Here is a 72,089-nt window from a genome sequence, read left to right on the forward strand (position 1 = left end):
TAGGCGCCACCATATTAATCGGCCGCCTAGACGGTCCGGACGTCGCCTAGGCGATTTTACAATTATGGCACAAGGATAGATTGTTGATGGTGGAGATGAAGATGTCGAGACAAATGTTGAAGATGTAAGGGAACTTCACGAAGAAGAATTTGTATCGGATGAAGAGGAGGAAGAAGCCATGGATTTTGAGTTTGAATCCGATACAGAAGAAGTATTGGAAAAATATGGAGATGAACTAGAAGAGTTAGATGTTTAGGTTTAACTAGTTCAACGTACATGAATCATCATATAAAATTATTATAAAATGAAAAAAACATGGTCGAATATACACACGTTATAAGAATAATAAGAACATGCATTGTAGTTGCATAAAAAAACAAAGCAAATTTTTGTCGATAAAATATCACATATCCTCCGAATGAAATTAAAATTTTTTACTGCTAATTAATTGTGTTAATTAATTGAAAATATTGTGAAATGAAGTAATATAAATAATTATAATCAGAATTACGAAAATTGAAAAATTTGTGATAAATAATTTACCATGAATATGTTTTAATTTAAATAGTATTATATTTCAATTGACTCGAAAGGACAATATTAAATATTGAATTCATTAACATTTTAACAAAATACACAAACTAAAATAACAAGAAGACATATATTAGAGATAAATTTATTATTTAGGAGAAATATGACAAATCTAATGCATATGAATGCAACTTCCTAATTTCAATTCTTGTACAAAAAAAGTTAAATCTATCATTATTAATATAAAAATCTATGTACCAAACAAATAAGTAGATGACTAAAAATGGAAGAACACACATTAATTATACATAGTTCAATCAAAACAATACACATTAGATTAACACTAATATGATTTTGTTAGTACATTAACTCATTTGACTCAAAAAAAGCTCAACACATTCACATGAGAATGAAAATAATGATCATCATCTACAAAAATTTATTAAAGTTAAATGTGTAAATTGAAAGCACGCATTATTTAAATCTAATTGTTTTTTTAACATAATTGAAGTGAGAAAACTTCCAAGTTTTCAAAATTAAAAATATAATGAAAAGATTGAACATCGAGATTCGAGATGTAATTATGGAATTAAATCATTTAACCAAAAACAAAAAAAGGAGAAAATTCAAAGTCAAATATTCGAACAATAACAAAATTATGAAAGTATGTTATAGCAGTAAAAGAAATACATGTAAGTAGATTGACTCATCTAGTTTTCATTGAAATAGGTTCCATACAACGAAAAACACTTGTCGTTCGTTAGTTATCGTGGCATCCCGAAAAGGTCCGGGTCGAAATATGACTTTCAAATTAAGTTTCGAATTAGTGGATGCTGACAAAAAGAGTGATGATACCAAGATTGAACCTCGAGGTGTAACTTTGGATTTAAACCGTCCAACCAAAAATAAATAATAATGAAGAAAAGTCATAGTTGAATAGGCAAATGACAACTTTCAAATTAAGTTTCGAGTTGAATAGGCAAATGACAACTTTCAAATTAAGTTTCGAATTAGTGGATGCTGACAAAGAGAGTGCCGATGCCAAGATTGAAACTCGATATGTAACTTTGGAATTAAACCGTCTAACCGATAATAAATAATGAAGAAAAGTCAAAGTTAAATAGGCAAATGACAAAATAATAATAGTGATACTCAAATACAAACACAAGGCATACCAAAAGACAAATATAAGACATGGGGGCAATTTAGTAAACAAACAATGAAAACTCATACTTTTATAATAATATCGAATTAGTGGATGCTGACAAAAAGAGTGGTGATGCCAAGACTCGATAGTAACTTTGGAATTAAACCGTCTAACCGATAATAAATAATGAAGAAAAGTCAAAGTTAAATAGGCAAATGACAAAATAATAATAGTGATACTCAAATACAAACACAAGGCATATCAAAAGACAAATATAAGACATGAGGGCAATTTAGTAAACAAACAATGAAAACTCACACTTTTATAATAGTATCGAATTAGTGGATGCTGACAAAAAGAGTGGTGATGCCAAGACTCGATATGTAACTTTGGAATTAAACCGTCTAACCGATAATAAATAATGAAGAAAAGTCAAAGTTAAATAAGCAAATGACAAAATAATAATAGTGATACTCAAATACAAACACAAGACATACTAAAAGACAAATATAAGATATGAGGACAATTTAGTAAACCAACAATGAAAACTCACACTTTTATAATAATAATAGATATCAATATATTATGTTGGAAAAAATGTTGAAAAAATTTAATTTTCTTTGTACAACGGTTGTAGTAAAGTAGTAAACTGACGTGGATGATTAATATATAAAAATTTATTAATATATATTTATTATTACAATTTTAAATTTTATAATAATATATATTTCATATACAAACATAATACTCATGAACAACTCGATGAATTTAAGCTTTAAAAAAAATCGCCTAGACAACCGCCTAGGCCTCGCCTAGTCGTCTAGGCGCTAGGCGGTAGGTAACCGCCCGCCTACCGCTTTTTAGAACACTGATAAAAACATGAAATATTTTTGCACAATGTTAAAATTCATTTTAAATTACATCTTTTGTCTTGTAACTTCACGTTTATCTTTTTTCTTGTTATTGATTGATTCATGATATTAGTCCATGATATTAGTCCAGTAACTTACACTTTTTCATTATAATGCTAGCATGACATCTGCAACGACAATAATGCTTGTCACCATCTCATCGATTTTGTGAAACGTCAACACTCAGATGAAAAATGACTAAAATAAAAAAAATGAAAATTAGCGGACTAACACTGTAAATTGATGGAAAAAAATATACCAGACCAAAGATACAATCATCTCAAACAAAAATGTGGAAAAATAACTAAAATAAAATTCATAAAAAGACAAGCCCATGGCCACTAGCTGTCTTGCACCACTAACACAAACAACCAAGTCGAGGTGAAATGCATAATTTGCAGGGCATAAAATCGAAGTGCTCTACTTTCACTCTGGCATGTGGGTAGCGATTGCAACAGATCCACACACACATATACGTACATATAGGTAGATATTAGCAATAAAGCTTCCCTAACTTTTCAAAAGTAGTGGAAAAAAATGGCCGACATGATAGCACAATGTCAAATTATCACGAAATTTGTTTAAGTTAACATGTTTGTTGTGATACAGACGAATCAGTAGGTCAATAATAAGTAATATTTTAGCATAAAAAGTAATATTTTTTGTGGATAACTCAAATATGATATATATCACAAAATAGATTTGTGAGATTATATCATAAAAGTTTTTGTAAAACAATATGTTTAATGAATCGTTTAACATTATCACAATTATTTTTTATATTAATAAAATTACACGTCTTAGTCGAATTTCAGTGTCTCGAAACTATGACGAGAAGGGTCGGCATCAAAAATTGAAAAATATATGTCTATATATTTTATGTAATAGATATACAATTAAAAAATATGTTACTTGAATTTTAATCATTGACTACTATTTATTTTAAAATAAAAGTAATTATGTTACAAGCTATAGATCTTGTCTCCATGACAAAATTTGGAACTTTTTCTCCATCTAATTATCTCTAAATGGCCAAAGACAATTCCTTGTTGTCTGTGATGAGGCAGCTATATTTTTAAATAATAATTCAGCCAATTTGCATTTTTTTTAGTCTTTTAAATTATATAATAATATGTTTGTAAAATTTCAGTGTTTTATCTTTCATATATCTTATTACTCTAGCTATTTGTAGATTTGTCGTGCATTTGGCATCTTGATAACAAAATTTTATTTATTTAGAGTGAGTTTTAGATTTAAAAGAATTTTGCTTAAAGAATTTTTTTTAAGTCAACATTTTAATAGTTTTTTTTGGATAAATAGATGGAAACATTTTTTAAATATGTTTATTTAGAAAAACTATTAAAAGTTATAAATTTGGGCTTTTGAAAGACAAAAACTTGTGTGAGACGATCTCACGGGTCGTATTTTATGAGACGGATCTCTTATTTGAGTTATCCATGAAAAAAATATTACTTTTTATGCTGAGAGTATTAATTTTATTGTGAATATCGGTAGGGTTGACTCTTAATCCGTTCTTCTAATTTTTAATCATGGGATATGTTAGTATTTCAAAAACAAAATTAATAAATAATAATCAATTTTTTTTACTCTAATCAAGGATAATAGTATTTTTTTATAAAAAAAATATAATAATATTATTAACGTATATTGATATGAATCTCTTCTGTCAATGAGATGGAGATTGTTTTCCACTAAAACTAGACGCCAAATCACTCGTGGGTTGGACCATTTTCCATCGCTCATTTTTTTATTTTTTTCACCCAACACAATATAATATGTTGGGATATGATGGATTTATTGTGTTCTTGAAGACGTTTGGTTGAGTTCATAAGAAATTTTTTTAAATAATTTATAATCTATTTGAAAGTGTATATGCTTCGAAAAATCTTTGAAAAAAAAAAAAAGAAGTTCTGAAAGCTATCGTTAACTCATTTTCAATATATTATTTTAAAATTTTAAAAGATCAAAGAGTATGTCTCTTGTGAGACGATCTCACGAATATTTATTTGTGAGACGGGTCAACCCTACCGATATTCACAATAAAAAGTAATACTCTTAGCATAAAAAATAATATTTTTTCATGGATGACCCAAATAAGAGATCTGTCTCACAAAATATGATCCGTGAGACCGTCTCACACCAGTTTTTGCCAAGATCAAATATCTAATAATTCTAGTATCCCAAATATGTCCATGAAACTTAGTGAAAGATTCAAAAATATTTATTTCTCTAAATTTTTTATAACATCGTGCCATTTCTTGTATTTATGACATTTGAATAGTCGTATGGTTTTAAAGATTTCAGTCTTGCAACTATAATTTTTTCCTCACAATGTTAGACGCCCAATCCTACTTTATCTGCATCTACCAAGAGAAGGTAACAGGTTGCTTGTGCTAAGCTGATTTAGTTACTATTTTTCTCTACATTTTTTGATCTTACTTATGTTTCTATAACTTACATCCAAGCATCCTTTTGTTCTGTTGCCTTTGGCTACTGGATAAATGCTCGGTCATCAGAATTCGTGGGTTTTACATAAGGGTGATCACATTTTTTTTATTAACCGTCCGAATCGAATTGTATCGCACCGTTTTTTCTAATATTTTATAAAAACCACGATTAAAAGAGCAAATTTAAGAATTGTATTTCATTATCTGCCTCGTTATCAGAGTCTCGTGGACATTTATGTTTAATATAGCAAATAACATTTTGACACCTAGCATGTTTGTTGTAACAAACAAAACAATTATTATTTTTTCTCTTATCCTTGTCATGGACTTCTTTCATTGGCTTTAACAGTTCAGGCTTTCTTCTGTTGTGTTGAGAAAGACAGCCAATTAAATAACTTTTCTTATAGTGGAAGGGTTGATTCTTTTCCCTTTAGCGATAATATCGGATCAAAATAATCTCACGATATCAACAATGATAATAATTATGAAGAAAACGACACAAGGATTTTTACGTGAAAAACCCAAATTAGGGAAAAACCACGAGACCGAAGTCCAACAAAAGAAATCTCCACTATATCAATAATGGGTTCAAATCGTTCATACAACAATAGGAGATAACAACAAATCTTCCTAGAACAACTTAGGGGACACCAAGAACTTCAAGAATAATTATTCTTGGATGACATACTCAATCTCACTTTCAAAGTGGAACTCACACAATTCTAATCACATAGAAAGTTCTTTCTGATGTGGAAGATCGGACATTGCCGCAACCACAGAGCATACTCAAATTTATCTAAATGACTAGGTTATACAACACTCAATTGCTTGTGTCTTTGCTTGTCTTGGGATGAATGCAAATGTATGGCTATTTATAGGAAAAATTTTGGGTTTGGTGAAGTGTGAATGATGGATGTATTTTCAAAGTTTGGTAACCTAACTTTGAACCAAACTTTGAAATATGGTTTGAATACAAATTAGGCTTGAATTTTCAACAATTCTCACCCTCAAGCTTCATTTTGTAGATTCAAATAGACCTGCCACATTTCTACAGTTTTCCAGCTTTTCTTTGGACAATGACTTCGTAAACATATCAGAACCATTATCATCGATATGTATCTTCTCAAGATGTAACAATTTCTCGTTCAACGCATCTCGGATCCAATGATGCCTTACATCAATATGTTTTGACCTTGAGTGTAAACTGGAGTTCTTACTCAGATGAATTGCACTCTGACAATCACAGTAGAGCGTAAATTTGTCTTGTCTCATGTCTAACTCTTGTAGAAACTTCTTCAACCATAGTAGTTCTTTACATGCTTCAGTTGTGGCTATGTACTCGGCTTCTGTTGTGGACAATGCCACACACTTTTGAAGTTTTTATTGCCATGAGACTGCTCTCCTGCAAATGTCATCAAGTATCTGGATGTGGACTTTCTAAAATCAACATCACCAGCCATATCTGCATCACTATAACCTTCTAACACAGTTTGACTAGTTTCGAATCTCAAACAAAGCCTAGAAGTACCTCTCAGATATCGGAATATCCATTTCACTGCTGACCAGTGATCTTTGCCAGGATTCGAGAGAAATCGACTTACCATGCCAACTGCGTGAGCAATGTCAGGTCTCATACATACCATCGCATACATCAAATTGTCGACTGCTGAAGCATAAAGAACCCTTTCCATGTCTTTCTTTTCTACCTCACTTGTGGGACATTGAATGGAGCTTAGTTTAAAATGACCTGCAAGTGGAGTACCAACAGCTTTTGCTTTATCCATTTTGAATCTTTCAAGAACTTTCTCAATATATTGTTCTTGATATAACCATAGTTTTTTATTGGTCATATCCCTATAGATCTTCATTCCAAGAATCTGTTTTGCTTGTCCTAAGTCTTTCATTGCAAAAGACTTGTTAAGCTCCCCCTTAAGCTTTTCTATCTTGCTTGGATCATGACCAATGATCAACATATCATCAACATACAACAATAATATGATGATATCATTATGATCATATTTTTTAACAAATACACAATGATCAGAATTGGTTCTGCTGTACCCATGATTCATCATAAATGTATCAAACTTCTCGTACCACTGTCTTGGTGCTTGTTTCAACCCGTACAAACTTTTGTTTAGTCGACACAACATATCCTCTTTGCCTTGAACTATGAATCCTTCTGATTTCTCCATATATATTTCTTCATCCAGATCACCATGAAGAAATGCAGTCTTGTTCTATTTCCAGATCCATACTAGCTGCAAGTCCCAGAACAACTCTGATAGAGGACATATTCACCACTGGTGAGAAAATTTCATCAAAATCAACACCTTTCTTCTGATTGAAACCCTTCACAACTAGCCTCGCTTTGTACCTTAGCCGTGATTTATTTTCTTCAGTCTTCAACCTGTAAACCCATTTGTTTTTTAGTGCTTTCTTACCTTTTGGTAGCTTTACTAAGTTGTAGGTGTGATTTTCATGAAGCGATTGCATCTCATCTTTCATCGCTTCGATCCACTTATCTTTTTGTGTACTTGATACAGCTTCTTTGAAACTCTATGTTTCTCCGCCATTAGTGATCATCACATACTCATGTGAGTTGTATCTCGTAGAAGGTATTCTTTGTCTGGTGGACCTTCTGATCTCTGTTTCTGAATGTGGAGTTGAAGAGTTGTCTTGAGCATCTATTGGCTCAACTAACTCGTCATGCTCAATTTGTGCTTCTCCTCCGTGATCTTGAATTGTGGGGAAATAAAGTGGATATAAATTTACAGGAATATCTGAATTGGATGATTGTGATTGTTTGTTGTGTTCCACGTCAGAACCAATTTCATCTTCGAGGAATACTACATCTCGGCTTCTAACAATCTTTTGATTCAATGGATCCTATAATCTGTATCCGAACTCTTCGCCATAACCCAAAAATATGCACTTTTTGGATTTGTCATCAAGCTTGGATCTTTCATCTTTTGGTATATGAACAAAGTCTTTGCAACCAAACACTCTCAAGTGTTTGTATGAGACATCTTTTCCTGTCCAAACTTTGTTAGGAACATCACCATCTAACGAAGCTGATGGAGAAAGGTTGATCAAATCAATTGCAGTTCTCATAGCTTTGCCCCAAAATGAATTGGGCAATTTGGAGTGTGATAACATACACTTTATCCTTTCACAAATTGTCTTGTACATTCTTTCAGCTAGACCATTGTGCTAAGGGATTTTTGGAACACTTTTCTCAAGCCTGATACCATGAGTTATACAGTATTGCTCAAACAGACCCCTATATTCACCACCATTGTCGGAACGAATACACTTCAGTTTCTTTCATGTTTCTCTTTCAACTTTTGCATGAAAATGCTTAAAGACCTCAAGGACATGGTCTTTAGATTTCAGCGCAAAGCACCAGACCTTTCGTGAGAAATCATCAATAAAGGTCACAAAATACCGCGCACCACCGAGAGTTTTGTCTTTCATGTAACACAAATCTGTGTGTACTAACTCAAAGCATTGAGTTTTTCTTGATGAAGAAAAACTTTGAAATCCAACTCTGTGTTGTTTTCCAACCAAACAATCAACACAAGTTTCCAAATGCATACTAGATACTTGAGGAAGGAGTTTTCTCTTAGCCAAAGTTTCCATTCTCTTCTGGCTAATATGTCCAAGTCTCTTGTGCCACAACTCAATGGATGAGTTTTTTGTAGATGCATGAACCTCTCCATTTGATATTTTTGCTTGCATGAGGTAAAGAGAATTTTGCTTCATACCTTTAGCAATAATAAGAGATCCTTTGGTGAGTTTCCATTTTCCTTCACCAAAGTGACTGGAACAACCATCATCATCAAGCTTGCCTGTAGAGATAATGTTAAATCGAATATCTGGAACATGTCGAACATCTCTGAGAATAAGATGACACCCTGTATCTGTCTCCAAGACAATGCTCCACATACCAACGACCTCAGTCAAACCTTGATTGGCCATTCTAACTTTGCTGAAGTTTCCACTTGAGTAGGACGCAAACATATCTCTGTGTGGAGTAATATGATATGAAGCTCCCGAGTCAATAATCCAATCTGTTTGCTGGTATGATATACTGACACATGCATCATCACCAAGGATGATAATATCTCCATCAGATGTAACTGCTCTTCCGACTTTGTCCCATTCCTTTGATCTCTCTTCTTTTTTCTGCATTTTCTGCATTCTCTTTCATAGTGATTTTGAACGGGAACGGTGACCGCCGTTCCAAAGTTCCAGGGCAAATCGGTGATTGTTTTGTAGTGCTGTTCTTCGACTATTTAGCGGTGATTTAACGGCGATGGGGAACGGAACGGCCGAGTGGAACGGAAATATATGCAAGCTTCCAAGTGATTTTCGAAATTGGTATGCAGTTAGAAAGAGAGAACACAATAACAATGTGGCCAAAAAAAAAATTATCTGAATGATGCAGGTAGGACTAATTTATAAATCATCATGTGTAGAAGAGGCACACTCTTTTACATTGGATGCAATGGTTAATCAAGGGACATGTTGTTTGGTTGAAAAACACCTTCTAGAGGCAACCATTTGGTGAAAAGACGAAGGGACCCACGCACAGCTTCGCAGCGCAGATTTCCAGAAAGGCTCGCGCATATGCGCGTCCTTACGCGCGTATTTGCGCGCCTTGTTCTGTCCATGTGCAAAGAAAACAGCAAGTCGTGCGCATATGCGCGGCATCTTCTGTAAAATGCTCTCACATGCGTGCTGGCTTCTGTTTTTCGTGTGTATGTGCTTGTCAACAAAATTATTTTTAAATAAATTTTGTCCAAAAAGATTAATACGGTCAAAAAACCTCACCACACCGCGCTGAGCCGAGCAGGGCGGGCGCACGTGTGTTTAATTCACCGAGACCTAGCCTAGCAGCGTCTCCCCCCTTCCAAAAACTTTGGTACCTCTTGGGGCCCAAACCCATAGCACAAACTTTGAGTTATTAAAGAAGACCAAACTTGGCTTATTTTCCAATGTGGGACAACTCCCGCTCCCTTTTTCATTGACCCATTTTCATTTATCCAACACATATATTTTATTTTTTAGTATGATGTAATTTATATTTAAATTTTTTTACCAATGCTTTGAATTTATTACTTTTTTTATACAAGCGTTCGCAACCGTTCCGCAACATACCATTGGAACTGGAACGGTAGTTGCCGTTCCAAGCACCGCAACCGTTCCGGCGAACCATGGCAGCCACCATTCCCCCATTTCTTTTCCTTTCAAGCAAGATCGTTTCTCCGCTCTCCGGTGCCTCCTCGTCGTGATTTTCTTCAAAGTTTTGAGCACCATTCATCAAGGCACGCACGTTCTTCCTTTGCACATCATCCACGCCAATATTATATGAAAATGAGTGTAAATGCATTTAAATCCTTCGATCCATATGGTGTGTGCATTTTATTGAAGTTTTGGCATGAAAATTGGCATCGGTTGTTGCATACTCATGTTTTGTGTAATTTGTTGCAAGGGGGCTGCTGAATTGTGTTATGAAGGGCCTGTAGGCGTTGAGTTTTATGAGGAAAGGAGGCTGATGATCATGTCGAGGCACGAGTTGGCAAGGGGGGGTCGATCGCGTTTAGCTTTGGAGTGTGTATGTTGGTTAGATCGAGAATTTGTAAGAGGGTGCCGATGCATGGAGCATGCTAGGGACGTGGGGCAGATCTTAATGGGTCTGAGACACACCCTGGAGCAACTCTTGAAAGGATGGTGTTGAGTGGAAGGAAAGTTGAAGGAGTTAGCTGTGAGTTAGGGTCGCGTGGGTTGTTTCGGGCTCGCGTCTTGTGGTTTTTGTTTGCTGCGGGCATAGGGCTAGGGGCAGTGGTTGGAGACGTCCAAGGGAGTGCCGAGGTGAGCTAGAGGGGGCTGGTTAAGTCTAGGATAGATGATACGAGAGAATAGTGCGACTAGGGGTACGATGTGATCGTGCAGAAAATTTCAGCACCCTTGGGTCTCGTTTTTTTGGGTATTAGAGGGCTGGAGCGTGTGGTTTTAAGGCTGATTGGGTAAGTTTAAGACATGATTCAAGTTAGGAGAAATTTTGGTTAAGTTTCGAGTCGATCCGGGTTAAAACTGGGACTCCGGTCCAAATTTTAAAACAAATCGGTTAAGTTGTGTATTGGGCTCGAGTTTACGTCTAGGAATGCTTTTGAATATGTTTTGGGATATTTTAAGGAGTTTGGTAAGCTTCGGGTCAATTTTAGATGTCCAGGGGTGAAACGATAATTTTTGGGTTTCCATGAGCAAAATGGTCATTTTGCAATCGGGGTGAGATTTGGATCCTGGCAGCGCCCTGAGCACAAATTTATGATATTTTAAATGTTTATGCATCATGATTCACGATTTTTAAGATTTTATGAACATATACGTTGCATGCGTGAATTTAAAGAAAATTGGATTGGTGCATGATTTTTATAAGTGATGAAAATGATAATGTTTTGAATGACGGGAATTAGTTGTGGCTATCGAAGGATATGTAAAGGTTTAAGACGTATATGTAAATGCTGATGATGAGGCCTAGGCACAGTGGATGGGTGATCCTATCACTGATGTTCGACAGCCGCCGGGTACCGCAGTTCTATGTATGATGGATCCATCGTAAATGATGATGTATGATAGTCACTTCTAATGAACTGAATTCAGTAAAGAAAATGATAAATGATGAACGATGAACGATGAATGATAATGATGAATGATGAATGATGATTAACGATGAGCTGTTTTGACACGTCACGATGTTACAAGACATGTTTATGTTACGTTTTTAAAGTTCACGAAAGGTATGTTGAGTATGATATTTTTCACTGTTGTGTGCTACGTATATATATTTGCTATTAACGGTGCAGGTGTGTTGAGTCTTTAGACTCACTAAGCGTGTGTGATGCAGGTGAGCTTAATGATGAGTGGACTGAGGTGCCGAACTCTGAGTAGGCAGACCTGGTGCGGTGACACGACCCGAGGACCGCATATTTTTCGCATTATGATTTATGAGATTTGAGAGGAGATGAACATTTTCATACGTTGATGATTTTAAAATTTTTACTCGTTTATGTTTACGTTGATTTTGGAAGATGTTGGTTATTTTTAAAATTGCGTTATTTTTATTGGCAAATAAATACGATTATTTTAAATGTTATTTTGTAAATAAGAGCTTTTAAAAAAATTTTTTTATTCCGCACTTTTAAGAATGAGTAGAAGTTTCAGATTTGGACCTCCACAGTAATGGCACTTGAATTCTTTTCTGGTCTTGGACTTTCCTCTGGATTTGTCTCTTCTTTTATGAGGTCCTCTGGTGTAATTTCTTCCTCGATTATCAACGATTTCTGTAACTAATGCCTTAGTTTCAGATTTGGCTTCTTGCTCCTTTCTTCTGGACTCTTCATTTAGAAAACAATCTTTGACTGTTTGTAATGTCAGTTTTTCATCAGGAGCAGAATTACTGAGCGACACCACAAGAGTATCCCAACTATCTGGCAAGGAGCTCAGTAATAATAGTGTCGTAACTTCGTCATCCAGGGTAATCTTCATGGTGATAGATTGGTTGATTAGACCCTGGTAAGCATTCAGATGCTATGTCATATATGCATTTTCTTTGCATCTCAGTCGTGCAAGATTTCTGATAATCGAAGCTTTGTTCATGACATTCTTTCTCTCAAACATAGCTTCAATTTTGGTCCACAGAGCATCAGCTTTATTCTCGTTCGCAAAGTGATGAAAGATACTGTGTTCAATAAACCGTCGTATGAAACCGACAGCTTTTCAATGTAGTATAGTCCATTCTTCATTTGATAGGTTTTCTGGCTTGGCACTATCACCACTCAATGGCAAATGCAGATCTTTGCAATATAGCAGGTCCAACATGCTTGCCTTCCATATGGAATAATTTGATCCGTTGAGTTTAAACATCCCTCCAATGGATTCTTCCATGTATCCTAATGTGGCTCTGATACCACTTGTTGGAAAGACAGCCAATTAAATAACTTTTCTTACAACGGAAGGGTTGATTTTTTTTCTTTTAACGATAATATCATATCAAACTATTTTCACGATATCAACAATGATAATAATTATGAAGAAAACGACACAAGGATTTTTACGTGGAAAACCCAAATTAGGGAAACACCACGAGACTGAAGTCCAACAAAAGAAATCTCCACTATATCAATAATGGGTACAAATCGTTCCTACAACAATAGGAGATAACAACAACTCTTCCTAGAACAACTTAGGGGACACCAAGAACTTCAAGAATAATTATTCTTGGATGACATACTCAATCTCATTTTCAAAGTGGAACTCACACAACTCTAATCACATAGAAAATTCTTTCTGATGCGGAAGATCGGACATTGCCGCAACCACAGAGCATACTCAAATTTATCTAAATGACTAGGCTATACAACATTCAATTGCTTGTGTTTTTGCTTGTCTTTGGATGAATGGATGAATGCAAATGTATGGCTATTTATAGGAAAAATTTTGGGTTTGGTGAAGTGTGAATGATGGATGTATTTTCAAAGTTTGGTAACGTAACTTTGAACCAAACTTTGAAAAATGGTTTGAATACAAATTAGGCTTGAATTTTCAACATCTTGTTATTTCATTGATTGGGCTCATGTACTTTGTGGGCTTGTTCTGGGTTGTGGGCCTTCTATTCTTTTCCATTAACTTTCCCCCGCAAGCTCAGCACAAGATGATCTTCCACTTTTAGTTTGAATCTAAGACGGTGAAATGTGAAGGCAGACAATGGCTTAGTAAATACATCAGCAATCTGATCGGATGATGGGACATATTGAACAGAAAAATCTTTGATCAACACTTTTTCTCGAACAAAGTGATTATCTAGTCCCAGATGTTTAGTTCGAGCATGTGGTACATGATTGGAACTAATCGCAATCGTGCTGATATTGTCACACCATTGCACTGGTGTACGTTTTATAAATACATGAAGTTCATATAAGAGATATTTAACCCAAAGTAACTCATAGGTTGCATTTGCAAGGTTGCGGTATTCAGCTTCTATGCTTGATTGTGAAACAACTTATTGCTTTTTAGAGCTCCATGAGATCGAAGCTCTGCCAAGAAACCAACAAAATCCGGACATGGACGACAGTCATCGGGGTCACTGCCCCAATTAGCATCACAATAACTTTGCAGAGAAAGATCAGAGGAGGTGGTAAGAGAAATACCAAAATGAAATGTGCCATTCAAATATCGAAGAATACGTTTCACTACCTTCCAATGAGAAAGAGATAGTGATTGCATGAACCGGCAGACTTTGTTTACACATTAAGCTATGTCGGGACGAGTAATTGTCAAGTATTGGAGAGCCTCAACTGTACTCCGATAAAGAGTAACATCACAAAAATAATCATCATCAGTGGATGATAATTTAACTCTAGTGGCCATTGGAATAGGAAAAGGTTTAGCATCATGAATCTTTGTACGAAGCAGCAAGTCTCGAGTACATTTAGATTTTGATAGAAAAAGAGAACCGGATGAAGACTTGATAACTTCAGTGCCCAAAAAATAAGACAAATCACCAAGAGTTAATGGTGGTTGGCTTAACCACTGGACTAAAAGTTTCAGAGAAATCGAGCCCTTCAGTTTGAGAATAACTCTTAGCAACTAGACGAGCCTTGTGTCGAGCAACAGGACCATCAGGATTGGTTTTGTTTTTGAATACCCATTTACAACACCGATGAGAGGTGTATTCAAAGGAACCTCAACTAGAGACCATGTGTAATTATGCATGAACGCATCATATTCAGATTGCATAGCAGCGCCCCATTTGGGATGGGATTGAGCATCTTTGAAGTTTAAGGGTTCAAAATCTATTGCTTTGGTAGTACCAAGACCTTGGGCTTAAATATTCCATCTTTAGCACGAGTAATCATGGGATAACGATTCACATGGGAGGGAGAAGAGGCTGCCACTGAAGCTCGAGAGGCAAAGATTCGAGAAGCCTGGGAAAAATCCACTACCGAAGGGGAGGAGATAACCCCCTCCCTGGCAGAAGGGTTAGCGAGTAAGAGGACCACGTTCCCTTTCTCCATCAAAAAAGAAGAGCTGACGCTGACCTCGAGATGATATGCGTAAATGACGTTGAGGGAGGGGCTCAAGATTCCACCCTGGTAGCCGGCTCTGGCCCCTGTTCCTCCAAATGGGTTGTCATGGAGCTGAATCAGGCTAGTACACCGTGGCCAAGGGAAATATCTTCTTGGATGGGATCTCATCAGCCGAGGTCCGTCTTGTGAAGAGCTTGGTTTCTCCTGTCGCGCAGGCCAATCTACTTGGTCTGGGCCCTAACCATAAACTGTTTGAGGGCGCCATCCGGATTCTCTTGGTAAGTCTCATTATCTTACATTTTAAGTTGATTCTTAATCAATGATTTCCATAACCTCCTTTTTATTTGTGCATGTCCTCCAAATGCTGGTGGCCGCTTATGAAGAGGTTGTTGCCTTGGACAAGCGAGAAGCAGGTCGGGTTAGGGTTTCCAGTGAGCTTCATACACAAGTTAAGGGTGAACTAGAACATGCCAGACTTTTGCATAATGATATCATAACAGGTCTGAGGACAACTTCAGAGGTGTTATATCAGCAGCTGGCAGTGGCTCAAGCGGATCTGCAGAGAGCCCAGTCAGAGGTTGAGATCTCCCACGTGAGGGCGGAGGCTTTAAGGGGCAAGCTCAAGGCTTCAGAGGCACGGGTTCGGGTGATGCAAGAGGACATATATACTTTAAGAACCCGGGTTAATGAAGCCGTAGCTGCACTACATGCCGGAAAGCGATCGAGGAAGAGTGGTAGGCTACATTCTTTCTGTCCAAGGAGTTTAAACATGATGTGTATGATAAGGCCTACTCCTTGTTCCAAACATGATTCAAGAAATTTCAGCAGCAGTTTGAGTATAGGGAAGGCTTTCTTGAGTTCGATAAAGCCATTGACTCTCTCTCCCGGATGAAGCTGACGTCCTGACAGGGGAGCAAGACACCAAAGCTGCAGGGTCCGAGAGCTCGGATAATGTAGAATATGCTTTTCTTTTTCTTTTTTTGTCTAGCTCCTCGACTTCTAGCCACTCTTTGTACTTTACCTTATTAATGAAAACATTTCTTTCTTCACAACTTGTCTCCTGCTATCCTTTCCATGCTATCTGAAATGGACCTGCTAAAACACCACATCTTAAAATGAGCTGAATATTCTAAGTATTGTGAAATAACGGGACTTTCAGGGTCGAGCTAATATGACTCGAGTACTCGATCAATGAACAAACAATAAAAACAACTTTGAAATATTGTAAGAATTGTCTAATCATCAGAATAGATATACTATTATATTTTTATTTTTATATTATATTCTAAAATGTATTGCATTTTTATTTTATTTTATCTCGTCCAGTCATATTAAACATGTCCCGAATAATTATTGTCAAATTGCCGTAAATTTGACAGTTCACTTGACGTTGTATTGTTATTATCAATATCATTTTCACAGAGAAAATAAATTCTAAATTTGAAGAACTTAGGTGGCATGTGATGAATTTATGTTTGCAGCCGTTTGGCGTTGTGTCTCTGCTGATTCCATGGGCGATCCCCATCTTTCCGTCGCTGAGTTGGACTCCCATTTTTTTTAATGTTTTCTTTAAAATTATAATTTTACTTCAATTTTAATAATAAAATATATATTTTAATAAACAATTCATTTAACTGATAAATATAGGGCTCAAGTTATAATAATTAAAAAAAAACATTTGGTTTCAATCTATTTTAAAATTAATCAGACTGAGAAAATTTTGACTCAAAAGTTTAGATAAAAATTCAAACCAATTTTGTAAATATAAAACTTATATAATATGTTTTGTTTGAAATTATAGAAATATTATATTTTATTTTAATTTTATATTACATTGTTAGTATTACGATAATATATCAAGCTTTTATAATTTTGTGTCTTAAAATAATTTAAATCGATCTATATTACAAACCTCAAAACTATATTCATAATGACAATTAAGATAAAAATGTGTTTATATATTAAACAATCAATGATAAAGCATTGATATAAATTTCATTGGGTCAAATATGAATAAGTAGTATCACATATTTTTACTCGTGAGACGAGTCTACGTTATTCATATTTACAATAAAAATTAATATTTTTGACATAAAAAATAATATTTTTTCATATGTAACCTAAAAAATATATTTGTCTAATAAAATTTATATATGATACTTTATCACAATTTTTTTTTATGATATCTTATTTTCCCCATAAAGATGTGATATTTTAATTAATTAATAAATTAATAATAATAATAATTGGGACCTCGCAAAAGAATAAATTTAAATTCGTTGACATTAATTTACATTTAATGCACATACCAATACTTGGGGACAAGTAAATTTTCAGGTCTAGGGATGGCAATGGGGCGTGGCGTCATCCTCATTTCCGTCCTCGAATTTTATGTACACCATCATACTCGTCCCGATCTCCGTTTTTCGGGTTCGGGGACCGAAATCATGAGGATCAACTTCTCATCCCCGTCCTCATCCTCGTTTCAAAAATATTAATGGGGTAAAATGAGTGCGGGTTCGAGAATTTTCTCAAACCAAAACTTATTATTATCAATTATTATTAGTGATAGTATTAATATCAATATTAATAATTATATTATTATTATTAATATTTTAAAAAATAATATCATTATTATATTATTAATACTAATTATATTATTATTTTATTATTGATATTATTTCGGGTGGGTTCGAGGATGGGGATAGTAATCACATACCCGTCCCGAATTACTTTGGAGATTTTTTAAATTCTCCGAACCCGAACCCTAAAAAATCGGGATCTCCGTCTTCGTTTCGGATTTTCCTCACAAGCCCCAAATCCATGGAAAAAGTTGTCATATCTAGATTCATGTCTATGCTGCTACGAGGCACTGGATTCCAATAATTTTATTCGTAGCTGGAAGATTTACACGGTTGTCGATTTACTTCATATAATGAGAATATATATATCAAAAATAAAAATAAAGAATTTGCCAAAAAAAATTAAACATTGGAAAAATTAATTATTTTAAGCTTTTGTAGTTTTTTTTTTATATCAAATGTTTGCCACTATATCAAAAATTATAATTGTTAGTTAAGACATAATTTTATTTTCTTATACCCGTGACAACGTAAAATGTATATATTACTAATGGGTTGGGCTGCTAGACTCATGAATTCGGAAAAATACATGTCTATCTGTTGGTGATGTATCATATTCTTTATAAATTGGTCTTACCATTTTCTTACAGTTGGTCATATCCCAACTGAGACAATATTATCTGTTAAGATGTGATGTCACTTTTTCATGGGTTCACTTAGTCAACCAGATCAAACAACGTAACGTCAGCAGTTTAAGCACGAGAACTTCTCAAGAAATCATACATCTTAGTACTATTCTCACTCGTACACATTTAATCCAACAATTTTTTTGTTTTTCACTCCAGCCCTAAAGTATTTGGATGACATGTTTTGCGTGGAGAATGTTATTTCATTTAAAATGATATTTAATACAATATTAAATTTGTTGAATGGTACTTTTTTAAATAAAATTAAAAATAATTAAACAGGTGCTTACATTTCAAATATGTGAGTGAAACATTATACGAGAGCAGAGAATATTGGAATTTGACCAAATGTAACTTATCAAACATGTTTTTTTTTTTAAATAAATAATTATTAAACATGTATTAATCACGTTGAAAATCCAATTTTAAAATTCATGTGATACTCAAATAAATAGATTTTGAATATATAAATATACAATAATAGTTTTTTTATTTCTTTCTTTGGTATATTGAAATGGAACTATTTTTGAGACCAGGATTTGGCCTAATGGTCTCACCCACTTTCCCCCTGTAAAGTGGCTCAAGTTCGAGCCCTCCCCACCCCATAGTTTAGGAAATCAAAAAAAAAAAATGAAATGAAACTATTTTTGGAGTGTAAGTGTACTATTCAAACATATATTTTTATCAATACTCAAAAAATTCCTATCATAATCATAAACATATTAATAAGTCTTTTGTATATTTACAATAATATGTAATATTTTTTTGCATAAAAAGTAATATTTTTCATAGGTGACACAAATAGAAGATTCGTCTCACAAAAATATAAAATTTTTTATGTAAATTTTTCTAAATAGAACACACTAAATCGTATCAGGTAATTGGTTGGGCAAACTACCATGTAATTTTTCAAGAGACATTAATCTATCAGCTTTAAATCATATTTAAAAACAAATATAAAATCTTCACAATTATTATTTTTATCTAACAAAATACCACGAATTCATCTTAATCAATTAAAAAAAACCAAGAATTACCGTGCTACGGATTCGCATTGAGGTATTTTTTTTTATAGTAGGTCTCTTATGATACGGTCTCATTGATATTTATCTATGAGACGAGTCAACCATGTCCATATTTATAATAATAAGTAATGTTTTTGACATAAAAAATAATATTTTTTAATGAGTGACCCAATTAGGAGATCTATATAACAAAATTGACTCGTAATACCATTTCACAAAATTTTTTTTGTTTATTTTATGGATTCCAAATACATTATTCTGAATTGATTCACTTATTTGGTTTGAAGCTTTTTATTTGAAAATTAGATTTAAAATTACTCAAATAATTGTTTAAACAACTTCTTTTGGTTCAAACTGAAACTAAATTATCTGAAGTCCATCCATTTGAATTTTACGTCAAAAGTCTAATGGATTCCCACCAACTTGGCATCAAAATCTTTACATCGAATTGAATCTTTTGGAATATTGAATGAAATGGAACATGAACTTGTCTCACATTGGAAGATAAACAAAGTCTTATCTTCTTTATTAATTCTAAGTTTGAACAATTAGATTGAACCCTTAGGAGCACTGAAAGTTTTTGAAAGGGGAAAACGCTAATAAGCTAAGTCTTGGTGAAACACACACCCTCGTGCGCGGCCGGCTCGGCCCGACGCTGTGCGGTACGGTGTGGTGTGGTGTTGTGAGGTCTCTTGACCATATTAATCTTTTTGGTCAAAATTCATTTTATTATTATTTATCATTTTCGAAAATTAAGTGAAAGGTTGCACTCATTCAAAAAAGAAAACTTTGTGTCCCTTGGCCTATCACCAAAGATTGCGTTCGGACCAAGCATGCTTTCGAATGAAAAAACGTGTCCATTTATTAATCACATAAGGTTGCGTTCATGTCCAGAAGGTCGTGCCCCTTCTATGCGTCTGGTGAACAAGTTACAAATAATCTCTTTATCTTCATTAATCAGGACTTTACATTCTGCTGCATTTTCTCCTAATTCATTTTTTCATCATTAAAATTATCAGCATATTTACGCTCTCTGTTACCGAGAGTTTATTGTGTTGCATTGTCTCGACTCGAAGTTGTTGTATTTTAAGGTCGATTTTCGTCATTGTGGAGCACTGTTATACGAATAATGTCGTCTCGCGGATAAATGATTCTTCCTTGTTTCGATTTTACTGCTCCGTGATCCTGCAACTTGTTCCAATACCAGACATTCAGAATAATATCAGAATCTATGTGAATTTAAATTCATCATAGATTTTAAATAATCTAAATATTATTGAAATAAGCATCATTTGAAAATTTTTCAATCAATCAAATTCGCGAAGTCAAACACAAACAAACATTTCTTTCCTCCTTGTCCTTTTTTCTCCCTTCTTTTTGAACCTACCAAAAACCAAACCCACCCATTATTGTTGACACATTTCTCTCGTTCGTGAAAATAGGAATGTGAACAAGTTGAAAGAAGAAAAGTGATTCGATCATTTGAAATATTGTTTTGGCCGTTGGTTTATGCAAATCAATTTTAGTCCGATAATTACATATATTTTTAAAAAAATTTAATTAATTCAAATTTTATTTTAAACAACACACATAATATAGAGCAATGAATTACATAACCCTAGTAGATTCTATAAAAATTTGTTTGTTCGATCCTACCCATACAGATAATTTCCCAAAACCATTGAATAGTTGACACATATCACCTTCGTAGTGGTTCAGTGCACTACCCATATTGACATTGTTGAAACTCAAAAGATACACAAAATTTCGATATCGTTTGTTTAAAATAAGGCGTAAAACCTTTTACAGATGAAGCAAATGCGAAATATTTTTAAAATAAAATAACTAGGTTGTAAAATATATCTAATTCACAAAAATGAATTTTCGATATCCTCCTCTAAGGGCTGTGATTGCAATTCAACCACACTGGACAAAATGATTTTTGTCTCGATTTAGCAGTCTACAACAATTAGAGTGAATCACGCCTATGCAGAAGACAAAGTAAAAACGTGAAGTCTATTGCCTACACGATTATAGGCCTAACAACGATTTCATACCTTATTTTATGAATCCATGTAATTTGTTAGTACCCCTTTTTATGGAAAATAACCAAAATGATTTTCTAATTTTTTTTAAAAAAAAATTTGGTGATACATGTATTTAAATTTGAGTTTTGATCTTGTAAGTTAAGTTATATTGTTATTTTTTTGTTTTTTTTTTATGAATTACTGACGAGACGTTACTCAAATTTTAATACTTACAGTTAGTTATAAGACTAAACACAAAATAAGTAAGTGCTACAAGAAAATTAATCAAAATTCAAAACACAAAGAGTAGGTCTTTTGTGAAACGGTCTCACGAATCTTTAACTGTGAGACGGGTCAACCCTACCGATATTCACAATAAAAGGTAATACTCTTAGTGATACCCCATGGATGAGTCCATCAAGATCCGGCCCAAACTCCCGGCCCATATCTAGGGCCCACAGGTGAAGGGCTCATGACAAGCCCAGGTATCCCCATATAAATACCAGGTTTGAGCGTTCAGTTGAATTATTCACTATATTGTTTTCAGCAGCGCCCTTAGCTGCTCCCCCCATATATCCTCAGTCTCTGACTTGAGCGTCGGATGGGCTACGCCAGGACACCCCCCTGGCCCCCTTCTAACGATATTATTCTTGATTTCAAGCTCAGGAAAATCTTAAAGCCCACGTCTGAACTAGTGACGCTCATTGGGATCGGACTCGGAATTTCCCGTGAGTATCACTTGGCGCCGTCTGTGGGAAGTTTGGGCTGAGACGTAGAGATGGTAGGCAGAGGAGGAAACAAGAGAACTAACTCGGCATCGTCGCATCCTCAGATGGGGCGTGAACAATCCCATGCTGAGACGAGACAGGAACAACCGCGTCTTGAGACGCAGCGAGAAGAACCTCATCAGGAAGCAAGAGTTGAACCACCTCGTCACGAGACAAGGGCTGAGCAACCCCGTCCTAATGAAAATGTGGGGAACTTGTCCTTAGAGCAATTGGGCCAGTTTATTACCCGGACAGTGGACGAGGCCATGAAAAGAAACCAAGTATCTATGTTCGCTAAAGAACAAGCCACTCGCCAAGAGTGAGAAGAAACTGCTGAAGGCCATCAGAGTAGAGTGGAAGAGACGCAGCCCCTCCCAAGTGGGGAGAGTGTTGGGATGGGAGAGATGTGGAAAGAAATCCGAATGTTGAGGCAGCAGTTAGGAAACAGAGCGCCGGCACCTAAGAAAGGAAGTCCTTTTTCATTCGCCATCCTAGAGGAAGGACTTCTTCCAAATTTCCGACAGTCAAACGTCGGAGAATATGACGGTCACACTGACCCCGAAGAACACTTGGGGAGATTTGATAATGCGGCTCTGTTGCATCAATACTCGGATGGAGTCAGGTGCAGGGTGTTTCTGGGCACGCTAGTGAGGTCTGCCCAACAATGATTTAACACCTTGCAGCCCAACTCCATACAATCTTTCGAGGATTTTTCTACGGCCTTCTTGCACCGATTCGCCAGCAGCAAGAGACATTAGAAAAATTATTTGAGCTTGTTCGTGATGAAACAGCAAGAGGCTGAAACTTTGCGAGAATTTGTCCAGCGTTTCAACAGCGCAGCGCTGGAGATACCAGCGGCTACCCCCGACATCATGATAAGTGCTTTTACCCGAGGGCTGAGGAGGGATAATTTTTCAAGTCGTTGGTCAAGAAACCTCCGTCGAGCTATGATGATTTGTTGGCTCGGGCGGAGAAATACGTGAATCTAGAGGATGCTCAGCGGTACAAGAGGATGGAGCAGCGGCCTGGGGGAGGAAGAGTTGAGGGAACGGAGAGAGGAGGAAGGAAGAGGGGTGCGGGTGAAAGGGAAGAGAAAAAAACTAGAGGTAGAAGACAATTCTCCTCACATGTTCCTCTGAACAGGAATCGGGATAAAGTGATGGAGGTGAGAGAATCAGGGGAGAGTGGGGAGAAGTCGCAGAGGGTGGAGAGCAGTGCTAGGCTTCCACCGCTGGGCAGGCAAGAAGGATTTTCATCCAGGGATGAACCGAGATCTCGTTCATCATCTAGACGAGGCCGAGGCCCTTCTTGAATAAATCAGAGGGTTGGAGAATGGAGGAGAGAAGATCGAGATCAAGATGTCCCTCGGGAACCCGTCGAGCTGAGGAGGGGAAGGAATGAGGACAACCACCTCACGAGAGGAATGATTCATATGATCTCGGGAGGTGCTACTGATGGAGATTCCGGGCGAGCTCGGAAGGCGCATGGAAGAAGGTTGGAGATCTTTGAAATATCTAGGGGTGCAGACTTACCCCAGGATTCGATCATCAGTTTTGGGCCGGAAGACCTCCGAGGCGTTGTGGCTCCACATAACGATGCCTTGGTGGTGACGGAAATCGTTGCCAATTACGATGTGGCACGAATCTTTATTGATAATGGAAGCTCAGTGAATATCTTGTTCAAGAGCACTCTGGATCAGATGAAGGTGGAGGGATTTGAGTTCGAGCCGATCTCTACTCCTCTATATGGGTTTGCAGGACATGCCATCCCGCCGTTGGGTCAGATTGTCCTACCTCTATCTTTGGGACATGAGCCTCGGCGGGTAACGAAGATGACAATATTTACCGTGGTGGACACCCCATCCGCTTATAATGGAATTCTGGGACGGTCGGACCTAAAGGATTTTAAAGCTGTAGCTTCCACATATCATCAGAAGCTGAAGTTTTCTGTGGGTAAGGGGGTCGGAGTCTTGTGCGGGGACCAGAAAGTTGCACGTAGGTGTTATGAAGGGATAGTGAAGGAAGAGGGAAAGAGGGCGCGGGTGGAAGTCAATATGATTAGAAGGGGGAGAAGTGGGTTACCAGTGGTGAGGAAAGAGGTTCAAGAGGTGCTGGATGAAGAGCCAGAGGTCGTAGCATTTGGGCCTGAAAAGAAGACGCTCAGAATAGCCCCTGACCTTGACCCAAGGGTCAGGGCGGAACTCGTTACTTGTTTACTGGCTAATCTCAGCGTGTTCGCTTGGTCAGCTCAAGAACTCACCGGAACGACCTCGGACGTGGCAGAGCATCGGTTGAACATCTTGCCGAATGCTCGCCCTGTAAAGCATAAGAAGAGACACTTCCGGCCGGAGAAAGATAAAGTTATAAAGAAGGAGGTGGGAGAGTTGCTCAATGCTGGGCACATTCGAGAGGTACAATTTTCTACTTGGCTCTCGAATGTCGTCTTTGTTCCGAAGAGTTCAGGGAAATGGAGGATGTGTGTGGACTTCAGAGATCTCAACAAGGCATGTCCTAAAGATTGTTATCCTCTGCCCCGGATAGATCAGTTGGTGGACTCCACAGCTGGACATCAATATTTGTGCATGCTGGACGCTTATCAAGGGTACCATCAAACCCCCTTGGCTGTGGAGGACCAAGATAAAGTGAGTTTCATCACTTCTGAAGGAACTTTCTGTTATGCGGTCATGCCATTCGGACTAAAAAATGCCGGAGCCACGTATCAGCGATTGATGGACAGATTCTTTTCTAAGCAGGTGGGAAGGAACGTCGAAGTGTATGTGGACGACATTATGGTGAAGTCAAGGGACTCAACCCAGCTCGTACCTGATTTAGTGGAAACCTTTTCCACCCTCAGGTCTTACGGGCTAAAGTTGAACCCTCAGAAGTGTATCTTTGGGGTGAGGAGTGTGAAGTTTCTGGGTTATATGGTGACAGAGAGAGGGATTGAGGCTAACCCTGAGAAGGTCCGAGCTATCCAAGAGATGGTTTCTCCCCAAGGACCAAAAGATGTCCAACAGTTGACAGGGAGGATTGCAGCACTGGCACGATTTATCTCGAGATCCGCTCACAGAAGCCTACCCTTCTTCCGCATTTTGCATAAGGCGAAGAAATTTGAATGGGGACCGGATTGCGAGAAAGCTTTTGAAGAGTTGAAGAAGTACCTTGCTGAGCTGCCTGTCCTGGCCAAACCGGCAGCAGATGAGCCTTTGTGGGTATATTTATCTGCTACTGAAGAAGCTGTAAGTTCGGTCCTTGTCAAGCAAGAGGGATCAACTCAACAACCAATCTACTATGTTTCACATGCACTCAAAGGGGCAGAGATAAGATACTCAGGATTGGAAAAATTGGCTTTAGCCTTAGCGATGACTGCGAGACGTTTGAGGCCATACTTCCTATCTCATCCAATTGTGGTGCTCACAAACAGTCCATTGGGGAGAATCTTAACTCATTCAGATATGTCTGGCCGTTTGGTAAAGTGGACTACTGAGCAAGGAGAGTATGACATCCAGTATGAACCAAGAACAGCTATTAAAGTACAAGCTTTAGCTGATTTTCTGGCTGAGACCGTGCATCAAGAAAATGAAGACCCTTGGAAAGTCTATGTGGATGGTTTCCTCTTCGAAGGAGGGAAGTGGGGTGGGAGTAGTACTGATTTCGCCAGCTGGGGAGGAGGTGAAGTTAGCTGTAAGGTTGGACTTTCGAGCATCCAACAATGAGGCAGAGTATGAGGCTGTGTTGGCAGGACTTTGAGCAGCCAGAAATGTGGGTGCTACCCGGGTACTTATTTTTTCTGACTCACAGTTGGTGGCACAACAGATGAAGGGAATATACGATGTGAAAGATGAAAAACTTATTGAGTATGCTTAAGAAGTGGACAGAGTCAGAGAGAAATTCACAGAGATTACGTTCGAACAGATTCCCAGAAAAAAAATGAAAAGGCGGACACTCTAGCCAAAATGGCTGGAATAATGGGAAGTTGGAAAACTAGAGATGTGGTATTCCAAGTTGAACTCACGCCTCACATGAGTTCGCCTGCAGTTGAACAGGAGAAAGAGGATTGGAGGACATGCATAATTGATTATCTGAAAGAGGGAAAGCTTCCTGATAACTCTCGGGAAGCTCGTAAGTTGAAGATAAAGTGTTTGCGTTATGTGATAGTCGAAGAAGTGTTGTACCGAAGGTCTTTTGAAGGGCCTCTTCTTCGATGCTTGAGTTATCCAGAGGCTGATTATGTGCTCCGGGAAGTCCATGAGGGATGTTGTGAAAATCACCTGGGAGCATATGCTCTGGCCAGGAAAGTGTTGCTCGCAGGTTATTGCTGGCCCTCAGTGTTGCATGATGCCCAAGAACTATTAATGTCCTGTGATAGTTGTCAACGTCATGCCAGGTTCCAGCACTAGCCGGCCGCGATGATGAAGACTATCCTAGCTGCCTGTCCCTTTGACCAGTGGGGAATAGATATTGTGGGTCATTTCTCTATAGCTCTTGCTCAGAAGAAATTCTTATTGGTGGAAGTTGACTATTTCTCGAAATTGGTGGAAGCAGAACCGTTGGCAAGAAACACTGAGAATGACGTCCTGAAGTTCTTATGGAAGAATGTAGTGTGCAGATATGGGGTGCCTAGAAGATTGATATCTGATAATGGGAGACAGTTTCAAGGGGCTAAGATCCAGGCTTGGTGTAAAGAGATGAAAATCCAACAAGTCTTTACATCGGTAGCTTACCCGCAGAGTAATGGGCAGGTGGAGGTGACTAATCGGACGCTGGTGCAGGGTCTGAAGGTTCGACTTGGCAAAGCTAAGGGCAATTGGGTGGGTGAACTACCAAGTGTCTTATGGGCATACCGAACCGCTCCGAGAGAAGGAACCAAAGAAACTCCTTTCAGTTTGGTCTACGGTAATGAAGCAATACTCCCGGCTGAGATTGGGTTGGAATCGGCCAGAGTAATGTTTTATGATGAAGATAATGCGGCGAAACGGGCAACTGACCTTGATCTTTTGGAAGAAAAGAGGGAGGCTGCAAGCATTCACATGGAAGCTTATAAAAACCGCATTGCACAGTCTTATAATCGGAGGGTCATTCAGAGAAGATTCCAGGTAGGCGACTTGGTCCTGAGGAAGCTGCAAGAAGAGCAGAGGAGAAAGTTGGATCCGAAGTGGGAGGGTCCTTTCAAAGTGATCGAGAAAATGAGCTCTGGAGCCTATTACTTGGAGAATGCCCAAGGCAAGGCTTTGAAGAGACCTTGGAATGCTTATCACCTTAGGAAGTATTATTCTTGATTATATCGTTGATGTATTTAATTTGTTGAATTTTCCCATGTAATCGGTTGGAATTCAATAAAATCAAGTTCTTTTCTTTCGGTTCATGAATGTTGTTGTGTTATGAGGGTGATAGAAATTAAATTTTCCTAATAAGGCATCGCCTAGTAGAGGAGCAGAGGGCAGGAGAAAAATTAAATTTTCTTACTAAGGCATCGCCTAATAGAGGAGCAGAGGGCATGAGAAAACTTAAATTTTCCTACTAAGGCATCGCCTAGTAGAGGAGCAGAGGGCAGGAGAAAAATTTAATTTTCCTAATAAGGCATCGCCTAGTAGAGGAGCAGAGGGCAGAAGAAAAATTAAATTTTCCTACTAAGGCATCTCCTAGTAGAGGAGCAGAGGGCAGGAGAAAAATTTAATTTTCCTACTAAGGCATCGCCTAGTAGAGGAGTAGCGTGCAGGAAAAAAATTTTATTTTCCTCCTAAGTCATCGCCTAGTAGAGGAGCAGAGGGTAGGAGAAAAATTAAATTTTTCTACTAAGGCAACGCCTAGTAGAGGAGTAGCGTGCAGGAGAAAAATTTTATTTTCCTACTAAGGCATCGCCTAGTAGAGGAGTAGCGTGCATGAGAAAAATTTTATTTTCCTACTAAGGCATCGCCTAGTAGAGGAGTAGCGTGCAGGAGAAAAATTTTATTTTCCTACTAAAACATCGCCTAGTAGAGGATTAGAGGGCAGGAGAAAAATTAAATTTTCCTACTAAGACATCGCTTAGTAGATGAGTAGCGTGCATGAGAAAAATTTTATTTTCCTACTAAGGCATCGCCTAGTAGAGGAGTAGCGTGCATGAGAAAAATTTTATTTTCCTACTAAGGCAGCGCCTAGTAGAGGAGCAGAGGGCAGGAGAAAAATTTAATTTTTGTACTAAGACATTGCCTAGTAGAGAAGTAGCGTGCAGGAAAAAAATTTAATTTTCCTACGAAGGCATCGCCTAGTAGAGGAGTAGAGGGCAGGAGAAAAATTAAATTTTCCGACTAAGGCATCGCCTATTGGAGGAGTTGCGTGCATGAGAAAAATTTTATTTTCCTACTAAGGCATCGCCTAGTAGAGGAGCAGAGGGCAGGAGAAAAATTAAATTTTCCTACTATGGCATCGCCTAGTAGAGGAGTAGCGTGCAGGAGAAAAATTTTATTTTCCTACTAAGACATCGCCTAGTAGAGGAGCAGAGGGTAGAAAAAAAATTTTATTTTCCTACTAAGGGAACGCCTAGTAGAGGAGTAGCGTGCAGGAGAAAAATTAAATTTTCCTACTAAGACATCGCCTAGTAGAGGAGCAGAGTGGAGGAGAAAAATTTTATTTTCCTAATAAGGCATCACCTAGTAGAGGAGTTAGAGGGTGGGGGTGTTGAATTTTCAATTTCCTGCTAAGATATTACCTAGCAGAGGAGTTTATACCCTATCGATTTTATTCACCCTAGTGGTTTAAAGGCAACAGAGATAAATTCAGAAGAAGCAGTGAATGCAAATGCAAAATACTCAATACGACAGAAAACAAGTTCGTACATGCCAAAAGTGCGCAAAAAGAAATAACCAAATGTAAACCTCACAAAAGTTGCATAATACTACGGAAAGTAAAGAAGTGCAGAAAATAACAGAATATGGCCCGAAGACCTACAATTTCTGCATAAATGAGAAAATAACACAAGTTTAAAAAAAAACAAACAAACATGGTCTAGAGATCAGGAGGGAGACTCACAAAGTCCTCAAGACTGATGAAATCAGTGGGAGCGCCGGCTGGAGGGTAGCCTTGAGCCTTGAAAAGGTCAACTGCACCCTCAAAACTCACCTCCAAGTAGTGAAAAGCTCTCGGGCCACAGATCTCAACGAATTCTTCAAATTTGATAAAGTCTTCTTTGAAGGAGGAGGCTTCTGCAGCATGTCGCGCCTTGGCGTCTTTAAGTTCAGCTCGCGAATTCTTTAACTCCTCCTTCAGATTCTGGTTCTCTTTGGCGTGGTCCTCTATCAGTCGCTGAAACTCCTGTTTCTCCTTCAAGAGCTTGCCACGTTGAGCTTGGGACTCCGAAAGTTCCTTAACGTGTGTCGCTTTCGCTTCATCTATGGTCGCCCGGAGTTGGTCGCAAAGAGCCTTACTTTCGCGTAAGTCAGCGCTGGACCGGGTAGCATTGGCACGCTCCACCAACTCCCCTAAGTACATCATGCCTTGAGTAAGATAGATAAGAGTGAAAAGACGACAAGAAAAGCAAGTATATATTGAATATCAGTCTAGAATCTGGAATGAGAAGTATACCTCAGCGATACTGCTGCATGTCCGGCGGGTAAGATCAGACCATCCCAGTGAACTCATGAACGTCGCATCTGCGTGGGAAGGAAGCTGATACAATATCTTCTGAGCTAAATGAGAAGGACCTCGACCAACGATGACCGACTCGGGCGTGTATAAGGGGTGTATACTCGGCCCGGTGGGAGGCCCATCATCCGACTCGGGTACTTCCGGAGAGGAGACCGTTGTGACCGAGATCTCAGAAATCTTGCCCTTGCTCTTCTGTGGAATGGACGGGCCAGGATCGACAGATGTCTTTTCTTTGCCAGATGGAGGATGTGATTCAGCCCGAGGAGGTGGGGAGGAGGCTCGCTCCTGAGTGGAAGAGGAGGAGTGATAAGTGCAAGATTTTCACTTAATTTATGTTAGAATCCATTTTGAATTATGCTTGTTTCGAACAGAATTATGCGTTTTTGGTTTGTTTTTGTTGTCATTTCAGGAATGGAGAAAATGGTGGACACGAAACCAAGTGGACCAAGAAAACAGAATCGAGCCGCGAGCACGACTATTGCAAAAAAAGAGAAGGAAGCGCGCCACCGCGTCAATTCACGCGCAGCCGTGCGCATACACTTAATAATTCGGACAGAGGCGCGCGCACGGAAGCAGCAGAAAACCCGAGAGGCGCGCGCGTCCAGAAAATTATAAATCGCGCATCTTAGGTCAAAAAGAGGGATTCAGCCGTCCTTTGGAGAAATTCAGAGAGTCAGCCGCCGTGGAGAGAAATCACACGAAAAAAACACCATCTTGGGAAGGAAAAGACACGAGAAACGTAGCGCATACACGAGACAAAGATTCAGAGTGCGAAGAACAATCACAAATACGAAGAACGACGGATCTGGGGACAGAGACGACACTTCGGATTTGTTATCTTTTCCTTCGTTTCTTTCTTTCATTGTGTAGCGATGTCTAGAACTAGGAATATGTCTTGTTTTTGCTTGGATTTCGTGATGAACTAAATTTCCGTCCTAGAGGTTGACATAGCTTTGTCTATACGATGATTTGACGTGGATATTTTGATAATTGAATTCTGTTTTGTTTAATTGTGTTCTCTACATTTATTTAACTGCAATTTACTGGCCATAAATTGCGTGTTGTCTGATTAATTCTACAGCTCGAGAGAGGGATTAGGATTATAGATCATTAGAGACACATCATTGAATATTTATATCGTTCGGAAGGTGTATAACTTTACCGAGGCTTAGGTAAGAACATTGGTTGCATTTATCTATCAAACTTAGATTTTTATTAAGAATAATTGAATCGAAGTTTGATTGATACAATTTATTCGTCACTTGAGAAATGGGGAATAAAATACGTAAGTGTTCTTAGCCATTAAATAACCGGAACTCATGAAGTTAAATCCAACCACGAAGAATTATCGTAGAAACATAGTGAAATCACTCATCTAGATATTTTCTATCATTGATATTTCTCCATTCGGTAATTCGATTGATTACTTATTCACAATTGAATTGTTTTAAACAAACCAATCTGGTTATTGAATTTTCTAGATAAAGTCTTAACTATTTTAATTACGAGCATTGATATATATTTTATTTACACTCCTCGTGGGATCGACACTTGCACTCAAAAATACATTTTACTATAACTTGACGTTGTGCGCTTGCGAGCAATTAAGAAAACACGCAACAAGGAGCCTGCCTTCTTCTTCTTTGCCGGGGTGGGCAGGCCAGCAGGTTTTGTCGTAGTGGTAGAGCATGTTCCCTTCATCCTTGTCTTGAGTGCTGAGGCAACTGACTTCTGAGGTACTGATAATGAACCCTCAGTCTTCTTGTTTGTAATTTCACGGAGAAATAAAGCATTCATAACTCTAGTACCTGAAAGCAAAGACAATGAACCAGATGAGAGTGTTATCAAGTAACGTAATAAGCAAAAGAAAAAACAAAAAACATGAAAAATGAGAATATCTACCAACATTCTCCTTTAGCTTAATTTTGGCTGAAATCAACCTCCGCATGGCACAAGAGATCTTCAGATAGGAGTTGGGAAATACTAAAACATCGATCTCCTAACACTCTCATTATACGCAGATACTTCTTATCTTTCTTGTACCCTTTGGAAAGCTCAGGTTTGGTGAATGTAGGGTATCAATCCGTGAAACAAGTCAATTCTTTGGGGGGCTGAACAAAGAAAAAATATTTTTTCCAGTCCTTCACATGACTGGGGGCCCCGTCAAGAAGCTTGTGACTAGACCGAGAGGTCACATAGAAAGGTCCGTCCTTAGACTTGGATAAAACCAGGAAGTAAGAGAAAGTCGTGCAGTTCAGCGGAAGGTCTAAGGCCCTAAATAGCATAGCGAAGCAGCATATCGAGCGAAAAGCGTTGGGAGTGAGTAAACCTAAGTGCACCTGATAGTATTTGCTTAACTCTTGGAGGAAATCGCACAAGGGAAAATGAAGACCGGCATCAAAGTGGTGCTGAAAGAAAGTGTAGCAGCCCTTGGGAGCTAGATAGGGTCGGTCCTCAGAGGTAGGAATGATGATCTGATAGGAGGAAGGAATGTGCCACAAAGTTCTAACTTTTGACTCGCTATCAGGAGGGATGTGGGATGACAAATGACCGTACCATAAGTTATCTGCGTCAGATATGTTCATCTATTGGGTCACATGGCGAACTTCCTTACCAGGACTGCTATAAATGGTGACTTCCTCCTCATGAGAGTCAAGGGTAAATTCAGGATCAGCTAAGGAAGTCCTACTCTGGCTAGACTCGCTAGACCTCTCGGAATCACTCGAGTAACTAGACTCATAATCAGAGGAAGACATGATTTCAAAGGTAGCTAAACAAATAAAGGAGAAAACTGACCCGGGTGAGACGTGAAAAAATACCTAAAAAAATAAGACCCCAAGAGCAAGTGGGTGATGAGCACGGCGGGGGCGCGCGCGGCTGGCATGGGCGAGGCACGGCGAAGGCTCGCACAGCTCGCAGGGGTGAGGCACGGCGAAGGCTCGCATAGCTCGCAGGGGCGAGGCACACGACTGGTAGGGCGAGGGCGCTCGGTGGGCGAGTGCAGTGCGGGCGAGTGGCGAGGCTATATGCGGATAATGGCGACGGCGAGATGGGGCGAGGCAAGGTCAGCGAGCGCAAGGCGAGGTTGAGAGAGGGCGAGGGTGAGTGCGGGCGAGCGGCGAGGCTGGGGTCGGGCGAGCTTGTGGCAGGGGCGAGGCGCACTTGGGCGAGCGGGTGGCAGGGGCGAGCGTGCGTTGGGGCTGAAAGGAGATCGGTTACGGTGACCGAAAACGCAACGGAAGCACAAAAATTTTGTTTTTCATAAGAAATTTTCGGCCACCTTGATTTAATGTGTAGCAAATACAAAAACAACAAAATGTCATACATAGTGTGTTTAGAAAAATATACCTATCAATCTCAAAGGATTGATGTATGGCTCCAACTAAGGTGTAAACACCTTAGCTCTTCAATGGTAGAAACTATCTTCAAGCTTCCTTTGAGCACTCCTTGCTCAACTATTAAGCCCACCACCAACTAGGTAGATCCCCTCATATTTTGCACTAGAAAAATATGAGGATTTTTCTTTGAGAAGTGAGTGTTTTCTCCAACCATTGAAGAACAAAAAATTGGAGAGAATGAATAGTATTTTCGGCCACTATTCATGCTAGGAGAGAAGGAGAGACATTTTTTTGGTTGTGGGAAAAGTTAAAGTAAAAAAGTTGCATGCCAAGCCTTGGTTATACAAAAAGTTGTCTCCCAACCTTTCACCTCCCATACATGCAAATATTATATGGTTTTTAACAAATTAAAAACCCATGGACTTAATTTAATTATCTCAAACATTTTTGAGACTAATTAAACATTACTTGAATTTACTCAAGTCCACTAGTTAAATAATTTATTTAAATTGAGCTCTACAAGACTCAATATGATTTAATCAATTCAACACTTGAATTAATTTAATTATTTGGACTCTACTAGGTCCACTAGTGTTTAATTAATTCAACACTTGAATTAATTTAATTTAGTCCATAATAATGTTTATGAAAATCACAATTTTCAAATACATTATTTATTTGGCCAAATTTTAATTTAAGAACACATTCATAAATTAAAATTACATTTCTCTCATAGAAGTCATACTTCTATTTTTCCTTACGCCTATAAACTCATTTATAAGCCGTTCAACACATTGAACTATTTTCTCCTTTATAGAAGTCATACTTCTAATTTTCCTTACGCTTATAAACTCCTTTATAAGCCGTTCAACACATTGAACTATTTTACTTCTCAACGGGATCTAGAAAGCTAGTACTTGTGTGGCCCTCAATGGTTCATTGATACAACTAGCCGTGGGTTCACATCTCCATGTGATTCGGACTAAACATGTCCTTATATGAGCATACCCCAATTGCTCCATTCTTATTTATCAACTCCTTGATAATAAGAACGTCAGAACTCAAGTCTGATAGTACCCAACCAATCATGTTAAACGCCTAGCAGCATCGCTTACATGATTCCCTAGGTATCAAATGATAGTGCCTGCAAGAACCATTCAATTATGGTTAGCGTACAGTACGGTCCCTTCAACTCATATATCCCGACCGATTCGACAACCATTGGTATATCGAGAGTTGTCAATGAATCGATACTATGTGTCATGTCGTAGTTGCATCGATGGTGTAATCTATGAAACCCCTTTCATAATTACCACCATACTCTGATCAGAGATTTCAAACTACATATACATGAAAAACACATAGGATATCCATACCCGTAGGTAAGCGGTGAATCCCCGACTACAATGCATCGACTCCTATATGTTTCGACAGAACACCCAACCTTGCCACCTGATGACCCCATGAGAGTCGGTAAACAAGTCAAAGTGTAATTCTAGCACATAGAGTCTCAATGTTGTCCCGGGTCATAAGGACTAATGGTGTACAACCATAAACTAGGACTTTTCCACTCGATAAGTGAGAACCACTTGGAAAGTCCTTTAATGGAGGGTTGTTCAGTGCACTCTACCAGGAGCACCTATCTGCATGCTCGGACATCACAATGTCCCCTACCAATGAAACATGGTACTCACATCGCAGATACTAGTCTCAAGCTCGAGCGGCCTATATCCTTCTTAGCGGCGGCTGAATCGACTAGGAACCGTTTAGAATATACAGTATTCCAAATATGAGTTTCATGATACTCATCATATGAGCATCTCATATTCTTTCTACTATTTGTATATTCAAGGGCTTTATCTATGCAACTAGCATGGGTATATAGATAAAGATGTGCCAAAACAATAATTTCAAATATTATTAAAATAAAGATTGCTTATACATAGAGTTTTATTGTGAACACTCGGCCAACACTTGGCTCGACGTGCACCTACTCTAACAGGGGCGAGGCGCTATCGGGCGTGCTGAGGGGCGAGGCGCGCTTGGGCGTGGCGCTTGTGTGTGCGAGCGCTAGGGCGAGCGTGCGGCTGGGGCTGGGCGAGCTTCTGGCAGGGGTGAGGCACGCTTTGGCGAGCTTGCGGCAGGAGCGCTCAGGCGAGCGGGCGGAGGGGGCGAGCGCGCGCTGGGGCGAGGCGCTGCCGGGACGTGCTGAGGGCGAGGCGCGCTTGGACGGGACGCCGGGCGAGCGTGGCGCTTGTGTGCGCGAGCGTGGCTCGGGCGCTGGGCGAGCGCGCAGGGGCGAGGGCTCGGCGGCGTCGAGCGAGGTCACGAGCGTAGGTGTAGAGTGAGAAGGTGGCCTGCGATGGTGGAGAGCTGGTGAAAAAGTAGCAGAGGAAATTATATATGGGAAAAGTGAAAATGAAGTAAGGAGGGAACCCATATTTATAGGAGGAGCCCAGACCAAATCTTTCCTTTCAAGGCAGGATAACGATTTGATTTCTTTCCCTTCAGAACAAGATTGCGATATGATTTAATTTGTTTCCAAATCTTTGGAGACTGACGAACGGCAAAAAGAAAATGCACGTACTCACCCTTGCGAGTGATTGTTTCTGAAGAGCTTTTGGGGACGTTGCCCCCAAACCCCCACGACCTGACCGGGCAGGTCGATCTCTGCGACTTGATCGAGCACGTCGATTCCCGTAATTTTCGCAGTGGTAAACATCGTTCGTTAATGCAAACGAAATAAATTTTTCTAATACAGTACGTCCTCATCGCCGATAAACCAAGGACAACACAATTAATTGAACTTTGAACCTACGATTCAGTTCGACTCGAGAGGGGAAGACTGGTGATACCCCATGGACGAGCCCATCAAGATCCGGCCCAAACTCTCGGCCCATATCTAGGGCCCACAGGTGAAGGGCTCATGACAAGCCCAGGCATCCCCCTATAAATACCAGGTTTGAGCGTTCAGTTGAATTATTCACTATATTGTTTTCCGCAGCCCTCTTAGCTGCTCCCCCCATATATCCTCAGTCTCTGACTTGAGCGTCGGAGGGGCTACGCCATGACACCCTCCTGGCCCCCTTCTAACGGTCTTATTCTTGATTTCAGGCTCAGGGAAATCTTAAAGCCCATGTCTGAACTAGTGACGATCGTTGGGATCGGACCCGGAATTTCCCGTGAGTATAACTTAGCATAAAAAATAATATTTTTTCATGAATGATCCAAATAAGAGATCCGTATAACAAAATACGACCCGTGAGAACATCTCACACAAATTTTTACCAAACACAAAATAGACGAACTCTGTAAAAACTATTTATCATTATAAGTTGTAATTTGTATATTGATTCAATATCCTGGAAAATAAATCAAATTAAATTATTATAAAAATATAAAAAAAATACAAATTCAAACATATAACAAAATTGTATTACTATTTGTTTAAACAACATGTATGATAGTTAATTATTACTTGTCCGTCATAATATAGTTAAAATAGTGTCATGATATGTTATCTAATATTTTTTTAATTATTTTTTCAAATTTCAATTTAGTCTCTTTCTATTTTTATTTCAAATTAGAATTTGGTTCTTTATTATTTTTATAATTATGATATGAATTTTTTTAAATTAATAATTTCTAATTATAAGGTAACAATTGATTAATTTTATCAATATGATATTATCTTGATTTAAATTTAAATCAATTAATTATTAAAATTTTATACAAATATGCAATACATAACAATTGATTAATTTTATCAATATGATATTATCTTGATTTAAATTTAAATCAATTAATTATTAAAATTTTATACAAATATGCAATACATAACAATTGATTAATTTTATCAATATGATATTATCTTGATTTAAATTTAAATCAATTAATTATTAAAATTTTATACAAATATGCAATACATAACAATTGATTAATTTTATCAATATGATATTATCTTGATTTAAATTTAAATCAATTAATTATTAAAATTTTATACAAATATGCAATACATAACAATTGATTAATTTTATCAATATGATATTATCTTGATTTAAATTTAAATCAATTAATTATTAAAATTTTATACAAATATGCAATACATAACAATTGATTAATTTTATCAATATGATATTATCTTGATTTAAATTTAAATCAATTAATTATTAAAATTTTATACAAATATGCAATACATAACAATTGATTAATTTTATCAATATGATATTATCTTGATTTAAATTTAAATCAATTAATTATTAAAATTTTATACAAATATGCAATACATAACAATTGATTAATTTTATCAATGTGATATTATTTCGATTTTAATTTAAATCAAATTAATTATTAAAAAATGACAAAAACTTATGTGAGACAGTCTCACGAGTCGTATTTTATGAGACAGATCTCTTATTTGGGTCATCCATGAAAAAATATTATTTTTTATGCTAGGAGTATTATTTTTTATTGTAAATATCGATAGGTTGATCCGTCTCACAGATAAAAATTCATAAGATCGTTTTACAAGAAACCTAGTGCAGGAAAAATTATACAAATATGCAAGAAAAATTATACAAATATGCAATAAGCCAAAATGGATTGCTTGTGTTTGAAAAAAGAAAATGGATTGTTTCTTGTTGTAAAATCAGATGCTCTCTCTCTTTCCCTATTTTTGCATTTGCCGAGTGTACAACAAGAAGACAGACTGGACGCTGCTGCCTGCTCTTGCTTAGTTTATCAATCACTCTGCTATTCTCTACTACCTTAATTGTACCCTGCATTTTTCCACTTTGGAATTGTGAGCTTGCTGCCACAATGGAGCGAAAGCAGGGATTTTTCTCGGCTTTGAGGGGAGAAGTGGTTCGGGGTCTGTCACCGGGTCGGTCGAGGACGATTCGGAGTCCGTCTCCTTCGGGTTCGGGTCTGCTCAGGAGGAGGAGAGGCAGCAGCAATGCGGGCCCGCCGGAAATGTTGATATCGAGATTGGGGAGTTCGAGGCCTGGGGTTGACACCCTTTCGCCTCTAAGGGAGGGTCCGGATATGAACGGGACGGATTCTGGTGAACAGAGAAGTGACAGATGGGCACATTGGCTTTGTCGGGCTCCTTCCGTTTCGGCGTCCGGGCTGGGTTTCTCGAGGTCCGATCTGAGATTGCTACTCGGCGTGCTGGGTGCGCCGCTTGCTCCAGTGCACGTTAGCAATAACGACCCTTTGCCTCACCTCTGTATTAAAGACACCCCCATTGTTAGTCACCTCGCTTGCTCTGCCCATTTAATTTCCATTTAATCGTGTTTAATTTTTGGGTTATTTATATTTGTGGGATTCCTTTTTCTGCTGTTCTAAAAAGAAATAAACAGTAGTGGGAAATCTTTTTTCCCTTCTTACAATATAATTATAGTTGCAACTTGCAATTATTTAATCCAAGCTTTTCAACGTTTTACGTTTGTCTTGTAATTATACAATAATTGATCTTGAAGAAGAAGTGTCTTTTCCAGTGATGAACTGATAAGGAAAAAACTATTCTTGTAATAGCTGGAGAAATTTGTGGGTATTATTAATGTCTATTATAAGTTTGCTTACACTGCCTAAATCTCTAATCAATTGTTATTTATTCTAATATATTTAAAGATGGATGTTTTAGGGAGGAAGGAAGAAGTAAAAGCAATTTGAATCTTGAATTGATAAAATGATATGAGGATGTGGTGGTGGAGGTGGAGGTGGTGCTGTGGACTATTTCTTTTTAATATGTTCATTAATTCTTTATACATATTAGGATGGGAAAGCAAAATAAATAGCTTGTGTTGCTCATGTTGGTGAAAATATTATTACAGGAAACTTCTTCTGCCCAATACATATTGCAGCAATATTTAGCAGCATCTGGAGGGCAGAAGGTTCAAAACTCAGTTCAAAATGCCTATGCAATGGGAAAGGTCAAAATGTTGGCATCCGATATAGAGACTGCTACAAAGGTCATCAAGAGCAGGAACTCTGCAAAGGCAGCTGAGTCAGGGGGATTTGTGCTTTGGCAGATGAATCCGGACATGTGGTATGTGGAGCTTGCTCTCGGTGGCAGCAAGGTTCATGCAGGTTGTAATGGGAAGCTCGTGTGGCGACACACTCCATGGCTTGGTGCGCATGCGGCTAAAGGGCCGGTTAGACCTCTGCGTCGAGCCCTTCAGGTAGTCTTGCCTTTCACCTGAGAATCTTGATTTAGTCATTTTAGGGGTTGAGATGAAAAAAGGCCAATAGTGAACAAAGATGCATTTTTTATTCTGTTTCTTGATGCTAGTGTTACTCAGTGTCAGCAAGAATTTGGGTTGAGTTGAATTTGATGTGCAGGGTCTCGACCCAAGGACAACAGCAAACATGTTTGCCAGTGCAAGATGCACGGGAGAGAAGAAAATCATGGGCGAGGATTGCTTCATTCTCAAACTTTCTGCTGATCCCCATACATTGAAAGCAAGGAGTGAAGGACCTGCAGAGATCATTAGGCATGTTTTGTTCGGCTACTTCAGCCAGAAGACGGGTCTCCTTGTGCATCTAGAAGATTCCCATTTGACCCGTATCCAAACCAATGGAAGCGACCCAATTTATTGGGAGACTACCATAAATTCTTTTCTTGATGACTACAGGCCTGTCGAGGGAATCATGATCTCTCACTCAGGTCGATCAGTAGTTACGCTTTTCAGGTTCGGAGAAACGGCAATGAGCCACACAAAGACTAGAATGGAAGAAGCATGGACTATTGAAGAAGTGGCATTCAACGTGCCGGGGTTATCCCTAGACTGTTTCATTCCTCCTGCTGAACTAAGATTAGGTTCCGTCAGCAAGCTTCCTCGTGAAGGTAGAGTCAAGACTGCTGTCCATGCAGCTGTGGCTGCAGCATACCGATCAAAAGTTTCTGCATTGGGGAAATCAAATGATGCCGATAATGCTGTGGCAAGAATGAACATGTAAGAAAAAAGGCAGAAGTTCATGTAAGAAAAGAGGCAGAAGTTCGAAATATTCAGACGCTCTAGTTCATTTCCATGGTAAAATAGACCGACAAACTGAGGTGAAGTAGTAAGTTCGGAACTCTGGTAAATTTGTTTATCCGAATCTGTATATATTCTCAAGAAGTCTAGCTCTCTAGTTCCGAGTTCGATAGTAGACTCGTTTTTTGCAGCTAAATATAGTAGAAGATCCAATATAGCAGAGGATCTGGTGGGAGTCATCCATAGTCAACTTCTGAATGTATAATTTCAAGAATCATGTAAAATTTCAATTCAATAATCTTGCAATGATCACAACATTTTCTGATGGTTTGAATTGTTTAATAGAAACTTGAAATGATTCAAGGTCGACGCTCATGGTTTGTAAGCGTGGTGTTTGGTTATGATTATGCTAATTGACAGCTAGCTTTGGGGGAAAGGGGTGAGGCATTGTTGCTTGCATCTCAGTTTCAATTAATTTTTTATTCTCAAACCCCGTTATAACAAATCTTCTACACGTTACTCAAACATGGGTGATTATGTATATATCATGTATTTATAAATTAGAACTTTATATATAAGAAATGATAGCTCTTTCATATATTTCAACCAAACAAGTTGGCGTTTATCTTATTTTTACTACAGTATCTAGGCACATATCCCAAATAAATATCCCTCTATTTTGTTTATTTTTAGCTGGTAAGATAGTTAGATGGTGGGTAAAGAGAGTATTAGATCATTCTGTTTCTTTTCAACTTCTTATCATCCTCATCATTGCTCTAGTAAGAATCAAATACGATTTTGGGTCTAATAACATATAATATGCAATTAAAAAAGTTAATATATAACATTCAAGTGAAGTAACATAAACCTCTTCTTTTTGAGGGAGTCATCTGCCCTATCGCATTATCACTTTCAAATGTTTCTACTAAACAAAGAAAGTGACCGCGAACTGCTTACAATAACCGAAGACACCCTTCTCAGTGTCATTCCAATGGATTTCATAAATGTGAGGATCACATGAATATCGCATTATCACTTTCAAATGTTTCTACTCAACAAAGAAAGTGACCGCGAACTGCTTACAATAACCCAAGACACCCTTCTCAGTGCCATTCCAATGGATTTCATATATGTGAGGATCACATGAACATATTACACATTTGAATCATCAATATGAACAGATCTTTTGATGCAATATTTTCACAATTCATCGTGGCCTTGTATTCTTGAGACCACCACCATTATTCTTTGGTGATCATTGAAGATGATAAATGACTGTAGAATCTATGAATTGGAAAGGATACATGTACAACTTCACTTGCAAAATCATTAGTTTCTATTACAATAATAATGCCCTTCTGCATGTTGCACTCAACCTATTAGGTTCTTCTTGCAGGAATAATGATCCTGTGTGCCTCATCACGATCACCTCATCATAATCAAGGATAAAAAATTGTATAGATATTAAGCGTCGCGACTAAACAAATGCCCTTTAAGACTAGATTTTCAGCATGCATGGACAAATGCAGGCAACAGTCAGCTAATTATGCCTAGAACACCTGGTTCATGAGGATCAAGATTGGTAAAACTTCTTTTTAGGCCTTTCACTAATCGTTTAGTCGTACATCTGGGAGCCGTATTTTCTTGAGACCTTCCCAATCTGTGCTGAACACTGCAGAAAAGTGATAATCAAGGTTGGTAAAACTTCTTTTTAGGCGTTTCACTAACTTAATGCCGGTATATATTGTAGTCGAATTTTCTTGAGACCATCCCCATCTGTACTTGATACTGCATAAAAAATGCTCCCATTTGCTTAAAAAAGTTCCTGGATTATTAGAAAATTGAGATTCAGAATTAAAAAGTTACAAGGGACCACTATACCACTTGTAATTTCAACAGGCAATTTTCAGATATTAAGCCTTTTGTCTAAGTGGGCATTCTTGTTCTTGATAAATTAATGTCATCCCTTTTTCACATGAGACAAAAACTTTCCATTTGAGGGACAGACAAGTGAGGAAGATTCATAGATTGAGTCGTGGTTAAACCTTTGTTTATCCAAGAAAAGAAAGTGTAAAGTTAAGGTAACAGCGAAACTTAGGCAAGATCCAACTCTTAACAGTCCGATGTGTGAAGCACTGACATAATTTAATGTTATATTTAGTACAACTTTGTCTTTGATTATGTTTAATAATTGTTAATTAATCAGTCAGTGATACATTCTTTCATACAAAATGTATTTGATATTGCTAAATTTGCACAAAAGTCTTCACATGCGCCGCTTGTTGTCACCACTTGGCCTAATCAACATGCTAATTAAACGTCTACTTTCCAAACTCTTTAACTCCAAATTCTGAAGAAAAGTAAAAAATGCCAACTTGCAGCAATGGTATATTTCGAAATATGACTACTGAACAATCTTGCACCAAATCTTGTTGTTTGTTTTGCATCATGAAGGAGCAAGATTCAACAATCAGAAAAGCTGCAATAAAAGAATACCTAAAAGGAATACCTTTTCTTGATTCTGAAGTACTTATTCTTGTTGTAAGCTCACTATGGAACATCGCTATGACTCAGCCAAATGATCAAGAACTTCCCTCTCTTGGTGTCTTTGAATGCATGGCTGGTTTGATAAGAAAAGCTCTCCATGATAGAACGTGGCTACTTACACATCAGAATATATACATCCCATATTATGCAGCTCATATTATCGGCTCATATACTATGAACGAAGTCGAATCCGCGGTAAGAGCTGTCGACTCAGGAGTCATTCCACCATTGTTAGAGCTTTTGAGAGGAAAAATGAGTTGGGTAGAGCAAAGAGTTGCTGTTCGAGCTCTCGGTCATCTTGCTAGCTACGAAATGACGTTTGAAGCCATTAAGGCATATGGAGATGAAATGGTTAAATTAGCCATGTGTTTAGCTTCATCCTGCCTGGAAGTGGTCTATAACAGGTTTGTGGGAGTGAAGGCTAGGAAAAGGAGAGCGAGGTATCACATTAACTTACTTACACGAGGTGTTGGAGGGGTTGAAATGGAAAACCAAAAAGCGGAGGAATGGGCCAGCCAACTTCAGTGTTGGAGTATACATCTTTTGAACTGTTTTGCAATAAAGGGAATATCTTTGAATCTCATTTGCAAGCAAGAGTTCTTGAAGGATTTGTATGAAATGTGGGGTGGATTAGTAAATCAATCATCACCTGCCGGAGTTGGACTTATAAGAATTCTATGTTACAGTGAGCTTGGAAGAGAAAGCATATCGGAATGGAGACATGTTATCGAGAATTTATGTCATCTTTCGAGATCTTCCGGTGATTGGCAGTACATGGGAATTGATTGTCTTCTATTACTCCTTAAAGATCCAAAGACAAGGCATAAAGTTTTTGACATTGCTGCATCGTACCTCATCGATTTGATTGAGCTTAGGAATCTTGGAAACAGGCCAAATGTTGGTGAGACGATCACAAGGGCACTTCTCAGTAACTTTAAGCACCATCAAAACTCAGAAATCAAGAATCCTAGTGTCCAAAAAGCCATAAAAGAGTTATGGATTTTGAAGGCAGAGAAGAGAAAACAAGAGCAAAACATGTCTAGTGAGAACCTTGAAGAAAAAAGGGTAAAGGTAAACGTATTAAAACAAGAAGGAAACCGCATGTTTTTCTTAGGACAGATCGAGAAAGCCAAGTTGAAATACACCGAGGCTCTAGAATTTTGCCGATTAACACATAGAAATGATAGAGTTGCATTGCATAGCAATAGGGCGCAATGCAGTTTGCTGCTAAGAAATTCAGATTCCGCCATAAGTGATGCAACTCGAGCTCTTTGCCTTTGTAGCCCTCCAAATACTCATGCCAAAAGCCTTTGGTATAGATCACAAGCCTATGACATGAAAGGGATGGCCAAAGAGAGCTTGTTAGATTGCATTACTTTCATCAATCTTTGCATCAAGATGAACGCAGAAAATCACTTAAAAATTCCATATTACGCAGTCCGAATGATCAGCAAGCAGATGGATTTTACGTGGATATTTAGAGCTGCTCGGCTCAAGGCACTGAGTACTTGTCCTCGAGTTAGAGATCAAGAAAATAGGGGGAAAATGCGTGTCCAGCTGCGAAACGAGAGCTCCATATCAGGTAAGTTTATTGTTTATATCTGTTATATGATCATGTGTTCTGAAAGTTGAAATTGATTCTGTCACTTTGTGTTGATTTTAAGGCCTGTCAACGATTTTAGAAGATCAGCCATTTCCTGGAAAAGATGGCTGTGAAAGGAAAAAGATAGAAAAGGCTAAAGGAAGAAACAAACTGATCATCTCTAGCTAGGATTAATATAGTTGATTATTCCATAATCAAGAACAGTTTAATTTGTGAGATGTTACTTGATGTGTATACATTTAATCTACGAGTAAATCTTAAATCTTCTGATAGATTCACTATTAAATTATATTAAGAATATGACGTGAGAGCATAAAAAAAACTATTTTGCTTGATTTGATTAGCTTCCCAAAATAGTAGCACGCACCAGCACTTAATTAATAAAAATAATTTGTTTCATGTCTGGATAAAGCATATACTGATTATGAAAAAAACGTATAAAAAAAACAACTGTCTGTTACTAATTCCAGTGTTTTTTTGACGTACATTGAAGATTGTTCAAGACGTTGATCGAATGTTCGGATTATACGGTTAGTACACATATCATTCACATCTATACACACATTTTAGTCGAATTATTATTTATTAGATAGGATTATTGTGAGTCATGAAGATTTAGAGAAAGGTGCTGAGTAAATAACAAATGAGAATTTTATCTGAGATTATATTGAAAAGCAAAGCTTTGAACTGTTGAGATAGATAGTCTAAGATTACGCAATACTCAATAAGCAATCACAAGCAATAACATGCATGAACATGACAATATATCCACACAAAAGATTACTTGGTTTGATCAAATTAGTCTACGTCCACGGGAAGAAGAGTATGAATTTCATTCATTAATCTCGCTGAAAGTACAATTCCAGTTACAGAATTACAACCACTCCAATTCACGACCTCCCTTCTGCCTAAATTCTCTATGTACTGTTTTCACTACCAATACCCCGATAATTCCCCAAGAAGAAATAACCCGAATAAGAAAACCCTTATGATCTCTCTTAGAAGATCTATGCCTCCTTCTATCCTTTTGTCATCGGTAAAAGTCTTCCAGAATTTCTTGATTCTCTCGTAAATTTCCTTTGAGCGTTAATCCATCTGATTTATGAGCTCAGTACTTTTTTCTTTCAATGAATTCCCTGTCTTTTATAGGCTGTGAAAAAACCATCCTGAAAACGACTTCTTGGTAGTTGTTAAAACCATTATTAATTAGTTAACTTGAGTTGCCCCATTAACAACTTGAAAAATTGTTAACTCTTGCTGCTTCAACTTGAGCCACACCAACTTTCTGTCTCTCCAGTTCGAGTTGTCTTCACCAGCTTGAGTTCCTTCCGGCTTGAGTTTCTCAACAACTTTAGCTGTCGTCCAAACTCTGACCGCTAGTCCAACTCTAGCCGCTCATGTTGTTTCAATGACTTGAGTTGGAATTCTCATTTCAAACCATCAACGAGAGTTGTTGTTCCAGTTTGTTAATTTCCAAGTCATTTTACAATTCTCCACCTTGACTTACAATTAACTCTACCTCCAACAATTCATCCATCGTACTCTCCTTACATCCAAGCTCCGCAGAGCTTCAAACTGCTTGCGCATTCACTAAGTTCAAGCACCTCCTGACCTTAGCTGTGGGTAATTCCTTTGTGAGCAAATATGCATGATTTTCTTTTGTTGGTATCTTCACCATGTTCACCAAACCCTTCGAGATGACATCCCTCGCAAAATAAAGCTTTACATTGATATATTTCAACCTCTCAAAAAAAAATCTGATGCTTCGTTAGTTAAATTGTGCTCTGGTTGTTGAAATGAATATTGACCATCCCAATGACTTCTTCCAAGATTTGCCATAAACTTGCTGATCACACTCACAACATAGGCCAAATCCGATCTACTACGCACCATCCCATACATTAAACTCCCAATTCCGTTTGAATATGAGTCTATGACACTCTTGCCATTTGTTCATCACTTTCTGGAGATTGATCACTAGAAAGTTAAAAGTATTGACCCGAAGGGATTGTCAGTGGCTTAGTTGTATGCATGTTGAACCGGTGCAGTACCTTTTTTCAGGTATGATCTTTGAGACAGAAACAAGTTCCTTTCTTTCACGTTTCTGACTATGTCTAAGGATGGAAATGGACATGGTTAAAACCCGGCTCCGTGTTAAACCCAGTGTTCTAAAAAGCTCGCTTAAACGCGCTTAAGCTTGAAGTTCGGCAAAAACGCCCCACTTCGGAGAAAGCGGAAAAAAGCGGTCAAACTGTAATTTGACCGAATTAAGTATAATTAAGCGCGCTTAAGCACAATTAATTGCATCTATTTATTTTTTAATTTTTTTATTTTGAAGGTATGTCTTTTTATTTTAAAATAATAAATTAAGTTTATAATTTAGATGTTTATTTTTTAATTTTAGTTATGATTAAGCGTGTCTGATAATGATTTGTCAAATATTTAATATTTTTAATGTGATCTAGTTGCAAAAACAAATAAAGATTGTAATTTTGATATTTTTATGATTTTATAAATATAAGAATTAATGCATCAGACTTAAATTTATCATATTTATGTATTATTTTATATATTTATTGGTTTAAGATAATTACAATTACAATAAAGATAAAAAAATACTTTTTCACGCTTAAGCATGTGCTAATCTCGCTTAAGCTTGAAAAGCTTGGAGCTCGACATTCGCGCTTCGGGGCGCTTCACGCTTTTTAGAACCTTACTTAAACCCTCCCGGGGCAGTTAAAACCTAGACAAATGGGTTTGGGGTGGGACAGGTCTGAATCAACGGGTCTNATAATTTATTTAATTTTTTTAACTAAATGTATAGCGGGTCCACGGGGTTGGACTTTCTAGGTTTTGATGTGGGGCGGATTTAAAAAAGAGGCGGGGCAGGTTCGAGTCCCTGGTCCTAATTTTTCTTGGCAGGACAGTTTTGGATCGCCCAATTGTCACCTCTAACTATGTCCATGCCTATAATCCTTTTGACCATTATCAAATCCTTCATCTCGAATTCATCATTTCTCTGAATTTCAGTCATGTTTTCACTTGCAACTAGCATGTCGTCCACATAAAGAAAAAAATAGACAACAATTTTACTTCTCTCTTTTAATGTATACACAACTGTTATAGCTGCTCCTAGTGAAATTCACCTTCATCATGGTCTCTTCAAATTCTCCATGTAAAAAGGTTGTTCTTAATCCAATTGTTCTAGCTCCGCATCAACCGAGCAACCAAAGCAAGTAAAATCTTTACTGAACAATGTTTCACCACCGGCGAGAAGATTTCATTGAAGTTCATCCCTTCAACTTGTGTAAATCTCTTAGACACAAGTCTTGCTTTATATATCTCATACTCAACACCTGAAGGTCACTAATTTTCTTGTAAATCCACTTACATCCCATCACTCTCTGATTCTTTGGTCTATCCACAAGTACCCAGGTGTGATTTTTATCCAAAGAGGCCATTTTTTCTTCCATTGCTACTTATGAGTGTTTCTTTTCATTTCTCTTCAAGGATTTTTTATATGTTTTTGGTTCAATATAAGACATATTTTCTGCCATGTTAAATTCATATGATATAATGTTTGCATGCCCATATCTCATATGTGGTTTGTATTGGCCCTGTCTCTCACCATATTATAGTAGTTCTGTTCATTTGTAGTTTGTACTGGTCCTTGATCCTCAGTTTCCTGTTCCACAACTTCAATTTCCTCATCAGTCTTTTCCACATACACTTGAGTATTCTGGTCCTGATGCTCCATCTCAACTTGAGTATTATCAAGATTAACTATAGCCGTTGAGAATCATGTGTCTTGTTGGACATAATAACTCATTTTCATTTCTACAAAGACCACATGTGTCTTGCTTCCACTTTTTCTTGTCTGACGTGAGCATATGCCAGGCACCCACACACTTTCAAGTTCCTGTAATCGGCTGGCTTTCCATTCCATAGCTCAATAGGTTTCTTGAAATTGATGGCTTATGCTCACCTATTGGTAAAGTAACTAACCTAGATTTGCATTCACCAACATGCACCTCACCCTCTCCAAGAGAGTCTGGTCATTTTTTGCTGCATTTAAGAAAAAATGGTTCATGTCAAAAGGAAGAACAAACGTGTAAGAAATGACGACGATCATACACTACAAGAAAAATGATTTTCCGCAGCACGTCGTCAACAATGTGCATTAAAAGCATGCTGTGAATATTACTTTTCACGGCGTGCACCCATATGTACGCTGTTAATATTGTTGCACTTGACAGAAATAACGACGTGCATTAAAAGCACTCTGCGGATAGTAATATCCGCAGCATGCATTTATGTGTGCTGTTAATATATTATATAAACGACAGCGTGCAGTTATATGTGAGTTGTTAATAACATATGCAATTTTCGCAACACACAATAAAAGCACGCCGTTAATAGTATTATTAACAGCGTGCATATTTATGTGCGCTGTTAATAGTAAAAAAAAGTTTAAAACAAAATCGTGTCTAGACTAATAACGGCGTACATTAATCGCATCCCGTCAATATAATAATTTACGGCATGAAAATTGACACGCTGCGAAATAAATTAGCGACGGTTTTGTGTAAACCGTCGCTAGTTTTGTGTAAATCGTCGCTAAATAGCGATGGTTTGAACAAAACCGTCGGAAATTTTAAATTAGCGACGGTTTCAAAATCACCGTCGCGTACCAGTGATTGAGGTCCCTGAGCACACTCCACATAAGAACAAAATACACCATCTACAGAGAGTGTTGGAGTGCTTAGAAGGCTTCAATCGGATGAAAACAGAAAACTTACAAATTATTCGATGGTCGGAGGTAACGCTTGATTTGCTTCCACATATTATTGATCATGTTTATAAATATATAGAAACATGAATTTTGAGAACAATTCTAACATTTGGTATCATAACAGTGATACCTATGTCTTGAAAATATTTTTTTTCATTTTAAGAAAATCAGATATCATGAACTTTAAGAAATTATTTATGGAAGTTTTGCGTAAGAAACTTGAAATTTGAAATTATGACATAATTATATTAAGAAACTTACCTGAGAATTTTGTTCTCAGTTGCACCTTGAAGTCTTAAAAATTAAATAAAGTTTCTGAACTTTAAAATAAAATGAGAATTTTTTAGAACAAAACATTGGGAAGTAGAAGTTGCACATGAATTCAAAAGTTGTGTGTGTCGGCAATTGCATTCAGAAGCTAAATGAAATAGCTTGCATTCAATTGCCGAGACAAAATGTGCAGTGCAATGAATTGATAAAGCATGCAATTTCCAAGACAAAATATGCAGTGTGATGAATTGATAAATAAGACCCACACAATTGAAGTCTTCACTTATTATGCATTATTTTATTATTATTATTATTATTATTTAAAAAAAATTAAAAAATAATAATGAAAATAAAAATAATAACAATAATAATTAATGTGTTATTAAGTTATATGTATAATTATACGTATTGCATTTGGATAATTTATACACATTAAAATAGTTCTAAAGTTTTTGTAAAATTTAATTTGTGTATTAAAATGTTTATTCTGTTTTTGTATTTATAATTTATTGTTTATGTATATACATACTATATTAAGTGGATTAATATTGATACACTGAAATTAAAATCATAAATTTTTTTATGCTTTTAATATGAGATTTCAGAACATTAAAATACACATTATGTTCATATTAAATTATATAAAGTTGTTTATAATTTTAAATGAACATATCAAGTAAAAATGTGAATATAAAATTTTTTAATAAAATATTTTATCTTATAAAGATTCATATCAATGTGGATAATTAAGTTAAATAATAATTATAAGGTGACGTAAGAAAACATGATCTGAGGGAGTTTTTCATAGATCGATTTAAATTGTCTTCACTTGCCACTGGTCTCCCTGATGAACGTTGCTCTGTCTAGGAGTTCGGTATTTAAAGGATTTCAGCCTTACTTATCTTTCCTGAGAGCACTCTTGGAAAATGTTTATTATGTCACTAAATAATTATTATATGAAGCATTAAGTAAAGCCAAAATTTTGTTTAGTGAACCATATAATTTTTAAATAATTGAGGAATAGCCACAACATCTTTAATTATGAAAAATTATGCATTAAGTGAATTTGGATCACATAATGGACATCAATTGTAATTAATTATATAAACATAATAAATTTTATCCCGCAAGGATTTTTGTTATATTTATATAACTAATTAGGTTAAAATATCAAAATTATATTTTTCTTAATTTATCCACATGAGTTAAGGGAAAATATATTTTGTTAGTTTTATCATAAAGTTCCAGAAAAATCTTATTGAATTAAAATTTTGGCTCACAAGCAAATTTTATGTCACTAGATTTTTAAAACAACATTTACATTAGTAAAACATGATATTATCTCAAAATATAAAAATATTATATTTTTATGCAATTATGTAACTTGCGAGTTTTTCTGATATGAAATGTGACATTTCTGAACTGAAAGGCAATAATTATAAAATATGGAAAGAAAGAATTCTTCTTCAATTGAGGTGGATGGATATTGATTATGCTATATGGAAAGACGAACCATCTGCTATTACTGAAAACAGTATTCCAGATGATGTTGATCTTTATGAAAAATTGGAGCGATCTAATCGACTCTGTGTAATGTTCATAAAGACCAAAATCTCTGCTGGTATGAGTGGTTCCGTCGATCAGCATAATAATATAAAAGAATTACTGAAGGCTATTGATGAACGGTTTCACTATTTAGATAAGGCACTTGCCAACAACCTAATTATGAAATTCTCTTCAATAAGGCTCACTAATGTGAGAGATGTGCGAGAGCACATCATGAAAATGCGGGACATTGCGGCTCGACTCAAGACACTTGAAGTAGAAATATCTGAAATTTTTCTTGTACACTACATTTTATGCACTCTTTTACAACAATATGGACCCTTCAAAATTTTCTACAACACACATAAGGATAAGTGGTCAATAAATGAATTAATTATCATGTGTGTTCAAGAGGAAGGAAGGTTGTTAATAGAAACAAATGATAATGTTTTTATGACTACACAAGGAAAGTATAAGAAATAAGCCAAAGTCAAGGGAAAAGGCAAAGAAATATTTCCACCCCAACCCGACATCAAGAAAGAGTCCAAGTGTTTCTTCTCTAAAAAGACGGGACACATGAAGAATGATTGCAATAAATTTAAGGATTGACTTGAAAAAAAAGGTATTCCTATTTCATTTTTCTGTTATGAATCTAATATGATTGATATGATTTATAACACATTGTGGATTGATTCTGGTTCTACAATTAATGTTACAAATACCTTGTAGAGTATGCAAATCCTAAGGAAACCTCAAGGAAATGAGCGGAACATCTATTCAAGAAACAAGATGTCTTCGCATGTAGAGGATATTAGGACTTACTGCCTTATATTGGATAGTTGTTTTATTTTAAAATTGGAAAATACATTTTATGTTCTTAGTATTTTTAGGAATTTAATTTCAGTTTCAAATCTTGTACCCCTTGGTTATTCATTCCAGTTTTTGGAAAAATCAATAAATTTATTTTATAAATCAAATATTGTTGGAAATGTTACAATGATTGATAATCTTTTCTATATTTCTTTACAAAATAATACCACCACTATGTATGTTCAAAGATGTATTAAAAGATATGTTGTAAATAAATATTCCTCTATATTGAGATTGAGATACATCTCCATAGAGAGGATTAAAAGATTAGTGAATGATAAAGTACTTAGTACTTTAAATTTTACTGATTTTGAGACTTGTATGGACTACATAAAAGAAAAGCAGACCAATAAGTCTAAAAAAGGTGCTAAGAGAAGTACATAAATATTAGAAATCATACATTCAGATATTTGTTGTCCGGATATAGACATGCAAAGTCCGAAATACTTCATCTCTTTTATTTATGATTACTCACGATACATGTATATCTACATGCTTCATAACAAAAATGAAGCACTTGAAGTCTTTAAGGTTTTTAAAGCTGAAGTGGAGAAGCAATGTGTAAAAAAAATTAAGATTGTGAGAACCGATAAAGGTAGAGAATATTACGGTAGATACACTGAGAATGGACATACACCTAGTCTATTTGCGAAGTTTATCCAGGAACATGGGATTGTTGCCCAATATATTATGTTCGATTCTCTGGATCAAAATGGCGTATTTGAGAGGAGAAACCAAACATTATTGGACATGGTGAAGAGCATGTTTAGTAGCTCCAAACTTCTTAAATTCTTATGGACTGAAGCTCTTAAGACAGCTGTGTATATATTAAACCGAGTTCCAACTAAGGCTATCCCAAAGACGCCATTTGAATTATTTAAATGTTGGAAACCGAGTTTGCAACATATACGCATTTGGGTTGTCCTTCAGAAATAAGAGTTTACAACACACATGAAAAGAAACTGGACCCAAGAACTATAAGTGGATATTTCATCGGGTATGTCGAAAAATCCAAAGGGTACAGATTCGATTGTCCATCTCACAACACTAGAATTGTGGAATCAAAAAATGCAAAATTTCTTGAGAATGACTTGATTAGTATGAGTGATCAGTCAAATAACATAGTTTTTTAGAAAGATCACATTAATTCACAATCCTCTTGTTCAAATGATAGATTAGTTGTTATTCACATCCCTCAAGACCAAACAGGTGTTAGGCAATCGATTACTGAAATTCCACAAATCGCTGATGAAAATCCAGAAGATCTAGTGATTATGTTGTGTATTTGCAAGAATCAGATTTTAACATTGGAGCCGAAATTGATCCTGAAACGTTTTTACAAGCCATAAGAGCACCCGCATTGGTGGGTGTTATAACACCCACCATCTCATCAAAAATCGTAGGGTCCACATGTCACATACACATTACATTAACACATCTATTCTCTCACATTCATTTTAACATTCACACTCATTATTTGTAGTTCCCGCTGTCCACTCATTCATCTTATTCTTACTTTAAATTAAATAAATTCAATTTCAAATTTTTTAAGAAATTTAAATTATTATTATTTTAAATTAATAATAATATGTTTTTATATATTTAGTACGTAAAATAATTTATTTTATGAGTGTCACTTATTTAAAATTAAAAATTTATTATAAACCTAAAATAAAACGGTACAACATATAATAATTAATAACACTTGCATAAAAATAAAAGAAAATAAATTAAACTTAAGAGAAGATGCAAAATACTAATTCAAGTATTGTTGTTGTATTGTGACCAAATATGTTCAACTAAGTCAGCACGAAGTTGGTGATGCACATGAGTGTCACGTATTTCGGAATTTGTTCGGAGATATTCATGAAATCCTCGGTTTGAGCCCTGGACGGGTTGTGCGGGTTCGTCACCTTCATCGTTGTACCAATTTGTCACGTGAACCCCTTCATCTTCGACAATCATGTTATGTAAAATAATGCATGCTAACATAATATATTTTAACTTTTTTCTGTACCAATAACGAGCTGGACCTCTGACAATTGCCCATCGAGCTTGGAGCACCCCAAATGCTCGTTCAACATCTTTTCTTGCAGACTCTTGTCTTTCCTTAAAAAACCTCTTCTTTGGATCCTCTGGGCAAGGAAAAGCCTTAACGAAAGTGGTCCATTCCGGATATATTCCATCTGTTAAATAATACCCCTTCGTATATTGAGTCTCGTTGACCATGAAATTAATCTCTGGTGCATTTCCTTGCAAGACGTTATTGAATATGGGAGATTCGTACAACACGTTAAGATCATTACGTGAACCGGCGACACCAAAGAATGCATGCCATATCCACAAGTCTTGAGACGCGACCGCTTCAAGCACGATTGTCGGTGACCCATGGCCTCTTGTAAACTGGCCTTTCCAAGCAACTGGGCAATTTTTCCATTCCCAGTGCATGCAATCAAGACTGCCCAACATTCCAGGGAGCCTGTGCCTTTCATCATGCATTTGAAGAAGACGTTGAACATCATCAGCATTTGGCCTTCTCAAATATCGATCACTAAATAGTTCAACCACATATCCGCAGAACTTGAAAAGACACTTGATGGCAGTTGATTCACCCATGCGTAGGTACTCGTCAAGATGGTCGGCCGAGACTCCATACGCCACTTGACGAATTGCAGCCGTGCATTTTTGTAGTGGTGACAAGCCTTTTCTTCTCGCAGCATCGTCTCTTTGCTGAAAATACGGTGAACGATCCTCAAGTGCATTCACTATTCGAAAGAATAACTCTCTTCGCATGCGAAATCGTCTTCGAAATATTTGATCTGGATACACCGGGTTTATGGAGAAATAATCATTGAAGAGCCTTGCATGCCCGACTTCACGATTTCTTTGGATGAACCTTCTTCTTCGCCGCATCACGTTATTACTTTGATATGCTTCAACTATTTGTCGACTTTGTTGAAGTATCAATGACATTAGCTCTTTCCCCGGATCATAATCTTCGTCATCAACTTCAACTTGGACTTCGTTCTCACTTGTCGAGCTAGAGGTTGAACTACTGGAATATTGAGACATTTTGGAGTAAAAAAATTCAAGTGTATGTGTTTGCCAAATGGTATGTTTGTTGAATGAAGAATTGTATAGTTCAAGGTGTCTATTTATATTGAAATTTGCAACGGCTATATTCCAACGGCTATATTCCAACGACTACTTTCCAATGACCATATTTGCAACAGCTATATTCCAACGACTACTTTGCAACAACTGCATTAATTGATCAGAGAGTTACATTAACGAAAATGAAAATTACAATGAATGAAAATTATAACAAATGAGAATTACAATAATAAAAAATTACAATAACTGAAAATTAAATATTCCATCTCCCCCTAATCTCTTGACATAGACGTTCGTGGATGATAAGTTGCTCATATGTCATTTGTGAAGTATCCTTCGAAAGGATTGCATATTCCTTTAGTTGAACTTTGGCCATAGCAGCTTTTGCTTTCATCTCCTCTACTTCGAGTTGTTTTTGTTTCATAATAACTTCAACTTTTTTCATGCTTGTATATTCAGTAAACTTTGCAAACATATTGTCCAAGTTTGTTGTCATACACTCCATGTCCGATCTCGTTTTACCTTTTCCCTTTTTTTTTGCTGCCTTCTGACCCATTGGACGATTTTCTTCTTCGTTTAGGTCTACATGTAGACTCGCATCTTGGTTGGATGAGGTGTTGCTTGCTCTCGACTCCGAGGTCCTTGCCTTCTTCGTGCTAACAAGGTGATCAACGGACTGTGGAGTAAACATTGGACGGTCTTTTACGATCCCCCACACATGCTCAAGATTAAATGCGATGCCGTTATTTTCCTCACGATATTTTTCATACGCAAGCCGTAGTATATCCTCATCACTGTGGCCGCTACGATATGCACTATAAATACTATTGTAATTTGCATTGAAGCGATATACTTTTTTTTGGATGGTATTGTGCCAGTGCGATCGTATGACACTTGCACTTCTATTGGGTATACCTGCAGGACGATTGTTATTGTAGTAGCTTGCAACACGTCCCCAGAAAGCTTCCGCCTTTTGATCATTGCCGATGATTGGGTCATCACTGATAGTGACAAACGATCTCGTTAAGACCTCGTCTTCAACTTTTCTCCAGGTTGATCGTTTTTTTCTACCCTCAGCTCCAGAATCCACATTCTCCAAATTTACGACTTCAATTGGGGATTCACGGTCGGACAATTGAGTCTCTGGGACAAAATTCGGAGTGGCCGGTTCATTTTCCGTCGGAGAAATAAATGGCATACTGGTTGCATGTGGATTAGATGGATAGTTTGGTGGATATGGATTATATGGATATTTTGGTGGATATGAATTATAAGGATAATTTGGTGGATATGGATTATGTGGATAATTTGGTGGGTATGGAAAATATGGATAATTTGGTGGAATTTGCGAATTTTGAGAAGAAGTATTTTCTTTCGGATTTTTTGGATAATTCACGAAATTTCTAAAAAAACCCTCGGTAATTTTCATCCATTTCAGAACAAAGTAGGATTTAAGAAATTTTTTAAAAAAATAATTTGAGATGATGAAAATAGAAGAGAAAAGATTTTTGGAGTGAAGAATAATATGTTTTGATGTTTGAAATAATTTGTGTAGTGTGTGAATATTTATAGATGAATATATTATTTTTTTATTAAACTAGCCGTTAATTAGCCGTTAAAACAATTTTTTAATTTTATAAATAAAAACAACCGTTAGTTTTTAATTTATTTTAATATCCTAATTTATTTTTAAAAAATGAAAATTTGAAATTTAAACCAATACATTAAATAACATTAAATAAGGAAACATCATCACGTGTGTGGGACCCGCGTTTAGCGACGGTTTGAGAAAATCCGTCGCAAATAGCGACGATTTTTGAAAAACCGTCGTTAAATGACCAATTTTTTTAAAAAAATAAGCGGACAGAGGGGCGTTCAACATGTATCATTCTAGGAAAGATTCTCTCCGTATCTAAGAAAGATTCTCTCCATATCATTAGGGATTTTTTCTCATGTATCTAACAAAGATTCTCTCCGTATCATTCTAGCATTAGTTGTAAATTTTGACTTAGATTTATAACAAATGGTTGTGAAAACAGCTTTTCTCAACGAAAAATTAGAGGAAAAGGTTTATATGAAACAACCTGAATGATTATTCTCTAGTAATGGTGAGTACTTCGTACGTAAGCTTAAAAAATCTGTATATGGATTGAAACAAGCTTTCCGTTAATGGTATTTGAAATTTCATGATGTTATCTCTTCGTTCGGATTCGTAGATAACATCATGGATCAATGTATATACCAAAAAGTCAGTGGGAGTAAGATTTGTTTCCTTATTCTATATGTGGATGATATATTACTTGCAACCAATGATAAGATTTTGTTATATGAGGTGAAACCATTTCTCTCTAAAAACTTTGAAATGAAGGATATGGGTGATGCATCTTATGTCATTGAAATTAAGATACATAGAGACCGGATTCGAGGTATTCTAGGTATGTCTCAAGAAACCTATATCAACAAAGTTTTAGATAGAATTCGGATGAAATATTGTTCACCAAGTATAGATCTCATTGTGAAAGGAGATAAGTTCAATTTAAGTCAATGCCCAAAGAATGATCTAGAGCGGGAACAAATAAAAACATTCCTTATGCTTCTGTTGTCGAAAGCTCGATGTATGCTCAGGTTTGCAATAGACCTGACATTGTATTTGTTGTTGAGATGTTGGGAAGATATCAGAGTAATCTAGGTTTAGACCACTGGAAAGCTGTAAAGAAAGTGATGAGGTACCTTCAGGTGACCAAAGATTATATTTTTATGTTCAGACGAACTGAGAATTTGGAAGTAATTGGCTACTGTGATTCAGATTACGCTGGCTGCATTGATTCATGAAAATATACTTCAGGATATATTTTCATGCTAGCTGGTGGAGTTGTATCTCGGAGAAGTGCAAAGCATACATTGACAGCTACTTCCACTAGGGAAGCTGAGTTCGTAGCTTGTTTTAAGACAACCTCACATGGTGTATGGCTGAATAGTTTCATTTCGAGACTTAGAATTATGGATTCTATATCTAGGTTATTAAGAATATATTGTGTTAATTCAGCTGCTGTTTTTATGGCTAAAAATAACAAAAGTGGTAGTCGAAGCAAGCACATCGACATAGCCTACGATTTTGAAAAATGGTACATGCACTTCCTCAACTTTAGAAAATTGAAATGCGCATCCGCCTCTTATTTTGACAATAAGGCTCCCGCAATCATTCATTGATGGTATGAGAGACCTATAAATACCAGTGATTGAGGTCTCTAAGCACACACCTCATGAGAACAAAATACATCATCTACATAGAGTGTTGGAGTACTTAGAAGGCTTCAATCGGAGGAAAACAGAAAACTTACAAATTATTCGATGGCCGAAGGTAACGCTCGATCTGCTTCCGCATATTATTTATCATGTTTATAAATATGTAGAAACATGAATATTGAGAAAAATTCTAACACTGCCACCCCATTTTGTTATGGGTGTGTGGACCACGATTTTATGCCTCACCCAGAATTCTTACAAAATTCATTAAATTATTTATAGACAAATTTCAAGTCGTTTTGTTGGAACATTTCATATTCGCAATCTTGATTTTGATGTTAACAAAATTTGTTATTTTATTTCTAATCAATTTACTTAACTACGTAGTTATCGAGCCAAACTGAAGCTATCGAGACGCAAACTGAAGGCGCCAACTGATTCCCAAACTGAACCAGTTCAACTGATATATCAAGACCAGTTCAACTGATTGACCAACTGATAGGCAGTTCAGTAGAAGACCTTCAGAAGCCAGGCCAGCTGATGAAGAGCTCAACTGATGAAGAGCTTAGCTGACCGGTTTTACTGAAGTAGCGAAATCAGCTCAACTGATGAGCCAACTGATTTCACCAAACCAGTTCAACTGACCAGTTCAGAATATCAGTTAGGAATCAATCAAATTGCAGAACACGACAAGCTTATTCAAATGGAATCCAGCTGTGCGTATTAAGGAAAAGCTTTTGTCCAGTCAAAGGACAATAATGGACGTTGCAGCAGAACTTAAAGCCAAAAAACGTTCCAGAATGACGGTCAAAAAGTACAGACATATTTCGAAGAACGGATTCAAATTACAACAAACATAATTGATGAGTCTTGGTGTACGGTTTCATTTTCTCTATAAATACTAGACCAAGATCATCAATATACAAGTGTGGAAATACACAAGTGTGTGAAAAACAAGATAGAAGAAGAATGACACGCTCAACTCATATCAGCTTACAGAAGCAATCAGCCCAAGTTTGAGAGAACACTTCAAAGTGTTATCAACTTAGTTTAGAAGCATTTCTCTCTCAGTATGTGAGAACACTTTCGTGTTGTATTCATATATCAGTTCTCACACACACACGCACGATCATTCACGTACATACAGAAAATGGAGCGTATTGATAAGTCGAGTGAGTCTTACACAAAGAAATTAAACTTGTATATGTAGTCTTTAACACATAGACGTTAAACAAGTGTTGGCTGAAAGTTGTTACATTCAGTCTAGGCTAGGAGTTCAGTTAGGCAGTAGGGTAAGTCCTAAGCTGAGTGAGTTTGTACAAAGCATTGTATAAATAAAAGTCTTCTAGTGGATTCTATCTGAAGTGGTAGAAAGGGTGACGTTGGAGCAGTTGAAGTCTCCGAACATCTATAAATATATCTTGTATATTTAACTGCTTAACTTTTGTTTTCAAACTGATTTGATCAGTTCGAGCAATTATCAGTTCTCACAATAACTGAACTGATACATGCAAGAACTGATTCCCTTTATTTCGGTTATTCAGTTTACACAAGCTAAAAGGCTTTCAAATCATTCAGCTTTCTTAACGAAGGATTATTTCGAGTATTTTCCGCTTGGTTTAACATCAAACTCGATTGAATTCATCGGTATTTACATTCTTAGAACACGAGCTATTGAAGCTCATTGAGAATATTGTGTTTAAAGCACCTTCGCGGGTGTCAAAACCGATCCATCACGTTTTTTGTTCTCAAATACTCGCGTTTATACCTCATTTTGGCCTCTGTTATCACAGGTCACTCCTTGAACTTTTCTAGTGCATCAGACTTATTCCACATCTCTTATACCCAAAATTTTCTTGAATAATCATCAATAATTGACATGAAGAATCTCGCACCACCATGAGTTGTTGTCTGAGAGGGATCCCACAAGTCAGCATGCATATACTCAAATGGCTTGCTAGTCTTGTGAATAATTGTGTCAAAGCTCAATCTCTTCACCTTTCTTAGTTCACATTGTTCACAGAACTCCAAATCTTGGACCTTGTCACCACATGATAGATTTTGTTTGGACAATTCTATTAAACTTCTTTCACCAACATGGCCCAACCTCATATGCCAGAGCTTTGCCTTGCCTGTTTCTACATGTACTGATGTGGCATAATATCTAGTAACCATGTTGCCTTCTAATGCATACAATCCATTTTTCCTTTACCTTTCATGAAAACCAATTACCCATTTTGGGCATTAAGGCATAGTTTGGTACACATGATATGATAAACATGTGATATATAATATAAGGATAAGTTAAGGATAAATAAGATGTAAGATATTATATTTAAATGTTTGGTATGATTTTAATAAGAGTGATTAAATTTATATATTAGATTGTAATGACAAAATTAACATTATCATAGTAAATTTTATAATTTCAAAGTTGTTGCTTGAGTTCATACTTCTTATCTGTTCATGCGCCGACAATGCTTGCATGATTTATTTATTTTTACCTAATTTTATATATTATATAAAATATGATAATTGAGCCCCTGATTTTGTGAGTCAAGTCAAATATCAAATTTTAAGGTTAATCGAGTGATATTAATAATTTTATTGAGATTTATAAAAATCATTTATATAATTATCTCGAGTTCATTTATATAATTATCATATTATATAATATATAAAAATATTTATTTGATTTTAATATGAGAAACGATAGGGTTTAGGATTTTTATATATTGAGGACAATTAAGTCTTTTGTGGTGTTTTTATCATTAAATTAAAATTAGCACATCTCATAAAAAAGATATTTTATCCTTGTATAAAATTATTTATCAATATCATGAGCTTTCTAAAAATGTACCAAACGTAGGATAAGGAGGATTATTTATCAATCCATCTCTTATCCAGTGTACCAAACTATATCTAAAGGTTCTATTCTCAGCTTTAAAACATTATCCATTCACTTCAAGTGTGCCAAATGAAATGAGATTTTTTTTTTAAATTCTAGAATAAACATCACATGCTACAACTGTTTCTCTGTACCATTGTTGAGCCTCACTCTAAGCATTCCAATACCAATGACCTTGTAGCTCTTATTGTTTTCCAATAGAACCATACCGCCTTCAATGTTCTCCAAGACTTCAACCAGTCTTTTGTGGGCACATATGGAGGCTACAACCAGATTCAAGAATCCATCCTTTACTAGTTTAAGCATCATCAACAACTAAAGCATTTGCAGATTCATATCCTACAGAGACGGCCATTGCATTATCATTTTTTTGTCTTTTTCTTGGTCCTTCTTCCTATCAGGGCAATCTTTCTTTAAAAGACACTATTTATTACATAGGAAGCATATGAGAGATGTCTTACCGGATTTCTCTTTGTCATCATTTCCAGCTCTATGAGATCTTGACCTCAATCGAGAATTCTTGGACCCCTTGCCTTCTTGCTTATATGTTCTGCCCCTAATGGAAAGACCTTATCCATTACAAGTGGCCTTCTTCTCCATCTTTCTTCGAACTTCCTTGGCTCGAATGGTAGATTAAACTTCATCAAGAGTGATAGTCTGCTCTCTTCCATAGAAGATTGCATCCTTGAAATGATCATAATTTCTGTTAATGACATTCAACAACTTCGGGGACTTAACCTCATCTTCAAGCTTGAATTCAATGTTCTTAAGATCATCAATGATTTTGAGAAATCATTAATTTGATATGAGATGAGCTTTTCATCAACCATCTGGAATGAAAATGATCTTTGCTTTAAATAGAGCATGTTTTCCAAAGATTGGTCATGTGAAGTTACTCGAGTTTGACCCAAACCGCACTTGCAGACTGTTCCCTGGCCACCTCCAAAAGTGCCCTATAACCAGATGCAAGTTGATTGTGTCGTGTGTCATCTCAAGAATCTTCGTCTTCTCTTTTGTAGAGAGTGAATCAAGAAGTGATTTCTCTCATTTGAGAGCCTCAGCCACCCTTTGTAGGACAAGAGTAACCATTATCTTCACCCGCCACAATCGCCCTAAAAACTTCTCAATATCAAACTTCAAAGATCCCATTCTTGTGGATTGGTTTCCCATAGACGACGTCAATTGTTGAGTAAATAAGAAATGAGAACTGTATCTGAGATTATATTGAGAATCAAACCGTTGAACTTTTGAGATAGAGGTTCCATGATTACGCAATACTCAATATGAAATCACGAGCAATAACATGCATGAACAGAAAATGTATCTAGACACAAGATTACGTGGTTCCATCAAATTGATCTACATCGACGGGAAAAAGAGTACGAATTTTATTCAATATCCCTAACCGTACAATTCTAGTTACAAAATTACAACCACTGCAATTCACGATCTCTCTTCTGCCTTAATTCTCTCTGTATAGTTTTCATTCTTGATACCTTGTTCCCCAAGAAGAAATAACCCCAAATAAGAAAACTCTTATTCTCTTCAAGACGATATATGCATCCTTTTATCATTTTGTCACCAATAAAAGTCTTTTAGAATTTCTTGATTCTCTGTGAATTGTCTTTGAGTGTTAATCGATCTGATTCATGAGCTTAGCACTTTTTTCTTTCACTGAATTCCCAGTTTTTTTTATAGTATGTTAAAAAAATCCACTCAAAATAGTTTCTTGACAGTTTTTATAACCACTATTTGTCAACTTGTGTTGATCCGTTAACAACTTGAATGTTGTTAACTCTCGCCGCACCAATTCTGACTTTCTCTCCGTCTCGAGTTGTCTATCACTCGCTCTCATAGCTTCATCGTATTGCTCATAAGCTTAATCTTTCTATAGTTTGAGTAGTCATATATGTCTCTTTTATTTTTATAAATTAGTACTACAATACTATGTCTTCAAGATTCTGGAATTTTCCTAGTATCTAAAATCATATTAAAGAATCTAGTCGATCATTAGAGGTAAACTTCCCTTACACACTTCAATACCTCAAATGATATCTCATCTAGTCCAACTGTCTTCCCCGATTTCATCTTCTTCAGTGCCTCTGTTACTTCATTAGCACTAACTCTATGATAGAACAATAAATGTCTCACTTCATGCATCTCATATCTACCCACGCTTAACTCCTTCGTACTTGTTTCATTGAGTGAGTTCTTAAAGTAATTTCTCCACCTATATAGGATAGCTTTATTTTGCATTAAAACTCTACCAACTTCACGTTTGATACACCTAACATGACTTAAGTATTTAGTATTCCGATCCCTAACTTTCGCTAGCTTAAAAATATCTTAATCTCCTTTGTACCTAGCCTATCATATAAATCATTATAAGCTCTTTTCTTAGCATCTCCTACTGCTCTATTACTGAGTCTTTTGGCTTGTTTATGCAGCCTATACGATCCTCGGTCTCTAGCTTCTTTACAGTTCTTGAACCTTATTTTTTTCCTTCTAATATCTTGTTGCACCTCATTATTCCACCACCATGTCTCCTTGTTGTGTGGTCCCTTCTCTTTAGCCTCTCCAATATACATGTCAAAACGGACTGGCGAGGCGGGCCAGCCTGCCACCCACTGCAACCCGCCATTAGGCGGGGCAGGGTGGGCCAACCCGCCATTTTGGCGGGCCTCTAAATGGCCAACCCAGCTCAACCCACCTTGGGCTGCAGGTTAGGCGGGCCGACCTGCTTATTTTTTTTAAGAAAAAAATACTAAACAATATTACAGTAAACATAGAAGAAAAATATATTTCAGCCAAATAGTTTCATAAAATACTTCAAAACATTGAAATAAGACTTTGAAAGCATACAACAATGAACATAATCCATAAAAAGTAAAGTGCTTATTCTAATCTACAAAATTTCATCGTACACATGTACTAAAAATTAACTCATGTAATCTCACAAAACCGTAAATACAATGAAACCTTTAAAGGTGAATTCCATATTTTTTTTAATATACACTTTCCTCAGTTTCTTAAGGGTTTGTCCTCACAAGAAAACAAAAATTAACGATCTTAAGGGTTTGTTCGCACATGGCACCTAGCTCTTACCATCCTCTTTTTCTTAAAAAGTGATAAACATTGGAAGATAACAGAAAGTCGAGGAAACAAACGGTTGTAAATTTCAGAAAATATTATGTACAACAATACACATAATTACTTTATTTACTATATTATTTCGATAATTCTGGATTAATTCGAGTTAAACATTACAGAAAAATAGATTAGACTGGAGAGCATAACTTCTTCAAAAAAAAGTAGAAGCATAGAGATTTTACCAGAGTGATGGAGGCTAGGCGCATGAGAAAAAATAAGGAAGAAATAGGAATTTTTATATAAAACTTAAAATTATAAATTTCTACCCTAATTTGGCGGGCCAGCCTGTCCCGTTTAGGCTCGCCCCACCTTGGCCCGCAACCCAAACGGGCTCATGAGCCCGTTTGGCCCGACGAGCTGCTATTTTATCAACCCAACCCGATCAATTTTTGTAGCGGGGCGGGGCGGCCCGACTCGACGGGCCTAACCCAATTTGATAAGCCTACTCTCCAAGTACTTCTTTCACCCCACGCCTTATATGGTTAGCCATGAGTTCAAATAACTCAGAGATATAGATCATATCCTTACGTCTCACATCCTCACATCCTTCGAGGACTAACTGACTATCTAAAATCTTATTCCCAAGGTTTGGACTCTATAGCACGTTGATGTAGTTTTTGCATCTTAGTATGCCGAAATATTCATGTCAATCCCATAAATATCTCGATGCAACCACATGTAGTATGATTGAATATTCTTTTTGGTGTCTACTTTTATATTGTCCTGCCCAAACTGTTGGATAATTCTTCCAAGCCTAGTGCATGTAATCAATACTTCCAAGCATCCTGGGAATCCCATTTCAACATTATCAGCAGTTATTCGAGCAACGTCCGCATGTGTTGGTTTCCTCAAATATTGCTCAACAAATATATCATAAACCCCCTGCAAAATCTTTTCAATATTCCAAGGTTGTTGATGCACCCATCCTCAGGTATTCATCAACAGCATCGCCTGCAACATCATATGAAAGCAATCGGATCGCAATAGAAACCTTTTGAAGTGATGATAACCCGATCTTACCGCTTGCATCCCTCCGTTGGACAAAGTAAGACACATTGGTTTGTAAAATTTCCAAAATTCTGTAAAATAAAGTTCTCCTTCGAAAATCATGCTCATTGTAGACAGGATTATCGGCTAAGTAATTTTGATATAATCTTTCAGTCTCAGTCTCAGTCTCAGTCTCAGTCTCGATTTTTTTTGTTTCCGTTTGTAACCACAAACACGACTTGACTCCCCTGCTTCAAGCGCTACAACACGTGTCAATAATCTCTTGGTTGGTGATCTTCCTGACGACAGTAGCAATTGGTTAATCACAGAACATGATACATTTTAATCGTCAGATGATGAAGAGTTTGTGATTGTCATGAGAAATATTGAAGATGAAAGAATTTGAAGATTGTGTGAAAATGAAATTAAAATGGAGGTTTATTTATAAAAAAAAAAAATGTTTGAATTTTATAAATATAATCATTTGATTTTCAATTTTTTCACATTTTTCCCAATTTTCGATTTTTTAATGATTAATTTGACCATCGAAAAAATTCCACATTTTTCACAATTGACGATTTTTTTATGATTAATCTGCCCATTGGATAAGTTTTTTAATTAAAAAATAAATTTTCAACTGAAGTCTCTATGCAGGACCCACCATCGCAATCGCACCTGGAAGGATCCGTGTGCTTCTTCCTCGCCCCCTTGAGAAGGGGCGAGGAACCTATGTCTTTCGCGGCCGTTGGACGTGCTCTTAGGCAGTCTTTATCAAATAGGTTCTTCCGCGCCAGTTGAACGATCTTTTAGGTTGACAATGATGTCCTTTTCTTAAATTTTTAAAAAGAAAATGCTTATTATTTTTGCAAGAAAATGTGAAAATATAAACATTAACAGCCATATTTTCACTTCTTGATTTCTACGCATAAAATACTTCTAAAACTTTCAATCAAAAGGAATTTAATATTTTATTATATTAATTTTTATATGGATTATATAGTACAACCCATTTTAAATAAAATCATTTCACATTGTTGTATGATTTTTCGTTATTTTTTGCAATTATGTAACTTACACGATAGTGCACTAGTATATATATAAGTTTTTGTAGTTGCCCATTGAAGCTATGAAATCATTTAATATAAGAGTCGCTAGCTTATTTATTACTACATGATATATAATTTTAAGATATTATGATCTCATCCAGTAAGAAAATGGGGGTATTTCATTATTTAATATTGGTCGATCATTATTTTTTAAAAATGATCTTGTGATATATTTTAAATACACTTAGAAAAGTTATTTTTTAAAAAAAAAAATAATTGAACATATTCGTTTTCCCAAACATCCCTAAGAAAATGTTTCTCAATACTCAAAAGAAAAATAAAATAAAATGCCTCTTGATTCTTATATGAATTGGTCTATCGTCCATCAAATTGTAGATTAAAATCGCATTTGAATACTCTTATCTTATGGTAGAAGATTATCATGATTGTAAAAACAGAAATAATATATACATATACAACCAACTGAAAATCCAATAATCTATTTTATTCATCTAATAAAAATTAAAAAAACTTTTATCCCTTCAAAAAAATAAAATTAAAATTTTTACGATATCAATCAGTTTTATTTATTCGTGTATACTTGATTTGATAGTTAAACAATAATAATTAACTAATTTAATTATAAAATGATATTAAAAATAATTCATATATAGAATACATGCAAAATTCTCTAATATTTCATGAATACAATGTATTATGTAAAAAATATGATGCTAGATNCTACATAGTGCCATGACTCTGCTAATTACAGATGGATTCTAGAATCTTAACACAACAACAGAGTTGAAAAGAATTTTAACTAATAAGATTTTTAAGATATGAAAATATTATCAACGGTTTTAAGCAGGCTTATCCTATTTTTTTAATAGATAAATTAAGTTTCATCAATTTTTTTTTATTAAAATTTACTTTTCACAAAGTCCAAAAAATTCATAAAATTCAAGTGTTACATAAAATAGCCATTCAACCAAAGATTCACACCAACACACACCAATTTGGTTAAAATCTAACATTTTCCATCTAAATTAGCATCTATTTCTTACTATAAACCAACTTAGTCCGAAATCGCAATTAAACCTATAATGTTGCATTTGGATTTATGAATTTGAAGTTAAAGATTTCAAATCCATAATAATAAATCCATTGTTTGTCACGCAACATCAGATTATACCAGACCAATTTCTTTTATTGCAATAAAGAAAACTTTAGTTTAGAATTTTCACTCTTTTGATAGCAACCATATCTCCGAAACATCATACTTAAAGAGCTAACCATCAACGTAGACATTGCATATATGAGTTCACACCAGAACAATGGATAAAGCAAACATATATGTATCCATATCCAATTTACCTTGGTTTTAAGTCGAAAAGTTTGCACGCTATGTAAGTGAGCCATATGTCAAAGGAGATGTATCTTACCCTAAGATTCAAAATACTGACTCAAGATTATAAAATACATACAAGATGTGCGCCAAACTGAATCATAAAACCTACTATAGCATCATACAATACAATAACCACAGCGAATTATATACAGGACAGGAAGGGGATTGCTGTTTGTAATACTACATAATCCTGAGTGCTTAATTATAGTTGCGAGTGAAATCAAGCTAGAAGTTGACATAATACATATCTGGGTTAGGTGACACTCAAGAAAATTTGCCACCTCCATTATAATTTCACCTCAGGAGAATTCCAGAATCAGAGTTAGCAGAGGAATTAGCTCCTCAGAGTGCACGCAAAGCCAATAAAACTGCAGGAGAAAAGACATAATAAGTGCCAAAGGCCAAGTTTTGAAGTTAAATCCCAATGAATGGAAGTATTGGAAAACAAAGAGGCAAAAACAGCATGGCGTAATATCATATGAAAGGGCACATCTCTGTCAAATTTCACGCCAAAGGAAGCAAATAATTAATACAATAGCTTCATTTCTTCACATAATGGATTTTAGATTTTGGTCCTATCCACACATGACAATTGCCATGACATCCTTGTAGCCGACTGCCAATTGGTATATTGATAGATGTTAGCCGCTTTCTTATAATGGAGTTAAGCAGGCATCGAATTGGAATAAAATAAATACTTATCATTTCAAACAACTAATTCTAATGATTTATACATTTCCTGATTGAAGCTAGTCCAAAGAATTCTGTTCACTTTCTTCTCGAAAAAACTTGAGGGGCTAAAACTGCTGGCTGCAATATGCAAGCCCACAGCTCAGATCAGATCTAAATTACAAGTTTACTCTCTAAGCACGTTCACTAAATTCACAAGCAAGAAAACACCGCTTGTAAATCATTCTAGTTTCTTTTCCACTTCCATCTTCACAATGAAAAAACAGCACCCAATATTTTCCCAATGTAACAGAAAATAAAGCACGTGAATAAAACAACAAAGCAATATGGCATATTACATATAACATTTGGACAAGTTTTTTTAATGGTAAAAAAGGAGCAATGAGAGAACCACCAATTACAATAGAGTAAAAGCTTTTGCATTAGTGTTACTCCGTGCAGTGCATATGTATTACATAGTAGAGTAAAAGCTTTTGCATTACTGCAACTCAGTGCAGCACATATGCGTAAACATATTTATTATTTACATAGTTCCGCATATGCCTGACCACGGTTCTTAATCCGACACTTTCATTTCTAAAACTGACAGGTCTGGCTCCAGAATTAATAGCTCTGGTTTAAATAGAAGGTGCAATAGCAACTAGTGGTGTAAACGAACCGAGCCGGTTCGCGAGCTTTTCGATCCGATTCGAAAAATATTTGATTCATGTTTGAATTTATCGAATTTGAACCGAACTCGAACATATTAGAACTTTTTTCCGAACTGAACTCGAGTCCAAATTATATTGTTCGATAGTTAGTGAGTCTTGATATTTTATTAATATAATATAAATATATATAAACAAATAGATTTCGAGCATTTCAAGTATTTATTGTCGAACAATAATTTGAATAGTTCGCGAACATATATGAATCTTTCGAGCCGAATTCAAACACGAGCTCTAAATCGACCGAACTCGAACAAAAAAGTTGAAATTTTTCGAAAATCGAATCGAGCGCTTGAATATATCTATTCGAGCAGAATTCGAGCCTTAAATTTTTCAGTATATTCGGCTCGATTCGAGTCGTTTACACCATTAATAGGAACTGAGCCACAGCCAGAAACAATTTCGAGACCAGCTTTTAGGAAGCAAACCAAATTCCAGTTCATGGGTTCAAATCGTACTAAGTTGGGTTAGTTCCACAGGTATATCAAAAATAATATCAACAAATCTGTTTCAAACTCTTCAGTTAGTCAGGGACCTGATTCAACAGTGTTGATTGACTGTTCGACGAAGAACTAAGAAGTCCGGTCATGGAGAAACTACAATAAAATTTCTAGAGAGAAGAGGAGGAAAAATTGTCTGAGACCTGGCAAACTCAAATTCTAGACTAGAGAAGAAAGTTAGATGATCCAACTCAAAACAAGTAAATGGTAAAACTATAACAATCACTATCAGACTCCATACATGGCTTAACTAAAGTATATGCATAATGATCGCTGTGAGACATTTTGTAGAATGACCTGCATTATAATGAAAAATACTAATCAGGAGGCTCACCAAGCAAGCATAGGAGGATAATTATGGAGAAAACCACTTGAACAGGTCGACCATATTGCATCTGATATTGAGACCTCTGAAGCTGTCTTTGTATGGAACCGTACCAGCCATACAACTGCTTGTCATAATAATCATCACAACCATCAAGGCAACTCTTGTTCTTCTCATAACATATGTTGAAGGCCTTCACAGAAAATGTAGACTTCGTCAGCGAAACTAATCATAAACAATAAAAGAGTTCCAGACAATAATTTTGAATGTAATAGAGGAAATTCAATTACTGACTTTTGTCAAATTCTGAGAACGAGGCAATGTGGTATCGGTTTCTTGATCGTGGTCTGTAAGAGATAACTTCTTGTAACCATTCTTTGCCCACTTCAGCTGAGACATGGACGATTCCATGGTACTCAAAAACTGTGAAAAACTGGGTATCTTTCGTGGGGGTGGAACAGGTTGTGCCTGGGAAGATTCATGAGGCAAAACATCATCATCCATTGCAATTTCCCAGGAGCCAATATCAGCACTGGCACTACAGATCCTACGATGCCCTGGAAGCATCTCCCCATTAGCCTCTCCTCGACCCAACTCAACCAAATGAGAAGAACTTCTCGAACACTCGGTCATTAACTGTCGATCACCCTCTAGCGGGTTTTTCACTCCCTGGTCATTACCATGAACTTTTCCCATGATTTTATTCATGGTGGAAGATGGTGACTGTCCTGAAAGGAACAACGCAAGCTCGTTGCGCTCTCCATCATTTAGTCGCACCCAAGGCAATGGTGGCTTGCCGCGTGAGACTGTCGATTCATTCAAAGTGGTTTCTACTCTTAAAGTCTGATTCTCAATTGCTTTTATGAAATTGTGATGCCTATCTTTGGCATCATCAACTGAACTGCTACTAGTGTAACTCGATCCCACGGCACGCTCAAATTCATCCAACTGCATCAATAAGGCACCCAAACCCATCTCAACCTCAAACACAAGCATAGTAACAGAAAAAAAAAATAAAAATTCACACCACAAATCCAAGTGAAAATTCCACCACTAAATGGATGCTAGTGTAATTTAATCACCTGCCATTTGGTAGTGCCAAGGGTTGTCTGGAGATCTCGTCGGAGCTCATCCAAATTCCAAAGCCCAGAGGTGTCCTTATTAGCATGGATCCACTTTCTATAAGCTGATTCCATCCTTCATAAGAAATTCAATAGCCTTAATACATCCAATCTAACAACATAACTCCCGTATATAGCATTAAAAAAGGAAATGCATGACAAAAATGGATCAACAACAGAATAAAAACCAGTTTCACGAGGAAATAGCTAAAATATTCTATTGATTGCAGAATATTTATCCGTATCCCTAAATTATAAGCCAAATAAAAAGGAAAAAAAAAAACAGATTCTTTTCAAAGTACCTATCGGCAGATTCCTGAACTTCCTCCGCAGCAGAGAAAAATGGATCTTTTTCCCACCTATCAAAAGCCGACGCCATTTCTCCCAAAAAATTACACGCTCTTGAATAGAGAAACAAATTACATATCAAAATCAAAATGTAGGAATTGAAAATTTAACGAATCGAAAAAATTGCTGTTCGTTTTCCCTTTATATATATATATATATATATATATCAAGAAAATTGCTGATCGATAAAAGGATAAGTTCTTTAAAAATAATGGAGAAACTGGCGGTTTATGTTTTATTCCGTAATAAATTATTATGTCGTGGCTGATCTGTTAAACGGCGTCGTTTAAGGCTACACGGACAGTCAAACCAAGTGTGAATTGTTGATTAGCGATCATGACAAGTAATTAATTACATGATATCGTAAAATGATATATTTTGGGTGGAATCGATTTGAAATTAATGAATGACCAATATTATTTATATTTCAATTTATTATACTCACACTCCTCTTTAATATTTAAAATTTATTTATTGGATGAAACGAACAGTGAATAATATAATTCATCGCGAATAACAAATATCTCGACGTCTTTATATATTTTTGGTCAGAAATGATGTAAAAATCTCCTTTATCAAGTAGTGGTTGCTATTGCTTACAAAAATTTGGCATGCCCACCTTAAGGTTTCTTGTTTATGAAGAATTTATGGTAAACACAAGTTTGGACGCAAGAATTCAGATGAGGAAAGCAAGAGAAAGAAAAAGGGTCTATTCTTAGCTCTTTTGAAGGACG

General features: G+C 36.6%; 4 protein-coding genes across 5 annotated transcripts; 2 read left to right on the forward strand and 2 right to left on the reverse strand.

The window, feature by feature from the left end:
- Positions 1 to 37,848: 37,848 nt before the first annotated feature.
- Positions 37,849 to 40,170, forward strand: LOC140965187 (uncharacterized). Its single transcript, XM_073425301.1, has 3 exons — positions 37,849 to 38,448; positions 39,036 to 39,383; positions 39,544 to 40,170. The coding sequence occupies exons 1-3, from the start codon at positions 38,020 to 38,022 to the stop codon at positions 40,159 to 40,161; spliced, it is 1,395 nt and encodes a 464-aa protein (XP_073281402.1). The 5' UTR covers positions 37,849 to 38,019; the 3' UTR covers positions 40,162 to 40,170.
- Positions 40,171 to 41,495: 1,325 nt separating this feature from the next.
- Positions 41,496 to 44,585, forward strand: LOC140959014 (uncharacterized). The gene is made up of 2 exons (XM_073416707.1): positions 41,496 to 44,307; positions 44,390 to 44,585. Exons 1-2 carry the CDS (start codon positions 42,546 to 42,548, stop codon positions 44,494 to 44,496), a joined length of 1,869 nt encoding a protein of 622 aa, XP_073272808.1. The 5' UTR covers positions 41,496 to 42,545; the 3' UTR covers positions 44,497 to 44,585.
- Positions 44,586 to 55,172: 10,587 nt separating this feature from the next.
- On the reverse strand, positions 55,173 to 56,117 carry LOC140971903 (glutathione S-transferase T3-like). The gene has a single exon (XM_073434433.1). The coding sequence runs from the start codon at positions 56,115 to 56,117 to the stop codon at positions 55,173 to 55,175; it is 945 nt and encodes a 314-aa protein (XP_073290534.1).
- An 11,496-nt stretch (positions 56,118 to 67,613) lies between these two features.
- Positions 67,614 to 71,532, reverse strand: LOC140965196 (uncharacterized). 2 transcript variants are annotated; one of them, XM_073425312.1, is made up of 5 exons: positions 71,310 to 71,532; positions 70,969 to 71,083; positions 70,181 to 70,834; positions 69,896 to 70,079; positions 67,626 to 68,032 (listed from the first exon to the last, which is right to left on the reverse strand). In XM_073425312.1, exons 1-5 carry the CDS (start codon positions 71,384 to 71,386, stop codon positions 68,007 to 68,009), a joined length of 1,056 nt encoding a protein of 351 aa, XP_073281413.1. In that variant the 5' UTR covers positions 71,387 to 71,532; the 3' UTR covers positions 67,626 to 68,006. The 2 variants fall into 2 exon arrangements, with proteins under 2 accessions (XP_073281422.1, XP_073281413.1); XM_073425321.1 differs by lacking the exon at positions 71,310 to 71,532 and having other exon boundaries at positions 67,614 to 68,032; positions 70,973 to 71,083.
- Positions 71,533 to 72,089: the final 557 nt, after the last annotated feature.

Source organism: Primulina huaijiensis, chromosome 2 (assembly GCF_012295235.1).
Source record: "Primulina huaijiensis isolate GDHJ02 chromosome 2, ASM1229523v2, whole genome shotgun sequence".
Taxonomy (NCBI): domain Eukaryota; kingdom Viridiplantae; phylum Streptophyta; class Magnoliopsida; order Lamiales; family Gesneriaceae; genus Primulina; species Primulina huaijiensis.

Excerpts from the sequence above, each read along its gene's own strand:
- LOC140965187 (XM_073425301.1), top strand. The coding sequence starts at position 38,020 with ATGGAGCGAAAGCAGGGATTTTTCTCGGCTTTGAGGGGAGAAGTGGTT. Across the intron at positions 38,449-39,035 it reads GTATTAAAGACACCCCCATT|GAAACTTCTTCTGCCCAATA; the intron begins GTTAGTCACCTC and ends ATATTATTACAG. Across the intron at positions 39,384-39,543 it reads CTCTGCGTCGAGCCCTTCAG|GGTCTCGACCCAAGGACAAC; the intron begins GTAGTCTTGCCT and ends TTTGATGTGCAG.
- LOC140959014 (XM_073416707.1), top strand. The coding sequence starts at position 42,546 with ATGCCAACTTGCAGCAATGGTATATTTCGAAATATGACTACTGAACAA. Across the intron at positions 44,308-44,389 it reads AAACGAGAGCTCCATATCAG|GCCTGTCAACGATTTTAGAA; the intron begins GTAAGTTTATTG and ends GTTGATTTTAAG.
- LOC140971903 (XM_073434433.1), bottom strand. The coding sequence starts at position 56,117 with ATGCCATTTATTTCTCCGACGGAAAATGAACCGGCCACTCCGAATTTT.
- LOC140965196 (XM_073425312.1), bottom strand. The coding sequence starts at position 71,386 with ATGGCGTCGGCTTTTGATAGGTGGGAAAAAGATCCATTTTTCTCTGCT. Across the intron at positions 71,084-71,309 it reads GTTCAGGAATCTGCCGATAG|GATGGAATCAGCTTATAGAA; the intron begins GTACTTTGAAAA and ends TTTCTTATGAAG. Across the intron at positions 68,033-69,895 it reads TATCCTCCTATGCTTGCTTG|TTTTATTGGCTTTGCGTGCA; the intron begins GTGAGCCTCCTG and ends TTTCTCCTGCAG.